We start from the raw sequence: 72,089 nt of genomic DNA, 5'->3' as shown, positions 1-72,089 counted from the left end.
CATCTGAGTTCCCTAACCTCTGGGCTAATGGGTATTTTAGGATGGACTCTTAATTTCTTCTGTTGAAGCTGTTCTACTTGGTATGAAGTACCAGTGCTTCAGTGTTAATGAGAGCAGGGGCAGGTACTCAGGTCCTCTCGCTCCCAGGTGGGAATTGAAGCCATGGGTTATATGGTATAAGGAAGGACCATCCCCATAACATCTTCTTTGACTGTCTTTTCTTGGGAGTTAGGCATGCTCTGAGCATACCTACTGAATCAGTTCCTGCACATGAGATAGGGATTTTAGGCATCTGATTAGGTGGCATTTAAGGAATGGTTTTATGAATTCCAGGGATTACAGGCCTGCCTAGTGGATTAAAGGAGTAATTAGATTCACAGGGGGGAATCTAGGTACCTATCTGCTTCATTTTAATGTCTGCTCTAAATGTTCTCCACTATTTCTGCCTCTCATCATTACCATGGCAGTCAAAATCTCAATGTAGTTACTGTAGCTATTTTGAGATTCTTTCAAGTAGAATCAAGGATTCAAATTACATCAATGGTATTTGTGATTTCTAACTAATTTTCCTATGGGGTTCTGAACCTTCAGGTTCACATACATGTTTTCTCCAGAAGCAGCCTTTGCTTTTTTGCTAAAAATCATTTGATTTCTTGTTGACTACTAAACATTTGCAGAGCTAGATCAGCTACCACATGTTTCACATGATGAGAGTCAAACAAACAAACAAACAAAATACTGGAACCTACCTTGCTTAAATATACCTACTGTCTAAAACTTGAGTCTCATCCTCCTCCCATCCTTGAATCCTCCTTGCAAAACTGCATGAGAACATGGCTTGATTTGGATGGTGAAGTTTGCAATGAGGGATTTGCTAATCAGTTCTTCCACAGTTTTGTCACTCTTGTCATTAGTCACTACAATTCTGCCAGGTCTAGGGGTGGTTTCTGAAGTTTTGTTCAGAATCACTGATGGCTGTATTCACATTCAGCTCCTTTTTTTTTTTTTTTACTTTCTGTGAAAGGAGAAGAATATTTTACTAAGATGAGTACTGCACCATAATTAATATGCAGGCAACATTTATAGAAAACTGCCTTGCGGTGACACCTAGGATTTGATATGGAATGCTTTTCCTCTCAAGTCACATCATAGTAATAACTATCAATTAAGAAACAGCAGTATCTTCCTTTAAAAGATTCTATCCTTGTTTCTGTCAGTTAAAAGAAGAGCTAGTAACCTAATCCTAATAGCTACTGTTCAACAAAATATCAAACAGATTTCAGTGTCAGGAAGGACTGCATTTAAAGTGAGAGGGAGAGTTAGCCTAATTTCCCAATGACCTATACTTGTGGGTGGTCACTTATTTCCATGGAGTGTGTGACTGTATGGCCAATTCCAATTTCGTAGCATTTTTTTACATCTAAGTTCCACAGGTTTGAATGTACTCACTGCGTAAGATAGCAGAGAATTAGGTCTTGTCAGGTGTCTGTGCAACAGTGCATTTGAAAAATGTGCCTAAGAGAGCTGATGAAAATGTTCTATCTCATGGAAAATTTTGATATTTTGAATTTAATTCTGATACCTGATAAGATGAAAGTAGGAAAGTGTAAAAAGGGATCCATCAGTGTTCTTAAGCACAATAATAGAGAAGTCAAACAACTCAAAAAACTCGAAATCAGTAAAGAAAGTACTGATACACAAATAAATATAATAACAGAACCAGAAATAAATGTAAGAAGCACACAAAATGGAAGAGTAAAAAGTTACTGTGTAATACTACATTGGAGGAATACTACATTGGAGGAACAATTCCAGTCTTGGAAGAGTGCAACTGACACTTAGATTAAACAATATGAATTAAGACATCAGAAAAGGAAAGTCATTGTGTTGCTATTGCAGTCACCCTTCAAAATACCAGTGTTATTTTAGTTATGATTTAGACTCATATAACAAAAATAAAAATAGGGTTAACTGAGTATCAGAACAGTAAATAATTGGCTAAGTAAGAAACTCCTTCCATTGGCCTAAATTAAGATCCAATAATTGTTAATGGCATCACATATTTGCTAAAAAGTAAACTCTTGAAATGTTCATGGCTAAACCTGCCATGTTTAAGCAGACCAGCATAGTTCTGAGCAGCCATGACGTTAGCCCTATAGCCTGGGAAGAATCTATAGTGAATTTAGGTGGGTAAGGCTTGCCAATCTTATCAGAGATTCTAAGTTCATCCTCCCTATCCCAGGTTACAAGCTGGTGGAATGGTATGGCTCCACCTCAGGAGGGTCTGAAGGTCCAGAACAACAGTCACGCTTACAATCAGAATATGTAATTATGATGGCAAACACAACAAAAAATATAGCACTGAGTATACAGATTCATTGAATCTCCCCTGTGAATAACATTAACAAAATTTATGTTATAAACTGGACTTATCTAAACATACAGATTCAACTACCTAATAGAATTTTATACTTACAGAATCTTCTTCCCCACAGGCCGAATGTGGAAGGACCAGCCTCCCTCTGCCTGAGGGGCTTTGGTGCAGGTGGAGTATGAAATACTTAGAAGCAAGACTTAGACAGAATAAATGAAGCAAGGCAGAGATATAAAGATTGAAAAGAGAATGAAGCTTGTTTCTGACCTTGAGAGAAAACAGTGGACACTCCAGAGTGCGCTTTAGCAGCAGCAGCCACAGCAGCCCTGACTTCCTTAATTTCTAGGTCTTGATCCCCTTTCTGTGTCAGGGTGTCCAACCTCCTAACCAAAGTTGGACATTGCACCCTGAGATTTCTGTGGGTACCTACAGCTGATTGGGAGACATATGGGGGGAGGGTCTTTGAATACGTATAGGAGAACTACTTGACGTCTCCCTGGAGCGACTCCCTGGAACAAAGAAAAGGCAGGAAATCATGTGGTTGGGTAACAGGAAATCTGGTCTCTTAAGTTTTGCTGGAATCTGCAGATTTGAACTTATCTCTGCTCACGCAATATTAAGTAATGGTCCATCTGTGTACAAAACCCAGCTGTAAGTTTTACCGCAAAAGTCTTTCATCATCCTTACACAATACATATACCAAAAAGAAAAAGAAAAATAAGGGAAATAATTTAACCCTATACTTTTTCACGATATTCTTGCTAAAACTAATTAATACAGGATAAATTAGGTCCTGTAGGCCTTGCATTACTGGCATGCTATTAAAATATATCAAGAAAGGGATAGAATAGGGAAGATATATCTTAGCAGGCTACAGCCCATTCTTAAGTATCTTAGTGATTGTTTAAAAATGTCATGTTGTTGTTTGGATGTAGTAAATTGTATATTATTTACACTTTTAAGATATATTTAGAACTCATGTATACAGTCTATTTGGCGTTGGAAAGAAAGAAAGGAATTATGGTGAAATCAGTGACCTGGTACTATCAAGGTTCCCTCTAAGCTGTGTAGCAGCACAGCCCCACAGATACTTAATTAGCCTCAACAGGGAGCTGCTGCTGTAGCTGCTGTAGCTGGTGAAGTGCCCCTTTCCCAGCCAGGCAGCTATGTGAACAGTAGCTCTGAGCCCCTGGGCGTAGCTCATTAAGCAGCTACGGTGCTATGCTGCCATGCAGCTTAGAGGGAACCTTGGATACTACCCTGCATACATAATAAATCCAACAGAGGAGTATGGGTGTGCATAGATCCTAGGATCTCACAAGAAGTTAACTGTTTCAAAGCAGGAGCCAAATTCTTCAGCAAATTATATCTATTGACTGGATTTTAGCATATCTTCTTTGGCACACAGATATTCAAGACCAGCACTTTCAACACATCATTTAGCAGATACGGTTTCCTAAGAATGGTTTTCCAAGTATGTTTGGCTCCAGAAGTATTTTAGAGTACAATAGACAGATGCTAGAAGGTCTAGCACAGGGCATTCCACACTCATATGAAGAATATGCAGCTGTGAAGGCACCTGAAAATATGGGCCACCACTGGGTCTTAATGTCCACCCACTCACCTCTTCCTATTTCTGTGGCTCTGCTTCCTCCAGAGAGGTTCAAATTAACAAAAAATTGAAAAAGTCTGTAGACCTATTAGTGGAATATTGAATCTGTGAAAGAGTTGTACAAGTGGTAATGAGCCATTTAACAGGAATTTGCAACCCCAGGCATATAATCTCCATTTCTATGAGTTAATCTATAGGACCTTTTTCTTGAAAAATATTTCATTAGTCTGTTGCTGAAGATTATAAAATTACAATCTCAAAAAATTGTCTTTCCCCTCCCCACACCCCGCAGCTGCCATTGGGCATAGGGTCACCATCTTAATAGTGTAGAGCCCCATAAATCCTAAGGACAGCCCTGGTCTAAGAAGTGGGAAAATATGCATTGATGACATAACAATTTGGGGCAGCACTGTCACTGAACATTGGGAATAACTGAGTAGAACACTGACAATTGTGAGAACTAATAACCTTAAACTGAATAAGGTCATATGTCAATTTCAAAGAAACAAAATAATATACTTGGAAGAGATATTGACCTTCAAGGGAATCCTGCCCAATGAATCAAAGAGACCAGAAAATAAAAAAGAAAATTCAAAAACTGCTAGACACAATGAATTATTGCAACAAGTTCATGCCTAACCTATATCTAACATATCTCGACAAGGGCACCAAATTGACATGGATGTCAAAGCTTGAATATGATTTAAATCACATTCTGCCATCAGCTCCAATGTCTCAATTTTGACCCACTGATAGATGCCAAGCTCTCCACGAGTCTCTCAAAAAGGGGAGCAGTAGGGGTTGAGAGTGGTACTATTACAGGTGATAGTCTCAGAGTGCATCAAGTCTGCAGTTTTTTTTTTTTGAAAAACAGACATTTATGTCCACACTGCTATTGCATTCTTTTGAAAGAACATCAAAAGAACACAGGGATTTTTCCAACATTGGTAAACCTCATTCTATGAGAAAGAGCTCTTTCGGAACAAGGCATGTGTGGATGCAGAAGAAGGAGTTTTTTCAACAGAAGAGGCCTCCAGGAAAAAGGATAAATGCGCTAGTGGACACTCCATCCATACTAATCACAGCTCTCTAGCACCTGCCTCCTGCCAGCTCTTAAAAGTGCAGGAACCCTGGAATAGTCTTTTGGAAGGAAGCCAGCTTTGCAGCAGCACCCTGACCACGTGGCTCTGACTGCTAAATGCCTCTGACACATGGCACAGCCACATGCCCCCCGAGACCCTTCTGTCCTGCACAGGAAGCAGCACCAGGGCTCTGAGGACCCATCCAGGTGCACCATACGCTGGTTGCCCTCCTGGTTCAGGGCAGAGATCCTGTGCCTCTTTGAGCTGTGGGGTGAGGAGAAAACAATGCAAGATCACCACTCCCAGAGGCATAATAAGGACATTTATGGTCATATGGCTGAAGCTCTGGACCAGAGGGGACACCATCTGGCACCTTGAATTAAGTATGGAGCAAGGTGAAGGAGCTCCATCAAGGTATGCCCTAGCCAGGGATCACAGCTCTCGCTCTGGTGCAGAATGCCACTCCTGCCCCTTCTACAAAGAGCTGCACCAGATCCTGGGGGGTGGGGAAGCCCTTTCCCCACCTGTAATGGTGGATTCAGGCATGGAGACACCTATGCTCACCCTCTCAGAGCTCCTAAAGAAGGAGGATGAGGAAGATGACAAACAACAGCTACAGGAGGAGAAGGATACTGGCAGCATCGTCACCCTCAGCTCAAAGACAGTAGGAAACAGGAACTATAGAGATGTCCACGGTGGTTGCCTGCAGAACCATGAAAAAATAGCCCTTCATGTTAATGTACTGGGTGGCTCAATGCTATGGTGCACAGATTGGAATGTGGGTCACATCAATTGCTCCTTCACAGTTCGGGAAGCCCAGGGCAGCAAATCCAGCCACTATTGGGTCTAGGTATCCGAGATGGATGACCCTGTGCAGCAGAATGGAGTTGATGGCCCTCACAGCCTGCAAAAGGAAATAAAGAAACACAGAAAACATAGAATGAGAGGGAGTGCTTGAGCCCTAGGGAGGTACTCATCCACCTCCTCCCCCCCTCAAACACCCCAGGAGTCACCCCCTATGACGCCACCCACCCATTAGCAGGGCAGTGTGAGGTTAGGATGGCACAACCACCCCAAAGATGGGGCTTCCCCCCACCCCTGCTCCATCCACCCTTTCCCTAGGGTCCCCTTTTCCCAGAACTCCCCTCCCCGCAGAGGGACTGCAGCCTGAGAGTGCCTTATCTCCATGAAGAGGATCCCGATGGTGAACTTCCCCATGCCAAACTGGTGGCTCACCAACTGGTAGCTGTTGGGGGTAATGAGCTTCCAGATGGTAATAGTGACCCACTTCTTCAGGGGGATGGTGGACCACAGATGGGTGTTGCGTCTCCAGAGATTGGGGGGGGGGGGGGGAAGCTGGGCACATAGCTCCAAGAATGTGGCCTTCCACATGAGGAAGTTGTTGAGACACTGCTGGTCATCCCACTGCTCCATCACCAGCTGGTCCCACCAGTCAGAACTGGTGTCCAGCCTCCAGAATCATCTCTTGACCATGGGGTGCAGGTGCAAAGGAATTGCTTCCACACCCAGGCAAAAGGACTCACAGATGAGCTCTGAGTTGAGCTGGAGCAGGATTGTCAAGATGGTCTGCTCAAACTGCGGCAGAACCTGCACCATTGCCTGCCCAGGGGCAGCTCCAGCTCCAGCTCCAGCTCCATGCTGTGGCATTCAACAAAGCTGGGCAACTAAAGCAGGCACTGCTAAAGCTTTGCTGTCCCTCACAGATGTAAGCAAGCATGCAGCTTAACCTGAGAAACGGCTGTCCCAGGGGGTCCCTTTAAACATACGTCTCAGTTAACTTTAGGCAACAACACCTGGAAGCAACTGCTGACCTAATGCCCTGGTTGAAGTGGTTCCAGGTGGTCTTTTATGTGAGAGAGTGTCCAATCAATCTGTATGCTTTCTTTCAAAAGAAGATTTTTTGGAAGATCTCTTGAAAGAAGCTTGTAGTGTAGATGTACCCTCATAGGCATCTAACTCTAAGGCCATGTTTACATAGCAATGTTATTTCAGTATAGCTGATGTTATTGCAAATTAACATAGTCTGCACCCACACCGAGCAATTAGCTCGACATAATGTCAAAATAATATCAAGCAGGAGGACTTCTAACTCCGACTGCTGTAACTCTCATTTTACTAAAAGTAAGGGAAGTAGGGGAAGAGTGCTCTACCTCAGACTTCCTGCTGTATAAACAGCGCCAAAAACTGAAATAATCTATTTCAGCTTAAGCTATGCAATTGATGTAGCTCAAGTTGTGTATCTTATTTTGGCTTTAGCCCTGCTGTATAGGTGTGCCCTAAGACAGAATCAGTGTAACAGAGACAATAGACACACCATTTCCAAACAGCTATGAAGTCTGAGGTATGGATGTACTAACTTTCCTGATTTTATGGTCATAACTTCAGAGAAAAAACTGATCTGCAATAAATAAATATGGGCCTAAAGAAGCCCCACCATGAATACAGTGACTATTACTGAAAATATAGAAGTACGGTGTGACTTTTGGATTTCTAACCTGGATTTCACTTAGGAATGTCAGGCACACTTTGAAGAGTATATACTCCATATGACAGTACGCAGCCTGATGATCTGGAACAAGCAGTAAGTATACATGTGAACATGATGCAAGTGTCACATGCTGTATTTCCAGGCATATAGGATGAATTGAAGATTGACAGGAGAAATGCTAAGTGATGTAAGTGAAAAGTACAGGAGAAGAAAAAATATTTCATTGAACTCAGGAGTGAAGAATGTAAAACAGACCCTCATTCCCACAGTAATGAGAAGGAATATATTGGAATGAATATAGAAAGCTGCTGCCTGAGCAAGTCTATATAGTGTCCTAGTTCAACAAGACAGAGCGAGTGTTTGTTTACTTACTAGAGATGGGGCTCTTACAGCCAATCTCCAAATGTAGATGTAACTGTATTCAGTGATCACAGATGAAGGTAAAATGTTAGAGGAATCATAAGCATCTGCTCAAAATGCCTGACAACTTTGCTGAGACACATGAGGTGAGAACATACAAATTGAAAAAATTCACAAATTGACCCTGGGATCATGAGACTGACCAGTTTTTGCCAGATAATTATTTGGCAAAAGAGGCATTTGCAATACAGCAAAAAGGGAAGATTGCTGAAATTCCCTGAAAGCCTGATTAAGACATGTTAGGATTGTGTGATTGAATTATTAAATCAGTTAGTGTATTTATAATGGTTTGATCATTTATTTTAATATTATTTTTGTTAAATCAGGAAACAGTATATAAAGAAAAAAGGAGTAATTCCTATAGAAATTGTAGACATCTGACATTTTCGGTGCATTCTAGATAAAGCATTTTGTTTCCTATGACACATTTCCTGGTGGAAACAGAAAGAAAGCAGGCCGGACCAGGGCAGTACATCCACACATTAGTAGTAGACGTTTTGTTGCCTCATAGCTCCACAGAGATCCTGTTTCTGATAAAGGAATAAAGGGATTTTCTTGAAACTGTTTTGCTTGTCATAAAATATTACAGTCTAGCTAGAGAGCATAACATAGCTACGAAGTACCCATAATACAGCTCCCATAAAGCACTGTGGCAGCTTTGGCAGCTCTTTGCATATTAATGTAGTGCTGACCTGAAACTAAACATGTTGGCTACGTCCACACTGGTACCCTTTTCCGTAAATGCTTACAACGGAACAGTTTTCCATTATAAGTATTTCCGGAAAAAGCACGTCTACATTGGCAGGATGCTTTTCCGGAAAAGCACTTTTTCCGGAAAAGCGTCCATCGCCAATCTAGACGCGCTTTTCCGCAAAAAAGCCCCGATCGTCATTTTCGCGATCGGGGCTTTTTTGCAGAAAACACTACTGTGCTGTTTACACTGGCCCTTTTCCAGAACAGTTTTCCGGAAAAAGGACTTTTGCCCGAACAGGAGCAACATAGTATTTCCGGAAAAGTGGCTGATTTCTTACAGTAGATCGTCAGTGCTTTTCCGGAAATTCAAGGGGCCAGTGTAGGCAGCTGACAAATTATTCCGGAAAAGCGGCTGATTTTCCGGAATAAGTGGCCAGTGTAGACATAGCCGTTCTGTTTTCTCAGTGGAAAACTGAGTGGGCTGGCTTTGCCATGAGGTTCCTGAAATGCTCAGATCCACTGAACAAAATCCAGAATATTTGGGAATCAGTGAACCTGGTCTGGTATTTTTGTATATGAATTTTAGTAACAGCCTTTTAGGGGTGTAGAACATGCCTTCTGCTGTTCCTGCTATAACAAAAAGTGAAGGCAAGTACATTGTCAAGCATACAACCTAATCTCTTAGCACAAAAGGAAGGTCAGTCTAAAGACAATAGGGATGTTTTATACACAAGGCCACAGTTATGCTTTTAAGCACCCTGTGGCAGGTACACAACAGAGATCTTAGGGGAGAACTGGATTCAGTTTGGTGGCAGGTCAGGTAAGGGGCAAACCAGGGTTTGAGCCTGTGGAGGTGAGATGGCCCAAACATGGCAGCTAAGCAAGGAAGGGCAGATCATTAGCCCATTTGGTGCCCATGTGTTTGGCACATATACACCCTCCCATTTGCTAGGAGAGTGCAATTTTCCCTTTCCACAGGAGCACACGGGTGGAAGGGGGAAGAGGGTTTGGATGTGGCATTCAGGCAGGGCAGGGGCACATCCAGTTCCCATGTGTTTAGCATGCCTCCCTCTGTTTGCCAGGAGAGTGCAACTTTCCCTTACCATAAGAGCATGTGAGTAGGAGGGGCGAGGGGATCTGAGTATGGCAGCAAGGCAAGGCAGGGACTCACATAGTATCCATGTGTTCGGCACCTCCCATTCACTGGGGCTATCTCTAGACTTCAAGCCTCTTTTGAAAGAGGCTTTTTCGAAAGATACTTTCGAAAAAGCCTCTTTCGAAAAAGAGCATCTAGACTGCAAGCGGAAATTTCGAAAAAGCAAGCCGCTTTTTCGAAAGAAAGCAGCGAGTGAGTCTGGATGCTCTCATTCTAAAAAGCCCTGTTGGCATTCAAGAATGCCTTTTTTCGAAAGAGCACTTTCGAAAAAAAGGCGTTCTTCCTCGTGAAATGAGGTTTACCGCCGTAGAAAGAAAAGCCGCGTTCTTTCGATTTAATTTCGAAAGAACGCAGCTGTTGTCTAGACGCAGGTGAAGTTTTTTCGAAAAAAGGCTACTTTTTTTGAAAAAACCCGTGAGTCTGGACACAGCCTGGTAGAGTGCAACTTTCACTTCCTGCAGGGGCATGTGGGTGAGAGGGACAGTGGGTCCGGGCATGGCAATGGGGCAAGGACTCAAGGATGCTTCATTGGTATGAGCAAATGGAGGTTTCCTGCAGAGGCAAAAATTAATATCTTCCCCTGCTTCATCCAGATTGCCAGGTGCAATATCACTCTTCTCCAAACCAGGCAGAATGCTAGGTAGCAGATACTGACTGAATGTGGCAAGAAATCTGGACCTTATGCTACAATGCTTTGTGCTGCAATGCCACCAGATCACCTACTGCTGTCTTGGCATGGAAAGGTGTCTTACTGTGGAGGACAGAATATAGAAGGCCTCCCCAGAAACCTTGTGAGAGCTTTATGGAGATGTGCAGGGAGGATTCGAGCTCCATCTCCAGAAATGCTGACAATGTGTTCTGGGAGGTCCTGATGTGTAGACTCAGTGGCCACCACAAATCACACCCAATTGTCTTCACCTACTTGTAGCATGATAAAATGTGAACTCACCAGCAGTGCCCTCCCTGGCATCAGGGCCCCGCTTCAAGATATCTTGAGAAGAGGGGATTGTCTCCAACATTATAAAAAGGTCCTGGCTGTCTGTGATATTGGTTCCCCACTCATCTGTTGACCATAATCCTCCTCTTCCTCTTTTTCATCTTTTCTATCCTCCGCACTGCTGCTTGAGGCTGCCAGAGGAGTGTCTTGGTCTGGCTAGGGAAGGTGACCGGGTGCCCCCTTGGATCACATGCAGGTGCTCATAAAAGTAGCATGTTTGTGGTGATGATCCAGACCATACGTTTGCCTCCTTTGTCTTTTGATATGACTACCTCAGCTCCTTTTTTTTTTCCCAAATGGCACTGTAGTGTTTCCTTTCTCCTCTGTGCCTTTTGTGATTTTGGTATACATATCTGCTTTTTCTTTTTCTGGTTAATAGTTCTGTGAGAACAGATTCCTCTCCCCACAAAGCAATGGGGTCCAGGATCTCCTGCATGCTCCATGCTAGTGCCAATCTGTAATCCTAAGAGTTCATAGTCAGGCGTGCTGCTGAGGTAGATGCCTTCTGTAATGCATGTTTGCCATGCTAGCTACACAGGAAATTAAATTCAATTTTCCCCAGGGCTTTTCTTGTTCGTCTGGAGAGCAATAGAGTTGAAAGTCCTTGTACTCAAACTAACTCCACTGAGGGTATGTCTACACTAGCCACCCTAATTCGAACTAAGGTGGCTAATGTAGTCATTCGAACTTGTAAATGAAGCCCGGGATTTAAATATCCCGGGCTTCATTTGCATGTTGTCATGCGCCGCCATTTTTAAATGCCCGGTAGTTCAAACAGACCATGGAGACGCGGGCGGCGGGTCCTCCGCGGCTTTGCTCCGCATGTCCCTGGTCTGCAGACCAGGGAGACATGGAGCAAAACCGTGGAGGACCCGAGCGGCGGGACTGCAGCGCGTCTGGGTGGTCCCGTCACCCTGGTCCTCCGCGGCTTTCCTCCGCGTCTCTCTGGTCTGCTGGGGGGGGCCAGCAGACCAGGGAGACGTGGAACAAAGCCGCGGAGGACCTGGGCGGCGGGACTGCGGCACGCCTGTGCGGTCCCGCCGCCCGCGTCCTCTGCGGCTTTGCTCCGCATCTCCCTGGTCTGCTGCTCCCCCCCCCCCCGCAGCAGACCAGGGAGACGCAGAGCAGCTTTTCTTGCCCCCGAGGACGCGGGCGGCGGGACCGTGGCGCGTCTGGGCGGTCCCGCCGCCCGCATCCTCTGGGGTGAGAAAAGCCCCATTCATAAGTACGGATCCCACATAAGTTGTATCCGCGTAACTTGGGGACTGCCTGTATATCTCTTTATGCAAAAATGACTAACTACCAGTTTATTTCAGTGGGAAAAGCTTATCATACAGTAATGAAACAGCAAAAAATGATGTAGTCTAGGTGAAATTAATCAAAGCCATATGTTCATTTCATAGTATTCCCAGAATAAATCCTTTATGAATCGTGATAATGCGTTTTTTTTAAATATATGTTTCACTGTGGCCAGGTCCTGGTGGCTCTGTATCCTAGTAGATAGGTCACTGAGTATGAGGGTGAAAAGCAGGGAGGAACGCTACCTCTCTGTCCCCCTTGTGTTCCTGGCCCAGGAACTCTGAACCACTTTCTATCTAAGTTCTTATGTTTGGAACATGACCCCAAGAATCCAGATTCCCCTTAGTTGTGGCTTCTCAATAATTTCCTCCAGAAGGGTGGGTTGGAGGCTCACTTGATCCTCGGGCTGCTGAGTGGATAGGCTCTTGCTTGTGCCCTGAGGCTGCTGAACCAGGCTCCTGCATCCTCACTAGTCAGCCTCCAAAAGTGAGCCAAGACCCTTCCTTTTCTCCTTCCTTCAGACCCAGTTTTGGTGGCAGGTAAAACAGGATGGGGCTAACTGGCCCAGGGGCTTTCTTTAACCCCTGTGACACTGGGCCCTACTTTTTATACTCCCTCATATTCACCCAGGAATGTAATCAAGATTAACTGAACTGAGCATACCAGAGTTTATGGTGTGCATTAATTAAATTTCAAAGGAACTTCCTCCACTGGATTCAAGATATATACAAAGGAAAGAAAAGGCCTGGATAACTAGCAATATCAGATGAACTGACATAAATGCATGTATATAATTTTCAGGCTGAAATTCACCAAATGTTGAACTCCTTTGTAAGTCCTTTGTACTCTTTATGCCTGGGCTATGGTTATAGTAACCCTGCATACAGGAGTTTTCTACAACTCCTGAAAAGGTCAAGCAAAGCATCTCAGTCAGATGAATAGACTGATAAGCCAGGCCATTTGGAAATAGGACAGATCATAGGGTTGCCACAAAAATCTTTGCTCAGTGTGGTCACTGTTGTCTTAGAAAATGGACTGGGTCATTGACTGTGCAGAGGAGTGGGACCAATGTAGATATTTATTGAAAGGAGATACATTTCTGGTTCCCTGACCATTTCCTCTCCCTCTCCCCACCAGGAACCTCATTTCAATCTCCACTTGTCTTCTCAATCATCCTCCTATAGGAATATCAAGTCTCTATCAGCCAGGGAATTTTCCCTCTCTCCTAGCCACACAGAACATGAGCCAATGCCACTCAGAGTTCCTGTGGACACAGCACAGAAAAAAAGAGAAAGGATACATGCATAGATTTAAGTGGCAGGCCATTGTTACTAAACTTTATAGCTGTAGTTGGGTGCCACTCACCCATCACACATACTTTCCTATACCAGACATTTAACTGATTCCAGTGCAGAGGTTACAAGGTCTTATTACTGTATAACCTGTAACTAGTGCCAAGGTTTCAGGGTTCCTTACCATATAATCCATAGTGCAGTATAGGGTTTCCTCAGACTACTTCCAAGGATTCTGTTCTCCCCCACTGTAAGGCGGGACTTGGCCCACAAAGACCAAAGTTTTCACCTTATTGCATGAGCCTAAGGTTCATCACTGAAATCTCAGGGGGTTTTTTTAACCTCTATGAGCTGTTCATTTTCTTTGCTTAACCACCCTGGCAAGTGGCCACAAGTACTGACAAATAAAAACTCCAGTACCTCAGTTAAGTAATAAGTACATTCCTACTTAACCTGCTATGGCTTGAAGGTTCTGGCAGAAAGGCAAAAAGTAACATGGTCCTGCAGCAATTGTCTGAAGGGAGAAAAATACCTTCCTGAGCCCTTGAACCAGCAATCAGGTAGACTGCAGCATCTGTCAGGACAGAGTTCCTAGTTCAGATGGGGAAGGGCAGCCACTGGAATACATTTGAAAAAGGATACACTTTGCTGCCATATTAGGTTAAAGCCTGGAAGTTGGAAATGCTGGCCAATCAGAACTTATCTCCCCCCAACTGGCCAATGGATGGGGGGGAGGGGAAGCTATGTCTCATACCTCAGTGAGTGTCTCCCTCCCTTGCCACTGGGACTGTCCCCCTTTCAATGCTGGCCTCATCAATTCCCCAATCTGTTAATGTGGATGAGTGGCATTTCAGTTCTCTGGGGATGCCCTTACACAATACCATATAGGTACAGACTCCCCATTTGCCAGGTCATAACAACAACTTACCCAGTCATGCCTCTGGTAGGAAGTGGTGGTCAGACCAAATGTGAGTGGTATTGTACCACATGCTCCAAGCTACAAGCAACTTTCTCAAATTTCTGATGTTAGTGGGGTTGAAATTGCACAACTGGAACAATGCTCCAGATTGCTCTGGTAGCAGCTGTCATGATTAACAGTGGTCAGGCCATGCCGTCCTCAACCCCACCCAGCTCTGTGCCTTCTGGAACTTCTAATAAGTGCAAAAGCCTTAGTGTTTGTTTGCAGGGGATTTAGGCACTCATGCTACAGCCCTGCCCACATGGCTCTACCATCACAGGCCTTGAGAAGTAGCCATGAGGCAATTCATGAACTGGCTGAAGTAGTAGAATCCTTGCCTCCACCACACTTACTGCAGCAAGCATAACTTGGTATTTGTGGAAGCAGAAATGATAGGGATTAGTTTCACCTGGAAACATTAGGGGCCAGGTTGTACTGCTACAGCCCAGAACACATAAGGGGACACACATTGTTATGTTGGTCCAGGAGCAGAGCAGGAACCCGAGTGTAAATCCCAGAGTTCCTGCTTCCCCTTTATTGCAGGGAGGAAGTAAATTAGTGAGCTCTTTTGCTGGCACAGATTACTTCCCTCTCTGGATCAGCTCTGATCATGAGCCAGCACATTGGATGGTGTAGCCAAAAGTCCACCCACTTTCTGCCTATCTGCACAAGATGTGGAGGGGATATCAGGCTAGTGACTGCTGCTTTCTCTCCCCATGCAGACTACAACAGTAGTGTGCAGAAAGGTGTGAGGGGTTGTTGTATCTTCCTTATTCTCTCCAACACCAGAGTTCATAAATGAGTCCAAAATGAATACAGAATCTGGACATCTGCAAACATGTGGGAATAGTTTTTTTTTGTTTCTACAATAGGTGTGATGCAAGCAACCCACTGCTTCCCTGGTTAATGTGTGCTGAACTCTGAGAGTATGTCTAGACTACTAGTTTACATGGCTCCGTCGACAGAGCCATGCAATCTAGACATACCCTGATTGTGTATTTAACTTGAAAATCAGTGTTTCTCTTCTCAGGAACACCAGCGAAAGTAAGAAGTCAACTCATTAAAACCACTGGTAGAAAGGAGATATCACCTTCCCACTTTACATGGCTCCACTCTCAAGTGAAAAATTAGAAGAACAGCCCAGACCCCAAATAGTGAGATTATTCACTGAACCCTCCAGAGCCTTAGAAGGATGGACTAACTGCAGAGTCTGTTATAAGTATTTATAGAAACAAGAGAAAGCAACAACATATCTGAAGAACTTGAAAGTGAAGTGATGTAAGGAGAGGAGGATACAGAAGATGTCATTTTGAAGCACAGAGTGATTTAATGTCAAAGGAAAATCCACCTTCACACTTCATAGAGTGAGAAGTTTTAATTAGGATATATGTTAACAATTCAGGCTTGTACAATGTAACACCAGCTTCTTTTTATCCTAACCTTTTTTATATTGTTTTTCTTTCCTTAGACTGTACCTTATGCCAGCTAGTGGGAATTACTTTTTTTTTCTCCCTCCATCTAATTTAGATTCTACAGGAGAAAAATGAAATCAGAGAGGATGGACTTTTAGAATGTATTCTCAGGGGAACAAGGTGAAGTCTCAAAGGGCCAGACTCAGTCCTCATGCAACTGCAGTGATTTTAATTGCTTTAAGCCAGAGCTGTATTTGGCCTTATAGAATCTCAAAATGGAAAAAGCAGGCCTATTAACTGAACTAATCCATCTCCCTGCCAGTGTGGGATGGTTCCCAAATAGTGTTTTGTCCAGTCTACTTTTAAATGTGCCAATTGATGGGTCTCTAATAGGCTAATAGATTTCACTGTCAATGAGTTTTCCTGAGACAAGGTGGATGAGCTAATATATTTTATTGGACTAACTTCTGTTGGTGAAAGAGGCAAGTTTTTGAGCTAAAACAGAGTTCTTCTTTGGGTCAATATCCTGCAACTAGCATGGCTAAGACAAAATGGCAAACAACAATTTTTTTTCTAATTTTTCAACCTCTGTTTATACATATTTGTAATTCCATAGCATGAATCCTAGTTATTACCTCCTTTTAAAATGCTAATATTTTCATTGGTGCTAACATTCTTCTATTTGATTTTATGGCTGTTACTTTACTTGCTTATCCAAAGCTTATGTAGTCAAGGTTTTAGGCTTATTGTTTTTTTAATTTCCTCTAACTTCACCCTTATCTCGAAATAATGTTTCTTTGCATTTTGTTAATTGCAGGAAAACTTTGGTACAAAAGTAGGTTGTGCAGCATGCTCTGAAGATATCTAATCTATGGCTTAGTTTTATCCCCTCTGGTAGTTTTCTCCTCAGGTAAGTACATTTGATTCAACATATTTTATATACTGCGCTTGTGAATTTCATCCTAGATCTTGTTCAGCTGCTCTGAAATGTCATGGATAAAGCTTTGGACTCTGAGGTTGGTGACATTTCTGGTAGTCTTGTAAAGACAGTAAGTTATGGAATGCCTTTTAGTTATGTGTGCACACATAATCTAGCATATTGGGACTGGAGTCCTCCAGGTCAGGAGTGGGGAACCTTTTTGGGGGCAGGGGACTTTGATCCACAGAAAAATCAGGGGGGGGTGCACACAACTGATCCACCGATTTTAGTTAGGTTTATAGATTAATTGGTTCAATACCTAGGTGAGCTGGAATTTAAACTTCTGTGCCTTTCAGTGTACAAACAGATGTATTTAATGAACATTCAGCAAAAATTCACCAGCAGCTGATCAAAGCAGTTCATGAACGAACCTCATTAAAGTTTCACTTTTTTTTCAGGAACTCTTAAGAATTTATGAATTATAGCTAAGTGTTTGATCTAGCACTTATCTGTGAGGAATCTGAGCACATGGATTATTCTTCAAATTGATTTGATCTTTGATTATGAAAATATATACATGTAACTACTTAACAGGTGTAATGATATTGTTTCTATTTCAAACAGTGCTTTAACTTATGTTACAAATTAGCCAAATTATGATCCCCAGCTTCTTTCAGAATTGCATCCCCAAATTCAAACCAACCCCTTTATTTTTGTTTTCACGTAAATTCATGAAGGGATCTGATTTACAATTTAATTTTAAATAAGATCAGTTATTCTGCAAGAATTGCTGATTTCTGCAGATAACCACTCTGTTATGCCAAAATTGTGGGTTTTTTAAACTGAATCTCAAACCTAGCGTAAATGCCCATAGGAACAAAGATTCAGTGTGCCAGAGTTATTTAGACACTTATATGCATGTCCATGGTATTCAAATACCTCTGAAAATTTCACCCAAAATCTTGAACCCTAAACTGAATCTAATGTGGCCCCAAAAGCCATTCTCTTTATTATTTTATTCCAAATTGTACTTAGTTTTTAGACTAAACATTTCATTAGAAATTTACTGCCGATAAATCATTCACAAAATAGACATACACAACAAACAAGCAAGCAAGTAAGCAAGCAAACGTAAGTTATAAAAATAAAGTTCTGGAAGTATCTCAAGTCCATCATCAGAAAATGTAGATGGTATCATGAGATTTCATTGGTACAACCCACTTCTTCATATGAATAGTATTAACATGTCCAGGTTATAAATAAATAGCAGAGAAAGAGTGAATGGGAAGCGAAAGAGAAGGTGAAAAAAAAATGGGGAAAGATATTGTCAATTAGAGTGTCCATGCTAAATGAGGCTAATAGAGTGGCCTCTAAGTATTCTAAATACCTAGTGCTTAGCTTTTTATGTCATTAAGGTATGGAATGTAGTGGCCCATCCAGTTAAGGTCTTTGTTTAAACCTCTATTCAAGGTATCAAACTTGTAAATGAAGCCAAGTTCTCTAGCTTCTCTTTCCAGCTGGCTTTTGAAATAAAGTCATTTTTAGAACCATTAGTGAGTGCCCAGGGAAGCTGAAATGTTTCCCAGAAGGTTTCTGTGTATTACCATTTTGAATATCTGATTTGTGCCTGTTGCGGGCCACTCCCACCAAGGCCCTCCGGCCTGAGTCCCAAAACACTGTTCAGGGTTGTAGCGGGGATGCACCGCAGGTAGGGGGACCCAGGGCCACCCTACTTCACCAAGTCCTGGCCCAGGGACCTATGAGTGACCGGATAGCGTGTCACTTCCTTGGCAGGACAATCCGGCCAAAACGTGTCGAGGATCTCAGGGCGGGAAAGGCGGTTCCCGCTCCTGCCCTGGGCCACTTCCTACCTGATTCACCGGGGTTCCTTCCCATGTACTCGTTCAGCTTGCTGTGCCCTCTGGGCCAGCATCTCCTTGGCAGGCAGACTGTGGGATGCACCAGCTTGCCTCCACGTCCACACCGGCCTCTTCTGGAGTCTCTGGTGACAGCTGTGCAGGAGCTCCCTTCACAGGTCCTTCTCCTCCAGATGCCACACCTGACTGAGTCCTTCCCCAGGATTTTATAGTGGAGCTATAGCCCGGGCATGCTCGTTAGGGCTGCGGGGAAGAGGCCTCTGCAGCCAGGTAACCCTGACTGGGCCCTATAGGCTCAGTGCGGGCCTGTCTCACCCTGTCACAATACCTCATTTAGCCTGGTCATTCTAATTGGCAATATTTCCTCCTATTTTCCCCCTTCTCTTTCCTTCCCCATCCCCTCTCTTTATCTACTATTTATTTGTACCCTGGACCCCTTAACTGCATTCATCTGAAGAAGTGGGTTGTGCCCATGAAAGCTCATGAAGCCATCTATATTTTTGTTTGTTTCTAGGGTGTTGCGGGACTATTTGCTGTTTTTTAAGTTCCCATCATCAGAGTTATTTGTGTATCAAAACCTTGATTCCAAGCAACTCTCAAATTATCAATCTTTTTGTCAATTTGATAAAGCTCATGATACTATCTACAGGTTTTGTTAGTCTTTAAGGTGATGCAAGACTATTTGGTTTTTTTTTCAGTTTTTCCAGTTACAGACTAACTCAGCTACCCCTCTAAATCTTTGACAGAGTATTATTGACCAGAGAAACATAAAAGGATACTGCTGCTGAAAAAATCCAGTAAGTAACTTCTAAAACTATAAAATGTGTGGTGGTATTGGAGCTCTCAATGATCTCAATAAAATACATTCATAAGAAAATGCTTTAACTGCAGATATATTTATGCTCTGGAGCAAGTCAAATTGTTTCTGAAGATCTACAAATGGTTTAAATTGATCTTGAATTATCTCTAACATAGTCATAAATTCTCTCTACATCCAATCCCTCTGCATCAAGGTTTTGCCACAGATTTAAAGAATGGGATTGTTTCATAGATCTTCCTCTATGTGGAAGAGTAGATGGAAACAAAACTTTAAAAAGTGAATAAAGAAAACAAAAAATATAAGATATCTGAGACAGAAATACATATATAACTACAATAAAAAAAAAGAATCTGTTTAAACAATATAAAACCACACATTTTACACGCAAAGTGGCTGCATCAGGTGAAAGTTGGAGAACTTCACAGACCCCAACCAAATCTTACAATTTCAAGTTGAACCTCTCTAGTCTGGCACCCTCGGGACTTGACTAGTTCCAAATGAGAAAGTTTTCTGAAACACAGGTCAGTATTCTCTAGCAGCGTTACCAACACTTGCACTGCTTAACAGGCTATTCGAGGACATTTAGGGGTAAATTCAAGCTAAAAACCAGCACAGAACACTGAGAGCTATGACTGGTGGCTGTGAACAAATTTTATGGGACCATGGAAAACTTGGCCACACCCATGAAAAGTGGACATACAGGTAATTAAAATCATTCTAGATGATGGATGTTTCCAGACCAGAGAGTTCTGGAATAGAGAGGTTCAACCTGTACAGTAATACTTTTGCCAGAAAGAAGTCTAAGGAGAGGCCAAAGCACAGTATAACCTACTGAGGTCACAGTTCGTGGGTCACTGCAAACTGATGACCCAAGCTACATGGGGATGAACTGCAGAATTGTATTCTTAGAGGAGTACACATGTAAAAGGGGTGTCCACAAAGAAATTGAGTGAGGGGTCAGAAGTGGATTCATAACAATATCCTTTTCAGATTTAAATATTCTGCAATTCAGTTACATTGATAGTCCCCTGCTTTCTTGTACTCTGAGAATTGCTAGACAGGAACACATAATTTGCTATCTTTTCTAGTATTCATTATTGTATATATTTCTATCAGATCCTCTTATTTATAGCCTCTCAGAACTAAATACTGACAGCCACAACCAATGATCCGTATTGTGTTTCTGCAACTAAACTTCCGTTTCTCAAGATAAGTTGTTGGCCTAATGATCAAGCCTCAGTCCAGAAGACCAATGGCTTACTTTTCATTGGATCCCTAACTTTTTAGCCATCTGGCTTGGATAGCCCTTCCAAGAATTAAAACACTTACATATCTAGCTCTCAGAGTCATTGGAAGACATAATCCTTCCTACCACATCAAAGTGCATTCCATAGGGAAGGGGTAAATAGAGTAAGAAAACAAGCAATTCCCAACTCAAGGACTGTATTAGAAAGCAAAGGAATACAGGAAATGAGTCAGTTTATATACCTTTGGAGGTAATGGTTCAAAGGGAAAGCAAGGCTGCATTCAACAATTTAAGTACAATTTTTGTCATTGAATATTTAATTCATCTCAAATGTTTCTTATTGTTTGTTTTCATTTCAATATATATACACGAAAACTGGAAAGCAAGCAAAGGTACAGGGAAATGTTTAAATGTGTTTAAAATCAAATGTCTTAAAATACTAGACTGAATCAATTTGTAAAAATTCTATGGTTTGTCAAGGAATTAAAAACAAACAAAACACTTATCTCCAAAGTTACCTAGAAAAGAAGATGGAAGTATCTGGGACATATTTTGAAAATGAAGCTAGAGTTTCTGCCACTGAGCCTCTGGAGGAAATCATACAACGGGCCAATCCAAAGTGTACCTTTATACCTTATCTATCCATACTCATCTATGGGACCAGGATAGACAGGAATAGAAGAGCCTTACCTATGTACACAAAATGTGTGATAGTGTGGGAAGAATTCAGATTCAGAACCAATATTAATTAACATTATTTTTAGGGGTCAATTTTGGATTGTAACTCCACCATCCCCACTACAATTGTTACCTATGGTAATGTAATTACCATACCATAGTATTGTTTTCTTTTCCACTTTACAATGTGGTACAAGATAAAATAAAATTACTATTTAATCAGGCATGAGTCCTCGAATAGTTATCAGAAGGTGATTGGTTTTTGTCACACATTACTAACCATGACACCGGATCTAAACAGCTCCTCTGAAATGTAGAGGAGATTGTATGTGGATCCAAATGCATATTCAAATGCTATATTCTCTGACTTAACCATAGTGATTACAAACCTAAAATGTATGCAAATCAGAAATCAACATGTGAATGACCCATATACTACTACTTCACTTGATTTATTTGATAACACAAATTGAACTGATGTCCCTAATGATGCTATTTTATATCCTATAGAACCTTTTAAAAATGTGTTACCTGTATAGTGAAGCTTCTCATCAGCTCTTTTTTCTTTGTTTTTTGCCATGTTTGTCTTCAAACACTTTTGTGGACAGCTTTTTTTCAGCAGGAAAAGAGGGAAACTGTGAACACTGTGACCTTTCTAAATTAAAGTACTGTGTCATGGAGCCCCTGCAGCAGAGGACAGCAAGATAGTCTAGGAGAATGACTTTCATCCGAGAAGGTAAAAAACTCTTTGTTTTTTTGTTTTTTATCTGTGTTAACTTGCAGACTTTTACTGCCTCAGGTGGTAAGAAAATGGTAAATTAAAAGACTTCATTTGTTCACGTAACCTTGCTGATTCTTTCCTTCCACGTAAATATCTATTAATGTGATGCAGCTGAAAGCACTTCTTGAGAGGTGGTTGCAAGTTCATTGAATTATTCATGATTAAATGAATGTTAGGACATAATGAAAAGGTTTCATATGTATTTATCATATTATGATTGTTAATTTATTCTTGACAGCCTAATACATTAAAGATTATGAACATTCATAGAGTGTTTTAATAAAGATTCATAAACATTCATGTATGCAAAGTGTCATTTTGAACTGTGGTCTAATTTGGAATAATTAATAAACTTCATCTCTACCTTTTTCATACCTTAACATACATTGAATAATGTGTCATGTTCCCAGTCAGTAGTTGCTCTGTCAGACAAGGCACTGATACTCAGCAATGAGGTATGCAACTGCGATGCCTGCAGACCAGATGCCTGCTCTTAGAAGGCTGCAAGCATTAGCTAAGAAATGATAGCCTCATAGCTGGAAACCAAACCAGGTCACCTGTATGTTAGTTTTACTCAGAATAGGTATGAGACTATAAGCACTAAATATAGTCTCAGAAGTTTGTGAAATGTTTATAAATTACTGCTGAATTAATCCCACTTGTAATATCAATACTCCTTGCTATAAGAACATATGTATGTTTTGCTTTATAGCTTTGGAAATGTTTCCTCTGAACTTGTGAAAATAGTCACAGAAATCTTTCTTCTCATCCGAGACCATCCAGAAGTTATGACAATCACAATACAAAAGATTGGTCCATGGCCTATCACATCTGAGAAATGCAGCATGCAAGGAAACTTGTCGGATGGGCTTGGAAGCTGAATGAAGGGAATAAAACTATGCCACAGGAAAAACTCCTTTTTCTGGCTGCTTGAACTCTAGATGACCTCAGAATCTACACTGAAGCCAGAGATCCTCAGAGGCTGTCTCCTGAGTCTGCACAGAAATGCATTGACTTGACAGATCACTGACTTAGGATGTAGACGGTTACTCATTTATATGTCGATGTTGGCTTCTTTCAACCTGTAAACACCTGTCATTTCTTTTTCCTAGTTTATAAACTTCTGGGCTATGTCTACACTGCCCTCTCTTGCACAAAAAAGTATGCAAATGAGGTGAAGCATGGAATATTGCCTAAAAAAAGCGGAAGATCGGCTCTTGCGCAAGAGGGGTTTTTTTGTGCAAAAAGGAGTTGAGTAGACGGCTCCTTTTTATGCTAAAGCCTCTTACACAAAAACAGAGCCTCATTAATTATGCAAATGATGAGTGGCAATATTCCACGCTTCACCTCATTTGCATATTTTTGTGTGTAAAAGAGGACAGTGTAGACGTAGCCCTGGAGATTATGGGCTTTATCTTTGCTGTAAGAGCTAACCATAGGCACTGACTTTCCCAAAGCCCATCCTGCACCACCTTTTTCCGTCCCCTGCTTCACCCCTGCTCATCATCTTCCTGCCCCTGTTCCACCTTTGCCTCATCTATTCCTGCTCAGTTCCATCTCCTGCCCCCCTGCACATTGTGTCCTTGCTCCTTCCCCTCTCACCTAGAACCTCCCAAATGCCACAAACAGCTGATTGTAGTGGGCAGGAGATGCAGGAAGAGAGGAAAGGCACTGATCTATGGGATCTGCTGCCAGGTAGGAGGTACTAGGAAGAAGAGAAGAGCTGGCAGAAGGTCTGCTGGTGGGTGCTTGGGATCCATCAGTTTTTCCTGATGGGTGCTGCTGTCCCAGAGCACCCACAGAGTTGGCACGTATGGAACCAACTGATCTGTGATGAGTAGGCGTGGCAGTAGAAAAAAACTGAATGCGACATAATTTTTGGCAAAAGCAACCATTTTTCACTAAGTCCAGTTTGCAAGAAAAATTAGAGAGGCTAAGGAGACTGTGACTGTGTGGTAAAACTGGCATAATGATTCTGGAGTTCACATTGTTATGGCTTCATGAAGTTCTAATTGTAGATTATACCACCAGTTTGGGGTGTCTTTCCTGCGTATATGGCAGTCTGCCCTGAGCTAGACACTCACAGTAATCAACAATTCCATGGTGTGACATTAACTATGAGCTATATTGATCATATCAGCATGCAATGTTTCCTCACCATATTGATTAAACACCCAAAGTCTTGTCCAAGCATTGCACCAGCTTGTCCAGTATAATACTTAGGAAGAATTCTTTGGGTCGGCTTTCTCTTTGGTTGTTCCAAAGACCTAGTGAGAACTCTGATTAACATACTTCAGGGGGATTACAGAGGGCATTGCCATAAAAATGATCAGCCCTTTAGGCCTGAAGAACTACTGCTTAATGAGTAAATTTGCATCTTAATTAGCTATAGTTTTGATCTGAAAGACACACACTCACAAAACATACAAAACATCACCTAGGCATACATAATCGAATCATCGATATAGAGGACTAAAAGGGACCTCAATAAGACATTTGGTTCAGTCTCTCACATTGAGGCAGGACTAAGTATCATCTAGACCATTCCTCACAGATGATGTCTAACCCACTCTTAAAAACTTTCAGTGATGGAGATTCTGAAGCCTCCCTCGGCAGTTTGTTCAAGTACTTAACTACTATTACATACAGGACGTTTTTCTGATGTCTAACCTAAAGTACCCTTGCTTCAATTTAAGACCATTGCTTCTTGTTAGTTCTTCACTGAGTAAGGAGAACAATTCATCACCTTCTTCTACATAACAGCTTTTTTATGTCTTTGAAGGTTATTATTATGTTCCCTCTCAGTCTTCTCCTCTCCAGATTAAATAAAACAAATTTTTAAGACTTCCCTTATAGGTTATGTTTTCTAGACCATTAATCACTTTTGTTACTTTCCCCTGGTCTTTCTCCAGTTCGTCCACATTTTACTTAAAGTAAGGCACCCAGAACTGGACATAATACTGCAGATGAGGCCTTAACAGTACTGAGTAGAATTAAATAATTGTTTTCATATTTTGTAATATATTGCATAATGTCTTTGTTTGTCTGTTTGTTTGTTGGCATTTTTGTGCAATAGTATACATTGTAAACTTGTGTGATATAACTATAACTCCCAGACCCTTCACTACAGTACTCCTTCTTATGCAGTCATGTCCCATTTTGTGTTTGTGTAGCTGATTAGTCCTTCCTAAGTGTTGTACTTTGCATCTGTTCATATTGGATTTCATCCCACTTGTTTAAGGTCATTTTGAATCCTAATCCTATTCTCTAAAGCACTTGCAACCACTTCTTGGTTGGTATCATCCAGAAACTTTGTAAGTGTACTCTCTCTACCATTTAAGAACATATTGAATAGACCAGGATCCAGGACAGATCCCTGCAGACTCCACTACATATGCTCTTTTAGCTCAAGTTTGAACCATTGATAACTACTCCGAAAGTATGGCTTTCCAATGAGTTGTGCACTCACCTTTATAGTAGGTATGACTAAACTATATTTCTTTAGTTTGCTTACGAGGAGGTAATGTGAGACTGTATCAAAAGCCTTTCTGAAGTTAAGATATATCATATCTACTTCTCCCCCCTTTCACAAGACTTATTACGCTGTCAAAGAAGGATTAGATTGCTTTGATGTGGTTTGTTCTTGACAAAGCCATATTGTTTCTTATCACATTATTTTCCTGTAGGTGCTTAAATTGATTGTCTAATTATTTGCTTCAGTATCTTTCTGGGTACAAAAGCTAAGATCAGTGGTCTATAATTCCCTAGGCTGGCTCTTACTCCACTTTTTATAGATAGGTACTTAATTGCCCTTGTCCTACTGTCAGGTATCTGTCCTATCTTCACCAGTTTTCAAAGATAATCTCTAATGATTCAGAGAACTATTCTGTCAGTTCCTTAAGTAGCCAGGTTGCATTGTAGCAGGCCCTACTATCTTATAGCTCCCTAAGTGGTCTATGTATTGGAGAGGTAGCCGTGTTAATCTGAAACTGCAAAAGTGAGAAGGAGTCCTGTGGCACCATATAGACTAACAGATTTGTTGGAGCATAAGCTTTCGTGGGCAAAGACCCACTTCATCAAATAAATCTGATGAAGTGGGTCTTTGCCAATAAAAGCTTATGTTCCAATAAATCTCTTAGGGTATGTCTACACGGCAAAGTTATTTCGAAATAACAGCTGTTATTTTGAAATAACTTTACCAGCGTCTACATTGCCAAACCGCTATTTTTAAATTAAATCAAAATAGTGGAGGCCTTATTTTGAAATTGGTAAACCTCATTCCGTGAGGAATAGTGCCAATTTTGAAATTGCTATTTCAAAATAAGCGCTGTGTAGACACTGATTTCGAAATGGGGGGGTCTCCAGCCCTTCCCAGGGTGCCCTAGTGGCCACTCTGGGCACAACCAAGAAAACTCCTCTCCTTTCCTCTCTCCCTCCCTGCAGTCCTTAAAGGGGTAGACTCTGGCCACAGTACCTGTGCCAGAGCCAAGCCTGCCAGCCTGGAGCCAGCAGTCGCTGCATCTGAACCAGTGGCCCCAGCATGAGCCAGGTAGCCAGTGCCAGCAGTCTGCCAGCTCCCAGGAGCCTGCCAGAGGCCAGAAAAGATGGGTGCCTGCCTGGTCCAGTGTGGAGATCAGGGACCTAATTCAGGTTTGGGGGGATGCCTCCAACATCCATGATATCCGCACTAGATGAAGGAATGCAACCGTCTACATGCGGATTGCTGCCAGCCTGGCCACCAAAGGCCACATGAAAACCCAGGAGTAGGTTTGCATGAAAATAAAGGAGCAGTGACAGGCATATGCCATGGACACAGGGGATATGTCCCAACCATGCGAAGAGCCAGGCCTCCACCCCTATTTTGATCCCGTGGACCTCATCTTGGGAGCAGGATGGTCCATGCCCCCCAGGTGGTCATCGACCCTGGAGCAGAGCTTGCTGCCTCCTGCTGCCTCCCCAGCTGCCACTCCTCCTCCCACTCCTTCTCCCCCTCCTGCTTCTTCTTCCCCACCCTCCCCACGCCCTCAGGGACACCAAGGCCCCTGCACCCGTGGTGCTGGGAGACAGTTGGGCTGGTGAGACCCCCAATCCTGAGCCCTGAGCTTCTCCTCCCCCTTCTTCCCCTTACCTCCCCCTGCTAGTTCCCTTCTCCCTGGTTTTCCCCTCCCCTCTCCCACCATCCCTGCTCCCCTCTCCCACCTTCTTTCCCCAGTCTCACCTCAGTTTCATTCCCCCTCCACCCCAGTTTTGTTCAATAAAGAGGCTTTGTTGTAATGAATACATGTGTCTTTTATTGTACAGCAGGAAGTGGGGTTAGGGAGGGGTAAGTGAAAGGACATGAGGGAGGAATGAGGCACAAGCCCCCAATGGGGCACACCAGGCAGACTGTTACTGCCTGCAGAATGTGCTGCCAGGCTCACAATAACACATCCAGGAGAAGTACCAGAGTTCCCAGGGGTGGTTCCGGCTCCATGCTGCAGAGTGCTATGGTGTCCTGAGTGAAGGCAATCAGAGCACGCAGAGAAAAAAATGCTTTGCTGTCCCTCAGCAAGGGAGGCAGGCAAGCAGGGAAACCTTAAAACTGGCTGTCTGGGGTGGGAGTGGGGGAGTCCCTTTAAGCACAGGTCTCAGATACCTTGTGTGGCTGCTGCCTGAGACTAACTCCTGACCTGATGCCCTGCCAGAACCAGTTCCTGCCAGCTTTAAACACGATTCAGCGTCCTATCAGTGTGGATGCGCAATTTTGAAATAGCAAAATGCTTGTCCGTGAAGACAGAGGAAAAGAAAGCATTAAGTACTTCAGATTTCCCCACATCATCTGTCACTAGGTTACTGCCCTCATCCAGTAGAGGCCCCACTCCCTCTCTGATCACCTTCTTCTTGCTAACATGCCTGTAGAAACCTTTCTTGTTATCCTTCACATCCCTTGCGAGTTGCAATTCCAATTGCGCTTTCGCCTTCTGATAACTCCCCTGCATTCTCGAGCTATACTTTATACCCCTCCCTAGTCATCTGTTCAAGTTTCCACTTTTTGTAAGCTTCCTTTTTGTGCTTAAGTTCACCAAGGATTTCCCTGGTAAGTCAATCTGCTAAGCCAATTTGAAAGTAATATGTTAAGAATTGCTTTTGAAGAATCTGTTATTGTAACCTTTTATAACCTTTTTTATATATTGTAACTGAAACCACATTTTAATCTTTGTATTGCCTTAACTTTGTTTAAAATGAGGTGTGTACCTATGTAATCACATTTAAAAATGCGTATGTGGCTGTGTATATAAAGGGATCAATCCCCAAAGCCAGCTCATCTGGGTGAACAGCTGCCTGCCCCACCTTGATGGAAAAACATCAATGCAGATGAGTCCTGCAAAAGAACCCATCCAAGAAAGAGAGAGACAAAAGCTCCATCAAGAAAAGATTAAAGTCACATCTGCAGTTAACTGATGACTCATGGTCATACAGTGCCATGGGGCAGTGAGACAGCACAAATCTATGGCCTAAAAAATATAAAAATATGGGTGCAGACTATAGAATAGGGTCTTTCAGTTCTACAAACATCATCCTGCTCTGGTCCCGGTCAAGCTGCTGGGGGCTTCTGAGGGCTTGGACTCCAGTTCTAGCCCCATTACAGCCCAGAGACTCTGGCCCCACTTCCACAGGCTATCTAGGACTCTGGTTCCAGCCCTGCACTACCAGGGCTGTTGCTGGCCCAATCTTGCACTTCTGGGGACTGTTGGGGGCTGCTGAAGGCTTGGGCTCCTGCTCTGCGAAAGCTTGTGGGCTCTGGCTCCAGTCCTATGCTGCCATGGGCTGTTGTCGTCCCTTTCCTGTGCTGCCAGGAAATACTACTGGCTCCAGCCCCTCTGCTGGAGCTTCCACCAGCCCCAGCTCCAGACCCTGACACTGCCCAGTGCTTCAGCCCAGCCCCTCTTGGATTGTCCTGATGCTGCTAGACTATGGGGGTTCTCTGATCCAGGAACATCCATGGTTCTGTTGGATGTTGCCAGACCAGAGAATTCTGGTTTGGGGAGATGCAACCTGTAGTAGTATCCATGGGGTCATCTCTAGTCAACTCTGCTTCACCATCACAGAAACGTAGAGCACAGGATATCTGACTAGTGGGGCAGAGATCTGGGCATGAGGCAAGCCGTAGGAGGCAGGGGCATGGTGGTGTGCAAAACAGCGGCTCACATGGGAGTGTTACCAACATTCATTGTCTCCTAGCCTAAAATGGCAAACACAACAGCTAGGCGGTTAAACCAAAACTCCTGAATAATTCAGCCTACTACTCCGAATTCATTTTCAGAATGTGCTGTCAATCATTGTCTATACATTATTTTAGCTCTTTCTTTTTTCTCCCATATAAAAAGAAAAGTTTCAGAGCAGAAGCAATAATATATAACCTAGGGCTACGTCTAGACTGGCATGATTTTCCGCAAATGCTTTTAACGGAAAAGTTTTCTTTTAAAAGTATTTTTGGAACAGAGCACTTTTTGTGGAAAAGCATCCATGCCAATCTAGATGAACTTTTTCGCAAAAAAGCCCCAATCGCCATTTTCGCAATCGGGGCTTTTTTGCGCAAAACAAATCTGAGCTGTCTACACTGGCCCTTTTGCGCAAAAGCTTTGCGCAAAAGGGACTTTTGCCTGAATGGGAGCAGAATAGTATTTCTGCAAGAAGCACTGATTTCTTACAGTAGGAAGTCAGTGCTTTTGCGGAAATTCAAGCGGCCAATGTAGACAGCTGGCAAGTTTTTCCGGAAAAGCGGCTGATTTTCTGGAAAAACTGGCCAGTCTTAACACAGCCTAGGTGTTTAATCATATTGAATAAATGATAAAGAGCTGATATCAAAGCAAATAGTTTGCAAACAAGTCAGGGCTGGAATTATTTCTGCACAGTATTTGTCATATATATGTACTAACTATTAATAATTAGATTGTAACATAAACAAGATTGATTCGCATGAGATTTGCTAGCTAGTAAAGGAGATACATTTTTAAGAAGTGCTTTTCATATGAATAACTTAACCAGCTATTATATCCAAATCATATAATCGTAGAAATGTAGAGCTGGAAGAGAGCATGAGAAGTCATGAAATCCAGCCCCAGTCCAGTCAGGATCAGGACCAAGTAAAGCTAGGTCTCCCTTTACAGGTTTTTGTCCAGCCTGTGCTTAAAAACTTCCAGTGATGGGAATTCTACAACCTCCTTTGAAGTTATTCCAGAGCTCAACTACTTGTATACTTAGAATGCTTTTTCTCCCTAAAAGCTAATCTAAATCTCCCTTGTTAGAGAATAATTACTTGTTCTAACTTCAGCAGACATGAAGAACAATTGATCACTGACCTCTTTATGACAGTCCTTAACATATTTGAGGATACAACTCTTCTCTCATTCTTCTTTTCTGAAGACTAAATATGCCCCATATTTTAACCTTTTCTCATAGGTCAAGTTTTCTAAATATTTGATAATTTATACTGTTCTCTTCTGGATTCTTTCCGATTTGTCCACATCTTTCCTAATGTGTGGCACCCAAAAATTGATACAATATCTAGTTAAGCCCTATGACTGAGGCCCCATCAGTGATGACTAGAGTAGGACAGTTACATCCCGTGTGTCACATAAGACACTCATTTTAATACATCCCACATTAGTTTTGCCTTTTTTGCAGCTACAGGTTGGACCTCTGTGGTCCGGCATCCTCGGGACCTGACCAGTCCCAGATAAGAGATTGTGCCAGACATGGCGAGGTCATATCTGGTCCCATGCTACTGGCCCCCCCAGCCCTGAATTGGCTGCCAGCCTCCTGGCCATCTCCCTCCCTATCCCCTTCCCTGCTATGCCAGGCAGCCCCACTCCCTTGGTGCTGGGCTTCTGGACCAGCCAGGAAGTCCTGTTGCAGTGTGCTGAGCTCCTGGCACCGCTGGGCAGTCCTACTGAGTTGCACTTAGCAGCCCAACTGTGGGGAGCCAGGCAGCCCAGCTGCAGGGATCCCCACTGCTAGCCCTCCACCAGGACTCTCTAGTTCTAGAACATCCTTGGTCTGATTCCAAGGTTCAGTTAACCGAGGTTCAACCTGTACATAATATTGTTGACTTTTATTCAGTTTGTATTCCTCTGTCACCCTGAGATCCATTTCAGCAATACTACTATATTACCCATAATATAGTTATATATTTGATTTTTGGTTTCTAAGTGAAGTACATCACACATGTCTTTATTTCATTTTCTTGACTTCAGAACAGTTTTCCAATTCGTGAAGGTCATTTTGAATTCTAAACGTGTCCTCCAAAGTGTTTTCAACACTCCACCCCATCCATCTCTCTCAGCGTGGGGCCCTCTAAAAAGTTTATAAACAGTCTGTATTCTATTTATTATCATAGTCACTAATTAATGCTGTCACAAAATACATATATTTATCCAGATTATACATATCTACCAGATGTATTGGTAGAGTGTTATAAGTCTGTAGACTTTTTATTTACCGTCTTTACAAATAGTAGTATCACATAGTAATGATTCATTATGTAACTGACATTGCTGAATATAAACTGCTTTAAACCTCTTCATGAAAACCTTCATTCAGAACTAAAGTAGCCTTAATCTGGTTAAGTTTAATTAATTTACAAAGTGAATTAAACAAAACAAATTAAGACCACTTTAAATTCGATAAAAAATCAAACACATGGGGATTTAATGTGGTTGAATTTATTCACTTTAAATTCACACCATTAGATAATTCAGACTAACTTTCCTGAATGTCTTCATACATATAATCCCTTAAAGTTGGAGTATATACATTAAAAAACAAAATCAACCTTGTCATACATAGTATTTATAATTGCATATATTTATTACCCAAATAACAAAGTAATAGAATAACAAAACATATTGTGTCAGAAAATACAAACTTGAAGTGAATTTTAATATTAAAATTTAGTGTTAGTAACAGGAAGTTTTAACATTGGAACTTCAACTTGATGAGCCTCATGAGGTTTAGAGTGAGAAAAAGAGAATATGGGATTATCACTTGAGATTCTGTAGGGATGTAGCATCTGTTCTTTCTCATCAGGTGAAAATAAAGTGGATATCCCTTATGTGATGTGTTTTTTCTCTCACTGAGAATTAACTTTGCTTACACTGTTTTCCTTTGATTTCCTTGCAATGCAACATGTTACTAATTATTAATAACAATTAATGTAAAGTAATACATAACATGCCTCTGTCTCCAAATTTATGGAAACGAAAGAAAATGGTCTTTCACAGAAAAGAAGCCAAATTAAGATGATTTGGGTTCAGATCTTTCCCACATATTTTATGTTTGTTTAAACAGGCAAAATGCAAAAGGAATTCAGAATAATATCTCAGACCCATGTCTTTTTATTTTAACTTATACATTCTGTTGCAGGAAATGGGAAAAAAGCAAATGTTACATTTTAAATGTCATCGACTGATGAGTTCACTCATATGATAGCAACAGAGTTTAAAATTTTTAAACAGGCCAAATATTTCTCTCACTAGTTTCTAACATTGCTGAGAATGAAGCTATTTCTTCCAAGGAAATCCTACTGATTTGTTCCCTTTTTTAAGTATCTATTATTTTGTGTTTTTAAATGTGGTTACCTTTTCTTCTTGCTTTTCTTTGGTACCTGACCAGCTTTCTGGAAAGCATTCACCTCTGACACATATTGCATACACTGTTTGATGTCTAGAAGCTAATGCACCACAGGAAAAATGGTCAGATAAAGACACTAAGTGTGCATCTACACAGCAGAGCTTAACTCAAAATATGCTATGTAAATTGATCTGTGTCAGTTGCGTAGTTTATTTTGAAATAGCTTATTTGAAAATTGGGAGGGTCTACACAGTACTTATTTCCAAATAGAGCATTCTTCCTCTGACTTTTGCCTCGTCTCAAAAAAGATATCTTGGCAAGGTAAAAGCATCAGAAAAGAATGAAAATTGTGAGGAATATGGATGGTTGTCATATGAGCAGTGATTAATAAAAGAGGGACTTTTCAGCTTGGAAAAGAAACAATTAAGGGAGGATTTGATAGAGGTCTATAAAATCATGACAGATGTAGAAAAAGTGAATAAAGAAGATTTATTTACTCTTTCTCATAACACAAGAACTAGAGGGCCACAAAATGAAATTAATAGGTAGCAGGTTTAATCGACCAAATGGAATTCCTTGCTAGATGATGTTGTGAAGGCCAAGACTATAATAGGGTTAAAAAAAGAGCTAGATAAATTCATGGTGGATAGATCCATCAATGGGTATTAGTCAGGATATGGAGGAATGGGGCCACTGGCCTCTTTCAGAAGCTGGGAATGAATGGTAGGGGATGGATCACTTGTTGATTACTTGTTCTGTTGATTCCTCATGGGGCACTTTGCATTAGTCACAGTCCAAATACAGAATACTGGCCTACATGGACCTTTGGTCTGAGCCAGTATGTTCATTCTTTATGTTCTTAAGCTTCTCAACTAAAGTGGGTGATCTTTACATGACTCATAATATGATCAAGAGGACTACTGTCTTGTATGGAAGATTATGGTAGGATTTTCCCAAACCACCTATGAGATTCGGGTTCCCAATCCCCATTAATGACATTCCTTTGAAAAGGCTCAGCCTTAGTGCAGGTTTCCCTATCCAACATAATGACAGTTTATATGCATGTAAATATATTTTCTTTTCTTTAACAAAATGTAGAAAATGAACTAAAATAGGATAACTGATCAGAACAAAATGAAATCACTGAATGACAAACCTCAGAGGGAAGTACAAAGGATTCAAAGATTTGGACTTTTGTAAAAGAGGTCATTATTTAAGAATTAATCTTTTTTCAACTGTTCTTAAACTAATAATAGTAATAAAATGATTTTATACTAGATAAGTTATTTTTTGTGCCAATCAGTGTCAGCAATGAATCTGAACCGCTAATATTATAACTACAGAAAACTGATAGTTGGAATTTATCTTCTAGCCAAAATTATATAGCATAGTATTAAAGAGGAACACATTTTGTTACAATTTCTAGAATGATTAATCTCAACAGCATCAATCAACATATATTTTAAACATGCAAATTCAAATTCAAAAGAGACAAATTATATGAAAAATGTAAAAAAAATCTTGAAGTACTTTCAATAGCTTCTAAATTGTTCATCAGCATTTAAATAGTGTTTTGTTTCAATATGTAACAGAGCATTCTCTAGGAAGAAGTGGCGACTTCACTCATCATTTAATGTTCAGCCAACATTTTGCCTTGTGTAACCTTTCCAACACATGAATATGTTGATTAATTCACAAGGCATAGATCTTGAACTAGCCATTAAAACATCAAGCGCTTTTATTGCAGGCCAACTCATAACAGCATATTCCAGTGAGACAAGCTTTGACTTTTAGATTTTCATGTGGTCTTTTAGTTTTCATTCAAGATTATGCTGTAGTTAGCTTAGCCCATCTGCTTCCAATTACCTTAAAGGGGGGGGGGAGGTTGCTATGAGGGGGGGCAGTTCTCTATTTTGTTAGATTTCGGCTTTTCAGATAAAGGGGAGTTAATTCTCCTGAAGTGATACATTTCCTGAGAAGTATTGTAGAGTGAGAAGTAAATAAATAATGACTTCCAGCGTGTTTCAGTGTACTACATTTCAGGTATGTGTAGCTATGTAGTAAACAAAACTCCTGATATTGTAAAAGATAACTTGACGGTTTAGTGTCTGTGAAACTTTTAATTAGACTTTCATCATCTTTTCCAGTCCCTAATTCTAAGAGCAAACTAATGTGCATTTCTCAGTTATCTTAGTAGAAAGTAAGATTTAAGTAATTTAAAAGCATATTCTGTTTGAGTTATTTGAATATTATTGTGTATATCAGTAATGCTATTCTTCTATTTCAGTGATCATGAGAAAAGCAATGAGTTCACTGTACTTTGTCAAAAGCTGGACTTCTCTTCAACAAGGGTTAGTGATATCAGGAAAAAAGCCTAAGTAGGATACAAATGTAGAATGTTGTCTCTTTAATAATATAATTTGTTTCAGCCCAGGTCCTATAATGTCTGTTTACTCAGGCAGGTGGATTTGCTAAAGAAAAGAAATGCTGATGATGCAATGCGATGACCCACATATTGACTCCCGAAAGACTGCACCATCTGTCTTAGTGTGTGTTAAAATAAGATCATGTATTTTTTTCCCCTTTCTATTGAAAACCTCTTAGGAAATATAGACCCATATAAATATTTCCATGTTATAGTCTAGGGGAAGTTATCTAGGAAAAAGTGGTGCAAGCACTTCTCTAGTTTTTAAATCAAATTCTACTTCATTTCTCATATTAATTAAAAAAAACATTTATAACCACTGAGTTTAACATGGTTAATTATTACATTTATCAACCCTATTCAAATATTTTAAAGATACAGATATGAAGAATTTGGCTTAAACATTAAAAAACAATAATTGTGTCACTATTTAAAACTTTCCCTTTTGCACCTAAAACACTGTAAGGATGAATGATTGATGCATATGATGATTTACAGCTGTCGACCAGACATATTATTTCTTATCATACTTGTAATAATAGAACAATAAACCATACTTAAAAAATAGTAGACATTTTAAACGCCAATGTATATGAATTGCTCTATCTCTAGGGTTGTGATTCTAGTATTAATTTAATCAATAGTACTGTTTTATCAGTTCCTATCAAAGTAAATGTTGGAGATAACTGTTTAATACACAAATATTGAAATGAGTGACTTTAGCCAATCTGTCACTAGATGTATAGAAGACAAGCATGTGAATAAGGAATTAGATAATAGCTTACAAATAGAGTCCATTTAATTGCTCTGGGCTTTTCTGGAATGATTGAGACCATTTATCAGAAATAGCTTCTGTTGAAATCCTCACCGTTGTTGTCCAGGCTTAAAGTAAGAATTTTCTGGAAAAAGATTGGGATCTGTGGAACATCTCTACCTGGTAAAAAAAAAAACAACAACTGTGGATGCTATGAAATGTTGAAAACTTTTTACATCTTAGTTCTTCTTGTCAGAAATGGCAGATGGTACCTGTGATTAGGAAATATTTAGTTTCTTAAATTTATGGTTTGCAAATAAATTATTGGGTGTATGAGACTTTTCAATATTTACGGAAACAAAGTTCCATTAACCCAGCTTGTCATGACATGTTAAAATGTAATTATGGATTCTTGTCTTCCATCATTACAGCTATATGTGTTTAATTGACCTCTGGGACGATGACAATAGCAAGGAGATATTACATAGTTAGGCTTGCAATGAGAGTAAGGTAAATAGAAAAGTGCTTGCACAGTTTAAAAACTGACAGAACTGACTCATTGCAACAGTGATTTAAAATTCAACCAAAATCTGTTGCTTTGTGTGTGTCTGTGGAAAGACAACTCTCAAACTACTGTCAACAGAGAGGTTTTTACATAGTCTAGCCTTCACAAACATGATGTGCTTAATGAACAGTAAAGCATTTTGGTAGAAATGAAAAACAACATTTTCTCTGACATAAGAAAATGAAACATCTGGAATAGATTTCTAACAATAGCTTAAGGTAGCTATTTTGTTCAGAGAAGATGACAGTTTGTAAGAGAAGCCAGATCTCACAAATAGTCTATTTCTGAAACTAATGTGGAATTTTCTGTAATGGTTTTAAACTGACTAGTTCAATGAGCCCTGTACAAAAGTTACTCTTTATCTATTTTGTATGTCATGTATTTATTACTAGCTTTGTGATAAGTCCTGGTCAAACATTATGACTGCATCTAGACTGGCATGATTTTGCAGAAATACTTTTAACGGAAAAGTTTTTTTGTTAAAAGTATTTCCGCAAAAAAGCATCTATATTGGCAAGTGCCTTTGTGCAAAAAGCATCTGTGCCCAGTATAGACCTGGTATTGCTCAAGAAAGCTCCGGTGGCCATTTTTGCCATCGGAGCTTTCTTATGCAAAAAATTCCTGTCCCTGTCTACACTGGCCCTCTTGCACAAGAACACTTGCGCAAGAGGGCTTTTTCCCAAGCAGAAGCATCAGAGTTCTTGTGCAAGAACACTGACAATCTTACATTAGATCGTCAGTGTTCTTGTGCAAATTCTCACGGATAGTTTAAACAGTTGGCAAGATTTTGCGCAAAAGCAAGTGCTTTTGCGCAAAATCTTGCCAGTCTAGATGCACCCTATGGCTGTGTCTAGACTGGCAAGTTTTTCCACAAAAGCAGCTGATTTTGCGGAAAAACTTGCCAGCTGTCTACACTGGCCGCTTGAACACTGACGATCTTTTGCATGTTCATCACACATTTTGAAATCTAGCATACTACATTTGAGTAGGGATGTTAGGGATGTTAGATAGCGTGCAATTGAATATTTATGTAACCACATGAAATTTTAATGGTTACACAACTATTTGATAGTCGCTAAGAATGGGCTGTCAGCTAATGTATTCTGGTCCTAACTCCTGGGGAGACCCCTGCCATCCCACACTGCTGACTCTCTATCAGAGGCAACAATGCAAGGTGGAGCCGGTCCACAAAGGGAGCCAGTTTAAAAACCGGCTTCCTGCACAGACTGTTTCCCAACCCTATATGTGGGGGGTCTGTGATCCCCACAAACAGAGACTGCTTTGCAACAGCAGCCCCTATCAACATGGGGTCTGAGCTCCCCGTGGAAAGAGACTTCTCCAGCAAGAAGTGGCCTCTGTCTGTGTGGAGCTCAGACCCCCACCCCCTCCATGAACAGGAGCTGCTGCCATGGAGCAGCTTCTCTCTGTGGCAAACCCAGTCTGCTGCAGACAGAGACTGCTCTGCGGCAGCCTCCTCGCCTCTTAATTCCTGCAATGCTGCCTGCTGGTGCTGGGTGGAAACAGCTTTTAAGCTGGCTCTCCCCTCATCACCGGCTCCTGCCTCCCCCTCACACTGCCTCTGGAGGAGGCAGCCGGGGGAAGAGGCAGGCAGGTCCACAGAGCCAGCAAACATGGAGATCCTGCTTGAAAGCCAGCTCCCCGCATGTATTGGCTCCCACTTGCCCCCCTCATCCTGTGCACTGCTGCCTCTCTATCAGAGGCAGTAGCATAGTGGCATCAGGTGGATCTGGTGCTTGTGGGGAACCAGCTTTTAAGCCAGCTCCTCTCGGGCACAGGCTCCCACTCCCCACCTCCCGCTTGCTGCTTCTGATAGAGAGGCAGCAGGGGTGTGAGAGGGGAGTAGTTGACAGAATGATAAGCCCATGTTTATTGGTTAATCAAGTAGTCATCTAAATGTTGACCTTCCCACATTTAAGGAACAGAGAATTGAGAACTGTCCTAGGGCAGAATATGGAATCTCATCTCAAGACCAAATCCATTGTGTGCAGAGGGTATGCACAAAGGAGCTAAGTGCCAATTAAACTATTTAGGACCTGAACAGAAGAGTGGCTGAGTGGCTCCCATTAAGTAGGTGTGGTGCTTAGTACTTCTTTTTAGAATCAAGCCCATATCTGATAAGCCCTATACAATTAAATGGATTTCGCCTAAGGAGAATTAAATCACTATACCAGATATTGGTAGGAGCAAATCTAAACCCCAGTTAACTGATTTAAACAATGCACAATAGAAGGACAATCTTAGTAATTCCAGTAACAGAATCAAATATGCATTTTGATGAGAATGATCATGTTGCCTATTTAATGAGTATTCTGTATGTTTCAATGCTACTTTAAGTAAGTTTCAGATTTAGTGTTATTTAAAAAATCAGTATGCAGAAAGGATTGTAGTACAAGAAGGAACACTGAAAAATTACCATATCGCTGAAAAGGCCGTGAAAGAGAAAAACCAGACTTTGAAGGTAATATGTATTAGTATGTCACTTCTTGACTCATTAAACATTGAGGGAAGAAAATTACTTCCATACAAACAATGAAGAAAAGCATTAGACAAGTTCAGAGATTTAAGTGTGAAGTAGAAGTATATGCATATAGAAGGGGTTTCAGCTTTTTGGTTATTAGGTTCTTTAATAAACTAAAGTACTTGAATTTTAGAAATGTACTTAGAAACGTTAATTTAGCATTTCGTTTCAAAATGTGACTGGACATGTCTAAAAGGATTTTCTAAGTGAGCTCTTTGGGATTTCAAAAAATGCTTCTTATAATGTCATTTATGATAGATAAGTTTAATGTGGGAGTCTTTGATATGACAGCTGTTAGTGAGGAACTGCAATTGCTCAGTGAAGACTTTTGCTAGGAACTCAAATGCAGGGAACATCCTGGTAGAAAATTTAAAGTATAAAACAGGTAGACAAGGTGGGGGAGGTAATATATTTTATTGGACAGTTTTTTGTGGGTGAGACAAGCTTTCAAATCACACAGAGCTCGTCTTCTGAAGCTCCAACTAAATTTTTCATGTAAGCAGCAGCAGGAGCAGAAGGAAAACATCATGGACTTGATCTATGTCTGCAATGCAGTTTGGTAGAAGAATGACAAGGAACAACTGTTTTCAAATGTGTGAAGCAGCACATAGTAGCAGCTAGGTACAGTGAGGAAGTTCTTAGTGTAAGGCTATGTCTAGACTGAAAGCTTCTTTTGAAAGAAGTTTTTTCGCAAGAGATCTTCCAAAAAAACTTATTTTGAAAGAGAGCGTCCAGATTGCCAAAGCTCATCAAAAAAGTGATCTGCTTTCCGAAAGAGAGCATCCAGACTGATAGGATGCTTTTTTGCATAAAAAGCCACCTGGAACCACTTCATACAGGGCTTTAGATCACCAGTTGCTTCTGAATGCTGGAGCTAGAGCTTTGCAGAGTTACGTGCTTAAAGGGATCCCCCTGGACAGCCGTTTCTCTGTTTCTGCTGTATGCTTGATTGCCTATTTGAGAGACAGCAAAGCTCTCACAGTGCATGCTTTGGCTGCCCAGCTTTTTTGGACACCACAACTTTTTTCTTTGTGCAATGGTCCCACTCGACTATACTGCAGTTTCTGCAGCACTTTGTGCCAACTGCCTTCATGGTTCTGCCTGAGCTGGACCCCGAGCTCATTCTGGGGACCCTCTACCTGGGTATGGGAGCTACACTCTTCCAACTGCACCCCACAGTGGAGAGGCATTTTTGGAGACTCGACAGCAGTTCCGACTGGTGGGACTGGTTGCTCATGGAGCTGTGGAATGACCAGCAGTCGCTCTAAAACTTCCACATATGGAAAGCCATCTTTTTGGAGCTATGTGCCTGGATCGCCCCACCCTCTGACACCGCAACGCCCACCTGCGGCTCGCCATTCCCCTGGAGAAGCAGGTCGCAATAGCCATCTGGAAGCTCCCCACCCTGGACAGCTACCGGCCGGTGGACACATTTCCTCCACCGTGAATTTGCCATTGTGGATGTGCAGGTTCCACTGTGCATCATGGGGGACATGGCCTACCCCTGATGCCATGGTTAATGAAGACATTCATCGGCTACCTGGACCCCAACAGGGACCAATTTAATGCCTGCCTGAACCTGGCCAGGATTTAGGTTGAGTGTGCCTTTGACCACCTCAAGATGCATTTCAGATGCCTCCTGACCTGCCTCAATGTGTGGGGGAGCATAACATACCTAAGGTGGTGCCAGCATGTTGTGTTCTCCAGGAAAGAAAGGGAGTGGCCTTCCTCCCAGGGTGGGGGGCAGACGCTGGCCATGAGGGGATACCCTTCGAGCAGCCATGGACAGCTGCTATCTGCCAGGCTCATCAGTCTGGGAAGCGCATCTGGGAGGCCCTGAGGGAGGGATTCTCTGAAGGACCCCAGTAACTCTCCCCAGAATCTCTCCTCTAGGGCCTTCTGGCTTGGTGCCCTATCTCTTCCCCACCACAACCCCTCCCTTCACCCCTTCCCTGACCTCTCAATGAAGATACCTGTATGGTTTTGAACAAAATGAACTCTGTATTGATTTTTATAAAGATTTGTGGTTAAAAAAGCAAGCTGAAATATTTCTGATAGGTCATACCTTAATTATGAGTTCACGTTTTCTGATATTTAAACAATATATTACATACACAACCTGGAAGGGTATTCTAGACTGCAAGGCTATTTCAGGATACCAGAGATATCCCAAAATAGCTACCCCGCGTCCAAGGAATGCATCTTCTATTTTGAAATTTTCAAAATAAGGACATGCAACCCTGTAAGCCTTGTCCCACAAGGAATAAGGAATGTCTAGAAATAGTGTATTATATTGAAATTTGGTACCATGTAGATGCACCAAATGTTGAAATAGCCTATTTTGAAATAAAAATTAGCTGATTTTGAAATAAAATCGAAATAAGATATGCAATTTGCATAGCACAAATTCAGTCTAGACGTACCTGAACAGATTTAATTTACTCAATAGAAAGGGGAAAAAAGTTAGTGTTCTCAAGAAAATATGACAGTAATTCTATCTTGGCTAGCAAATAAAATGGTAAGTTAAAAAGGATTGGTCCTTTTTTTGTATAAAGTACTTCATATTGACATAAATGTATGGTATCTCTAAAGCATTATTTTCAAGCTCTTTAGATGAGAAGGGTCAGATTCTTGATTTCTCTTAATGTTTTATAACATATCCATTTCTATTTATCTGAAGGTTACGCTATTATTAATGGATAAAAATAATGTTCTGAAAGGCACTTGCTGACTCATTTTCCTTTATTTACACTAGTTCAAAAAGTGTGTCAATGCTATCAAATCAGGATGGTAGTGTTTATATCCTTTTTGTATGGGTGTACATTTACTGATGTATAATTGTCTGTAGAAGTTACAAGGCAGTGATTCTTCCCTGATATTTGTACAATGCTATCCACAGAAATGGACTGTTGTAATTCTCAAAATAGCAAAACAGCAACTTAAAAAGACTGAGGACATACACCTAAATATACTTGGTGGTTGGAACCATAGCAAGGGTTATTTTTATGTGTACCTTTCCAAAAGTTTTTTTGCATTTTTGTCTAATAAACAGAATATTTTCTGTGCACCAAAATGGACTGTGGAGAAGGAGCAAAAAAGCCACAAGATGGCCAGAGACTCTGAAAGAGTTTTCAGTGAAGTTATTCATTTTCTTGACTTTGCAGAAGTTTCTATAAATCCTGAGGAGCAGAAAATTGCAGGTGCCACATAGTTTTTGTTTTAATTTAAAATCTTGTTGAAAAATATCAGATATATTAAAGTATATAAAATATACTTAAATATATATAACATATAGTTAAAGTTTCTGACTTTCCTCTTTCAGTATTACCATTATTTACCACCTTTTTCCTGTTGTACTCCATATTTAGCAAAAAATGGGTTATTGTTTGCCTTTAAACCAAAAGAAAAGTGTGAATTTGCCTCTGTATGTGTGTGTGTCTGAGTATGTGTGTGTGAACATTTTAGCAAAGTGTTAGTAATGAAGGGTTTGATGTTCTATTGTTTGCATGACAGAGAAATAACTAAATTTTGGAACTAGTTTTGCTTTTTATACCACTTCAATCACAAAGGTCCTGAATTCTTTTTGATAGTCAACTTTTTAGTTATATCTATGCAGCCCCATCATTCAACCCTTTTTAATGCAATGTAGTCATATGAACAAAATATAATCTATAATGTATGGAAAATTTGATACCTATTAAGTACCGTATATGTTTAAAATCGTTTTACTGTGTGGCCAACCTTTCAAAAAAGCTCAAAGACAAATTTAGACCGAGATTTTTTTGAGTACATGCTCTCAGATAGGTTGCTAATGACATGGCCTGATTTTTAAAAGTGGTGAGCACCCATCAGCTTCCATTAGCTTTCATTTTCCATTGAAAATAAGGATAGATTTTGAGGTTTCTGTAAATAGATTTACAAGACTAGCTTAAAGCACCCATAGAGAAGACTATTTACAATACTGCAGGAGAGGGGACATTGAAATATTTGGGGGAACACAAATTCACATGAAGTATTTTCAATAGAATTAAGTTACTTATGACCAAAAAATACTCAATATTTCAAATTTGAACTCATATCCTAAGAAGTTTGCATTGTCTCTCTTTTTAACAGGAATACTATTTTTCTTTGTAATGTTCAAGGTCACGTTTCTTTAAGGAGCCTTTTGTGAATGTTAGTACTAGGAAATGATTCATGATTTATTTATTACCTATAAGAATGATGAAAACAGACACACAACAAGCTCCACAAATGTCAAAGGTATGGAGTGGAATTAATGGGATCTAATGATTTACAGAGTTAAACTTGTGTGGATAATAGCTTTGTTTTAAAATAAATCCATTGTGGCTATTTAATTGCAAACATTTGGTTAATTTCCTTAATTCAAAACTATATAATTGATTACATAAAATTATCTGTAATTTAATTTTTTTTTTTCAATAAACTCTTCATAAAATATTCTTATTAGAAATTTAGTTTGGGTAAATAAAATTTGTAAGAGACATTGAGGCTGTGTCTAGACTGGCAAATTTTTCTGCAAAAGCTTATCAGCTGTCTACACTGGCCTCTTGAATTTCCGCAAGAACACTGATGATCTCATGTAAGAAGTCAGTGCTTCTTGTGGAAATACTATGCTGCTCCCGTTCGGGCAAAAGTCCTTTTGCGCATAAGCTTTTGCGCAAAAGGGCCAGTGTAGACAGCTCAGATTTGTTTTGCACAAAAAAGCCCCAATTGTGAAAATGGCGATCGGGGCTTTCTTGCACAAAAGCGCATCTAGATTAGCACGGATGCTTTTCCGCAAATGCTTTTAACAGAAAACTTTTCCTTTAAAAGCATTTGTGGAAAATCATGGCAGTCTAGTTGTAGCCTGACACTACATGATAAGGCTGAATCTATTATGGTCGATATCTGGTCACCTGATTTTGCAAAGTCAGAGATCTGTGTCCTCACTGTGCGGAAGATTTCAATGTATCTGAATATTGTTATTGCTTGTTCTCAACTTTGAGAGCAATGTACTGTGGGTAGCTATCCCACAGTGCCTACATCACTTTGTATTTTAGGTTATGCTCCCAGTGCAGGCTGGATAAAAACCTGTGAATTAGGTGGTTATGGGTTCATGTCATGAGCATCCCATAATATACTCATCTAGTCCCTCCCCCCTTGCTTAATATCAATGGGAAACAGTCTTTTTGTGTCTTTTTGTCTCAGGTTGCCTGTGCAGATGCTATAGTAGCATGAGCACAGATCTTGTTTTGCATCACACCATTGTGATGTTGAAGTCTGCACATTGGTGCACCTAATGGCACAGTATTTTGAGAGTGTACATATGTCACACTTCCAGGAAAAGGAAGAGGATGAATCTCAGGATCGCATGGGCTTGCTGTTCATGCAAACTCTGGCACAGATGCAAACATAGCCACCAGTCAATTCTGTGAACACAGTGGAATGCTGCTTCTGGTGCTGAGAGACAAGCACAGACTGGTGATGCAGGTATGGGATAATAAGCAGTGGCTGCAAAATTTCGGAGTGAGCATGGCCACTTTCTTGTAACTTTGTGAATGGCTTTCCCCTGCCCTGAAGTGCAAAAATACCTGAATGAAACCCACTGTGACCGTGGAGAAGCATGTAGCAATAGCCCTGAGGAAGCTTGTAATACCAGATGGCTATCAGTTAGTTGGGAATCAGTTTGGAATGGGAAAATCTACAGTGAAGCTTGTGGACAGGTAGCCAAGGTGATTAATACCATTCTGCTACAGAGGGTTGTCACTCTGGGAAATGTGGCTGCAACAGTTGAGGTCTTTGCAGCAATGGAGTGCCCTAATTGTGATGAAGTGATAGATGGAATGCACATTCCCATCTTGGCCCCCAACCACCTTGCAAAGGAGAACATAAAGTGCAAAGGGTGCTGCATGGTGCTGCACGTGCTGGTGGATCACAAGGGCCATTTCACCAACATCAACATGGGATAGTCGATAAAGGTGCATGATGTACACACCTTTAGGATTTCCTGTCTCTTCTGAAAGATGCACACTGGACCTTTTTCCAGACTGGTAAAATTATAATCGTAGATGAGGAAATGCCAATAGGGCTCCTTGGTGACCCAGCTTAGCCCTTGCTTCTGTGGTTCACGATCTTGCTCCCTGGGCCCTAGTAAGAAGCATTTCAACTATAGGGTGAGCAAGTACAGAATGGTGGTTGAATGTGCTTTCGGGTGTTTAAATGGAGGGTTCAAGGCTCTCCTGACTAGGTTGGACCTCAGCAAATGCAACATTCCCTTTGTGGTATCAGCCTATTGTGCACTCCACGATCTTTGTGAGAACTAGGGGGAACATTATCTGGAAGGGTGGGGGGATGAGCAGAGCTCCTAGCCAAAGATTTTGAGCTACCAGATGCCAGAACAATAAGGAGAACACAGTGTGGTGCAGTGCAAATCAAAGAGGCTTTGAAAGAAACTTTTATGAATGGCTGGTTTTGAGACTCATTCATGTTTTTAGACCCATGTTCTCAATGGGGGGCACATACATTCACTATGTTTGCCTGTAATCCCCGAGCCCACCCCTGCAGTACAAGCAATAAACATACTAATGTTCAGAAATCATGCTTATTTATTTAGGGAAGACAGCAGGTAAATAAAAGAAGTCCATGGTAGGAACTTGTGTGAGGAGCCAGAGGGGAAGCTCAGACATGCAAGGACAGCCTTTTGCCTCCTTAGATCCTGGAGGTTACGGCTACCCTTGGATTCCCTTCCCCCATGTCCTGGGGACCCAAGGGACCCTGGGAACTCTAGAGGTGGAGGCTATGGAACTGGGGGAAGGAGGGAAAGTTATTTTGCCTGAGATGGATGGGATTCTGGATGAGAGAGGTTGTTCTCCAAGCACGAGCCAGGTGCTTCATCACTGTTATCAGGGAGGCAAAGATACTGTCCTGTAGACTGGCCTGCAACTGCTTGCATGCTCTCCTCTCCTGCTGTTCCACAATCCTGTCCTGGCCCTCAGCCTGCATCTCCTTCAGGAGCATATTCATCTAGTCCATTTGCTCCTTGAACAGATCTTCCCTTGACCATTTTTGCCAGCAGAAATATGCCAAGTAGACAAATGGTAGAGCCAGAGGAGTATGAAGAGAGCTGGCTGCTGTTCCCACTGTAACAAAAAGTTACAAGGGAATATATTACAGGCGATATACAGTGAAGATCTCTGTAAAGACAATGGAGATATGTTCTGTGCAAGGCCAAAGTTTTGCTTTAAAGCAGCCACTGTACAGAAGGTACACAGCAGAGTTCTCAATGGAACCTCTGGACTCATGTGAAACCAGGAATAGTAAGCAATCTGCCAGGGCATGATCCTGTCGGCAGAAGAGAGTGAACAGGGTCTGGTATTGAAAGTAGGGCAGGACACTGTCTGGCACACACAGTTTCCCAGAACAGTGATACTTTCCTAGCCCACAGAAGCCTGTGAGAGGGAGAGGGGAGGAGAACGAGGTAGGGTGGCTTCTCTGTGTCCAGTACATGCAGCTTCCCAGGAAGAGTGCTAATAGCTTCTCCTCCTCCTCCATCCAGGGTGCTTTGTGAGAGATCAGTCTTCTCTGAATCACACAGAGTGATGGGGAGAGAATGCTGACTAAATCTGGGGTGTATGCTTCACTGTTTTGTGGTTCAGTGATGCCAAAATGCTTACTATTGGCTGTGTGTGGGAAGGTGTCCTACTGTAGAGGACGAAATAAGGCTGGACTCATCAAAAACCTTGTGAGAAGGATCAAAGAGTTCCTATCTGAGAGTTTCATGGAGCTGGGCAGGGACAACTCCTGCTCCATTTGCAGACATGTTAACGAGCTTTACTGGGCCCTCCACACTGTGTAGATAGAGAATGTCTCATCCAATTGTCTTAACCACTTATAGTAAGAAAAAAATTGTGACCTCGTCACAAATTCCCTCCCCAGGGTCAGTGCTCAACTGAGAAACATCTTGGGAGAAGGGAACTGGCTCTAGTGTAATAAAAAGTTCTTGGCTCTCACACGTTGCTGGCTGGTCATTCTCCTTCACCTCCACCACCCCACTGTCCTCCATGCTGATGCCAGGAGTGTCTTGGCTGAACTCCATGGTCAGGTTTGGGAAGCTAGTCAACCCCCTCCCCAATAGCATCCATCTGCTTGTAGAACTAACATGTTTGTGGTGATGCACCAGGCCATCTATTCACTTCCTTTGTCTTGTGGTATGACTACCTCGGCTCCTTTATTTTCACTCTGCATTGTTGGGTATCCCTGGAGTATCCATTGACCACCAGACAATTTGCGATCTTCACATAAATGTCTGTGTTTCTTTCACTTGTTCAGAGCTTGGACAGAATGGGTTCCTTTCTCCACACCTCAATGAGTTCCAAGATCTCCTGGACACTCCACACTGGTGCTCTTCTTTGTCCCTAGGGAATGAAGCTCATGGAACTTGAAGTATTTTAAGTCGTGGAAGTGTTGGAAGTCATGGCCATGTGTGCTGCTCAGGTGTGGTGCCCACTCTGAAGTGCGCTCACAATGCTGGCCACAAGGGAAATGAAATTCAAACTTTCCCAGGGCTTTTCCTATTCACCTGGAGAGCAGTAATGGCTCATGTTCTGGCCAGAGCGGGGTACTGTGGGAAGTTTTCTTTAGGTCAACCACATTGACTTTTGCCAGCGCTGTGTCTATGCTATTGTAAACCTGACCAGGCAAGGGCAGCAATAGTATTACTCCTCATGAAGTCAGGGGTAGCCAACATCAACTTCAGTGGAACTTAAGGATGATAAGACAGGCTTGGTTGTGTGGACACATCATTTAGAAAAATCAACCTTGTGCAGCTAAATTCAGTATAAACTCTTTGAGGCCATTATACCACACTTGGTAAAGAAGCAAAATGCAGGACAATGTAGTCCTGCATTTTGCTTCAGCTACCCCAGACTAACACGGCTACATCTCTACCACTATTGGTAAAGAAGTGACACAGATTACTTTCCTTCTGGAGCAATGGAAAGGCCAATAAAAAAAAACCGTGACCCTGTACAAAATCTTAATTAAGAAATTATGTCTACTAGTTACAGTATTTTGTTTCAGTCCAAACAGAACTACAAATAAGATTGTGATACAGTGTATTTTACTGGATTTTGACCATGTTCCTACCAAACAAATATTTTAATGTATATAATTCCAAATGAAATTAGATATTTTGTGGTAGATAATTATCTGTTATTAGTGGAATGAAGTAATGTCTGGGTTTAATTCTTCACTTGCACTTTGGCCCCTGTGTGTCTGGTAAAAGGGCTAGAACAGAGCAATATAAAAAGGGTCTAAATAGCCCATATCTGTATCTGGGAGGTTTCCCATGATACAGGTATTGTGGAAGACACCCATAAGGCTCCTGTCTGAGGCTCCCTGTCACATAAGGCATGCTGGTAGTAGAGTTGGAGATAGCAGGTGTACGTCAGGAGTGGAGTCACAGTATGAGAGTAATCAAAATTCCTAGGCGCGCCAATAATTACCACCCTTGTTTTGAAGTTCCCACTTCCAACATATTACTGGATAATAGCCACTGAAGTATGTTAGACATGAATGGTGAAGATGTACCTTATGGAAGATAATTAATTGAAGATGACACACCAACATTTAACTAAAAAGAGGGTGTTGATTAGAGTGCCTTTGTGAATATAATCTTATCCCTGATTATTTTATTTTTAATTCTAATAATAGGTTGTGTGAAAAATTGGGAGCAATGCAAGATTATCATAATAAATTACACATGGCATGACATTCTCAATTGAATTATGCACTTCTGAAAATGAATCTGTTCTTTTGATTGTATAATATTGTGTGTTAATCTTTAATGGTGCACTTAAAATGCACTATTTATAGGTTTAGCAGTTTTGATAAAAAAACACTCAAACAATAAATGTAAACCATGTACTACACAAAATTAAAACAAAAGTACTTTGTTGAGTCAACACTGAAAATACTCAGATTTAGAAAACCATAGATTTCAGAGTTTAAGGCTGAGAGAGTTGGTGAGACCATTTAGTCGAACCTTCTCAATCAGCTGTATCTGTGTTTGGCTCACAAACATGAATTAGATTAAAACATTAAATTTTTTCAAGAGAATAATTTCTGAGGCACAAGCAGAGAACAGGAGAGATCAAGATGCACCTATAGACAAAAAGTATGACTTGGCCAGATGATCCAAGCACATGTTACCAAGCTGGGAGGGATTGCAAGTGCTTTGGAGGATAGGGTCATCATTCAAAATGATCTGGAGAAACTGGAGAAATGGTCTGAGGTAAATGAGATGAAGTTTAATAAGGACAAATGAAAAGTACTCCACTTAAGAAGGAACAATCCGTTTCACACATACAGATTGGGAAGCGAATGTCTAGGAAGGAGTATTGCTGAAAGGGATTTAGGTCCACAAGCTAAATAAGAATCAACTGTGGGAGACTGTTGCTGAAAAAGCAAACATGATTCTAGGATGCATTATCAAGAGTGTTGTGAGCAAGAATGAGAAGTCATTCTTCTACTCTACCCTTCACTGTTTAGGCCTCAATAGGAATATTATGTTCAGTTCTGGGCATCATATTTCAAGAAAGATGCAAAGAAATTGGAGAAGGTCCAGAGAAGAGCAACAAAAATGATTCAAAGTCTAGAGAACATGAGCTATGGGGGAAGACTGAAAGAACTGCATTTGTTTAGTTCAGAAAGGAAAAGACTGAGATGGGACATGATTGCAGTTTTCAAGTATCTGAAAGGGTGTCACAAGGAAGAGGGAGAAAAATTGTTCTCCTTGGCCTTTGAGGATAGGACAAGAAGCAATGAATTTAAATTGCAGCAAGAGAGGTTTAGGTTGGACATTAGAAAAAAGTTACTAACTGTCAGGGTGGTTAAACACTGGAATAAATTGCATAGGGAGGTTGTGGAATCTGCATCACTGAAGATATTTGAAATCATGTTAGACATACATATATCAGGGATGATCTATATGGTGCTTGGTCCTGCAGTGAAGGCAGGGTTCTCAACTGAATGATTTCTCGAGGTCCCTTCCAATTCTAATATTCTATGATTCTATGATTGTAAGAACAGATTGGACAAACACTTGCTAGGGATGGTCTAGGTTTACATAGTTCTGCATGAGCTCAGGGTTCTGGACTTGATGACTTTGAGGTATCTTTGTGCCCTACATTTCTATGAATAATGCTAAAGATTAAACAAGTTAAGTGCTTATGACTGAAGATATTTAAAAGCAAGTAAACAGAACCCTGTTAGGGATGATCTAGCCAGAGTTTGACAGTGTTTGGTTCTGCTGTACTTGGTCCTGTCGTGAGGGCACAGGACTGGACTCAATGACCTCTTGAGGTCTGTTTCACTTCTGTGATTCTATAATAGGAGGGACCTTGTATTCTGGTCAAGATTCTTCAGCAGTGACAGAAGATTTGGAGTGCCTTTCCTGTGATGTCTTAAATTGCTCTGATTCTAAGAAAGCACTGTCAGACTGTCATCTGAAAGTCAATTCCCTTTACAATGTGTTAAGTTGGCCATCCAAAATCGCTAGTCAGTGTTTAAAATATTTTCCTCTGTATGCTTGTACAGATTTGTAACACTAAAGGAAACTTGTTTAAAACTACAGAGAGAGCAATGAATTTGTATTAAATTCTGAAAAGGAAAAAAATTCTCAATAACTGATTTTTCCTGCATTCATTAACTGAGCTATAGACTACGTGGTGGCCAAAGTCATGTACCAAAACTCATCTCTAAAGGGAAAAATAATTCAAACACAAAGCTTCAGCAATTTTCAACTAATTTATTACCCATTATCCATGGAAAAAATGTTACAAATTACAATAATGATCAAACCAAGAAAAATAAGCTCACCACTAATTGCATGGCATTTTGTAGGAATGCCATTACCTCATCATATTGAAATAGTGACCCAAACTATTTCTTGGCAATCTTCCAGGAGATACTGTACAAATCATTTCAGCATAAGCCAATCAGCTAACAAACTGGACATGGGAGATTTTTAGCTTACTGTGGATATGCAGAAGCAGATGCTGAATCTTTTTCCTACTCTGTTGGAAGCAGTATTGTTTTTATTGTAGGTTTTTTAAATACCCGGTAAAACTTAAAAATGCCTGTGATAGAAATCAAACAAACAAAACATGGTTTTGTTAAAGCCTCAGAGAACAAATCCAATTATATTTTCTATATTTGCTATCACTTTGTAATGCCTATTCACAATTAATTTCCACAACATAAACTTTAGTTTCACAAACAAACAAACAAACAAACAAACAAACAAACAAAAACAAACAAAGCCCTCAGAGCTTAACTCCAGAAGATTTCTTGTGAATGCACAAATGACTCACCTACCACAGCCCAGCTGGCTGAAGATTAATGAGTTGTTTCTTTTGGGTTCAAACTTTCCACATACACTGGGTACACACTGGCAATATAATTAATTTTACAACACTAGGGTTTTGTCATCCAGCACTCTGGTGGCATAGTGCTATGATAAGTATTCTTTAATTAAACCTTTAAAATGTCACTGTTGTTGCATACTATAGCTGAAGTACAAAAATACCTTTGAGGGCTATATTGGCTTTAGTATGCAGATGGAGAAGTGTACAAGCACAGAGATAAACTTTTGGCTAAAGCTTTCTAAATTTGTTTGACTTGAAAGTACTGAAAATATTTAATAGAGAGCCACATTCGACTTGACTATAAAAGCCTAGTCATACAGGAAATTACCATAATGGAACAAAGTAATGGTCCATCCAGTCCAGAATATATCTGTGAGAGTGGTCATTTATTTCAAAGCTCAGCAGAAAAGTGTAAATGCAGGATTACAAATGTTCACATTAGAGTGTTGCATGAGAAAAGACACTCATAACTCAGTTGATTATGCCCTGAAATATAAGTTTCATATATAATTTTTTATCTTGTGGTAATTGCACATACTAGTTATACTTACTTACACACACACACACACACACACACACACACACACACACATTTAAAAAAAGTTACTAAGTTATGGTCTGGAGAGAGAGAGGGGTGCAAATGTGAAGAGGTAATATCTTTATTGGACCCTTTACTATTGGTAGGAGACACAAGTTTCAAACTTATGTATAAAGCCCTAAAAATCTGTAGATATCTGCTGTATATCCATGGGTATCTTCATCTGCAGATATCAATGTGTATATTCACGGCTCATTTTTGTGGGTATGGATGTAAATGCTGATACAAATTTTGTATCTAGAACCTGCAAATTTGTGGATATTTGCATCCTGTTTTTGTGGATAAAGATGAAGATATAGAGTTCTTAATGTTAGGGTGCTTGTATACACATAAAACTGTGCCATGGTAACACTTCAGTGAAGGAACTTTCTACTCCAACAACCAGCAACCTAGTGTCTAGGTATCTAGGTTGATAGGAGAATTCTCTTGTTAACCCAGCACTGTGTGCACCAGGGATGTACTGCTCAGGGATATTTTTCATACTGATTTAATTTCCTAGTCTTGACCATGCACGGAAAATATACTCAGAGTGTCACAACCAAAGTCAAGATGGAACATTATTTAGCATAAATAGCAAAAAGGGACCATTCAAGGTGAAGAGGCCCACAGTCATGGGAGGAAAGGAAAGGGGGAAAAGCTAGGGATTCAGGGTATTGCAGGGTTATAGATTGTTGTAATAATCAAGAAATCCTTCTACTCAGTCTAGTATTTTGAGTGTCTAGTTATTAATGTAAGCTCCCAAGTTTATCGTTGAAGGTGTTGTGCAAGGTAACAATTTTAGCTCCCAGGATCACATTTTGAAGGTTTTGTGTAGGTGAAGTTTTAATGGGTTACTTCTCCACGTCATCTCCCCCCACTTGTCTCTCCAGCATCCTGACACCAATACATCTACAATAACATTGCACAAACCTTGGTTTTTCAATCTGTGAATTACAATTCAGGAAAAGAGATCCCTATCTATATGTCAAATTTCAAACATTTTTTTCTTTTATTGAAATGGGTAATTGTACAGAAAATAGTGAGAAATAACTCAATAAACTATTTATCTGAGCAATATAATGTACAAATAAATTCCACAGGTTACCCATACGCCACACAAAATAAAAAAATATATATATTTTCTTTTCCACATTTAAATATGATTTACTTGTATAAGTTGACTTTTGATTTTTCCCATTACGAGAAATGATATATAGAAGCACCTGCACAGCTTCCTCTATACCATTAATTTTTGCAAACCCTCGATCATATCTGCTTCTCTCTTTCCTAGTTAAGGAGAGTGAAATAGTCAAATATTAAGGTAATGGGGCCATAAAATGGTCTTAAATAAACAGATACACTAGTACCCTTATAGCTGTTATTCTGGAGGATTTATACATTGAATCTGGAAATAGTGATGAAAACAAGTCTAACAGAATAATATTCCTTGTGCATTTGTATTAGTGTTTCACACTGAGGCTAAGTCTAGACTACAAACTTCTTTCAAAAGAGAGCATCTACACAGCAAAAGCACATTGAAGAAGCGATCTGCTTTTTCAAAAGATAATGTCTACATTGACTGTATCTAAGGCCACCTAGAACCAGTTCAGGCAGGGCATTAGGTCATCAGTTGCTTCCAAGTGCTGTTGCCTAAGCCTAGCTGAGACAGGCGATTAAAGGGACCCCCCTGGACATCCGTTTCTCCCCTTCTTCTGCATGCTTACCTATCTCTCTGGGGGACATCAAAGCTTTAGCAGTGTATGCTCTGGTTTCCCAGCTTTTGGACACCACAGCATTCTTCTTCACATGAAGCTTGAGCTGGGACTGGGCATTTGATGGTCCCACATGGCCCTGAAGCAGTTTCTGCAGCACTTTGTGCCAGCTGCCTTTATGGCCCTGTAGGAGCTCGACAACAAGCTCATCCTGGGGACCCTCTCCCAGGGTGTGGGAGCAAGACCATTGCAACCACACACCACTGTGGAGGGATGCTTTTGGAGGCTGGACAGCAGGTCTGACTAGTGGGACCGGCTGGTTATGGAACACAGGGATGACCAGCAGTGGCTCCAAAACTACCGCATGCGGAAGGCCACTTTTTTGGAGCTATGTGCCTGGCTCGCCTATGTCCTCCGATGACAGGACACCCTCCTGTGGCTTGCTCTCCCCCTGGAGAAGTGGGCCACCACCGCTGTTTGGAAGCTCACCACCCCAAACAGTTACCGGTTGGTGGGTAACCAGTTCGGCTTGAGGAATTCCACTTTTGGGGGGAGGGCTGGGTTGGGGAGGAAGTCCCATCCCTGGGGTGTTGTGCCATCCCAACCTCACACAGCCCTGCTGCTGGGGGGTGGCCTCAGATGGAGTGGCTCCTACAGTGTTTGAGGGGTGGATGGAGAGGATGGTAAGCACCTCCCAAGGGCTCAGGCACTCCTCTCTCATTCTTTGTTTTGTGTGTTTCTTTGTCTCCTTCTGCAGGTTGTGAGGACCATCATGCCATCCTGCTGCACAGGGTCATCCACCTGGGAGACCTGGACCCTATCATCACAGGATTTGCCACACTGGGGTTTCCTAACTGTGGGGGAGCAATCAATGGAACCCACTTCCCAATCCACACACCAACTGATTGAGCAGCCCAATACATAAAAAGGAAGGGTTACTTCTCCATAGTGCTGCAGGCCCTGGTCTTTGGACAGTTCACAGACATTTTTTGTCTGGTGGTTGGGCAGGGCACATGATGCCCATGTATTTAGAAACTCCAGCCTCTACCAGAAGCTGGAGGCTAGCACATTTTTCCCCTGGCATGACTTTGGGGTTGGGGATGTGCAGATGCCGCTGTGCATCATGGGGGATGCAGCCTACCCCTTGATGCCATGGTTAATGAATCCATACACTGGCCAACTGGACCCCAGCAGGGACCTATTTAATGCCCACCTGAACTGGGCCAGGATTCAGGTCAAGTATTCTTTTGGCTACCTCAAGGCACATTTCAAGTGCTTTCTGACCCGCCTGGACGTGGAGGAGCACAGCATCACTGAGGTAGTGTCGGCATGTTGTGTCCTCCACAAGATTGTGGAGAGGAAGGGGGAAGCCTTACTACTGGGGTGGGAGGAGGCTGGACTCAAAGAGAGACCCTTAAAGCAACCATGGAGACCTGCGATCCGCCAGGCCCTTCAGTTGGGGGTGTGCATCCAGGAGGCCCTGAGGAAAAGTTTCTCTGAAGGACCCCAGTAACTCTCCCCAGGACGTCCCCCCAGGGTCCTGTGCCTTGCTCCACTATCCCTTTCCCACCACAACCCATTCTTTCCCTGTACAGTCAATAAACACACCTGTCTTGATTTAAAGAAAATGAACTTAGTATTTTTCTTTCAATAAAATAAACTGGGGAGGAGGAGGCTGAGAACCTGGAGGGAGGAGGGAAACCGAGAACCTGGAGAAGGGAAGGAGGAGGGGGGCTCAGGGCTGGAAGTGGTATGGGGAACAGTTAGAAGTGCTACCTCAGGTCTGGGGATCTCAGTGAACTTGGGGTTGGGTGGGGCCTGGGACAACAGGGGGGTAGGCCAGAGGGATAGATAGAGTGGGGTCAGGGATGGCAGGTGGCAGGGGGCATAGGCATAGCAAGGGGAGGCAGCAGAGGCATGACCATGTGTGGCCTGCACAGCAGGCCCTGACTCACAGGAGCCTTGAGGTGCCCAGGGCACCATGCTGCCCACTTCCTCCCCCCCCCCTCCTCACAGACAAGCAGGCAAGGGAAGTGTCCAGACACAGTGGGGTAATATGGGTGGGAGAATAGCCTGGAGAAGCCTGGCTCGCCATGGGGCCCGCACATACACGTGTGCCTGGCAGTGCTGTGCATGGGAACGGGAAGTGCCTCGTGCAGGCAGGCATGCCCATGTGTTGTGTGTGGCACTCATTGGTGTGTATGGAATCATGCCTGCCCCTTGTGCCCAGCCTGTGTCCAATGATGGCTGGTTGTGGGAGGACATCCCCCCCAAGGGCCAGATGTGCATGTGGCCTCCCCTGAGCCTGTGAGCAGTATTCTGGCAGTGCTCCAGGGCTGCCTCCTGAAGCTGCATGGTGCATACTGGCACTGCACATGCTTCCATGTGCATCGACTGCAGCACGATGATGTCCAGGCTGAGAAGGCCCAGCGAAGATCGCACTCCATCCCCTCTGCGCCAGCCTCCCCTGCCACGTGTGTGTGAAAAACTGAGAGCATTCACCTGATGATCCTTCCCCACTGTCAGAGGATGCCTGAGACACATCCAGGCCTGAGACACATACAGGCTTCAGAGTCAGCATCATGGTGCTGGCCGTGTCCTCCTCATCCTGCCCCTGTTGTCCCTTGTCATCCTCCTCCTCCTCTGTGAGCTCCAGGTGGGTGACAACAGGTATCTTTAGCTCCGAATCCACCACCATGGGTGGGAAAAGGGCTTCCTCACCCCCTAGGATATGGTGGAGCTCCTGGTAATTGGAGCAAGAGTGGGGTCAAGCCCCGGAGTGAGAGCAGTACTCCCTGATCCTGGCATAGCCCTGGTGGAGTTCTTTGACTTTACTGTGAACCTGTTCTACTGCAGGTCTCCTCCTCCTCGCACAGCTTGAGGAGGGACAGGATCTCTTCTCCAGACCAGGAGGGCACACACTGCTTGTAGTACTGGAAGGGTTCTGGGAGCCCTGCTGTTGCTCCCTGTGAGGGCCAAGGGGGCCTCAGGAGGCTTGTGGGTGGGCCATGGGTGGCAGTCAGATGCTACTCTCAGGGCTGGCTTCCTGCCACAAGACTTGTCCGGGGTGTCTGAAGCTTTAAGAGTTAGCAGGAGACGGTAACTATAGAGTTGTGATTAGTTTGGATGGAGTGTCTACCAGGGCATCTGTCTTTTTTCCTGGAGGCAAAAAACTTGCTTCCTGTCTACACTGGCCACGAGTTCTTGTGCAAGAACACTAACGTTCTAACGTAAGAACTCAGTGCTTCTTGCGCAAGAACTCTGATGCTCCCGCTCAGGAAGAAGCCCTCTTGCGCAACTGTTCTTGTGCAAGACGCCAGTGTAGACAGGCAGCCAAGAGATTTTGCGCAAGAGCCATCCAAACAGAAAAAAGCCCTAGTGGCTGCTTGGATGCTCTGTATGCACAGGCAGCTTTGGACTTCCTGGTAACCTGAGCCCTCTTAAAGGCAGACACAGCCTGCAGAGGCCACAAGCCAGAAGCACCTTTGCCACCTCTGCCACCCAGCTCTGCCATGCGGCTCTGCTCCCTCCAACGGCCACCAGGCCACCAAGGATGGCCACTCCAGGAGGGAACAACCCGCACCCCCAGCGCAGGAGGCCCCAAGGGTCACAAAGTGGCACGCCCCTTCCTGGTCCCCAGGGGAGATTGAGGCCCTCCTGGACCTCTGGGCCAACAAAGAGGCCCTCCACAATGTCTGTGCCCGTGAGCGGAACATGGACATATTCCTCTGTATGGCCCAGGAGCTCTCTGACAAGGGTCATCCGGCCTGGACCCGTGAGCAGGTCCAGACTAAGGTCAAGGAGCTGCTCCTGGGCTATGTCCAGGCCAGTGAGGGCTAGGGGGCAGGAGCTGATAGCTGCCCCCATTACCAGCAGCTCCACACCATTCTTGGAGAGCCAGCACCACAGGGACCATCGGTGCCAATGGACAGCAGCAGGCACCACCCTGTCACCAGGCCCAGTGAGGCGGGGGTTGAGGAAGAGCTGGCCAGTGGGTCGGAGGAGGAGGTTCTCCAGCTGGAGGTCCTCTCAGGACATCTCCCAGGCATCATCAGAGGCCGGGGAAGGATCTACTGGTGAGTATTGCCCTTTTCACTCATAAGGGGGAGCCAGGTGCCCGAGGGAAAGGGGAGGGAGCGTCACTCATGCAGCATGAGCTGCACGCTGTGTAGCATTACCAGTATGCAGCACGTGCAACCACGTGCAGCCTGGTGACCGAGTGGTATGTGGCCGCGGCAGGCAGCTCCAGGGCACGCCTGGAGACAGTGCTCCTCACACATATCCAGACCTGGGGGGAGGAGGTGGATGCAGGCTGGAACCTGCCAGGGCCCCAGGGGCTCAAGCCAGAGCCCACACCTCCGGAAGGGTGCAGCACACAGATCAGCACACTGTTCCATGCCTGGGCTGTGTGGCACAGCCAGATGCTCCTGGGAAAGCCGCAGCGACACAGCCCTGTGAGCATGGCCCCCACTGAGCCCCTCGCCTGCTCCCGGTGCCTTGGCTGGCCCCCCGAGGGAAGTCCCCACTGTGGCCACACATGTCCCTGAGCTACATGTGTGAGGGCTAGCAGGAGGGGGAGTGGGAAATGCTTAGGCTGGCCCTACGGCCACCTGAGTTTCACTGCAAGGAAGGTACACTTCCCAGTCACTCCTGGTTCCATCCAGGAGACATCCATGTGATGGGAATCAGAAAGCCCAGACCACGTCTGCCATATGTGCCCCCAGGCACTGTGTGGGGATTCATCTTGCTCCCTGTCAAACACCATTGATTAGCCCAAAGGCTCACAGCCTCCCCCGGCAGGGAGTTCCCAAAGTTAACACAACACACGTCCTCCCCCACCCCTCCAAGGGGCCGGGAGACAGACCAGTGGTTACAATACATGGAGGAGGACCCTTCTCCGGGGGCGGTCCTGTGTGCAAATATACAACACGGGAGGAGGGAGGAGATCGAGTGGGCCCAAGCCATGGTACTGTGGTGTCACCTGGCCTCAGGGGCGGAGGGCATGAGGTGTGGGGACAGTGGACGGGCTGCCTGACTGACCCATCCTTTCCTCTGTTCCCTGCAGCAGGACCAAGCAGGAGCGGGGGACCCTCCAGCCTTGTGGCAGTGGCAGCACCCCCAGCCACCTAGGCACCAAGCCAGCGGGTCTGGCAGCGATACCAGCTCCTTCGGTGGCACGTCCAGACCATTGAACAGATTGAGGGAACCATCACATGCTGGATGGAGGCAGACCTGGAGTGGTGCCAGCAGGCCTGGGGCCGCTTCCAGGCCCAGTGTGAGCGCATCAGTTCTGCTATCACTGCCCTCACTGCACACACTGGGCACGCCCATGCCCCCTCCTCCTGCTCACACTCACACACACCAGGGCCCCCTGCCCCCCCCCCACCAGCAAGACTGTTTAAGGGAGGGATGGCCCAAACCCCTGGGTGACAGGGCATTCCCCATCACCCCAGTCTGGAGTCTTGCCTGCCCCAGGGTATGGAGTGCATCACCTTTCTCCTGCCCCTCAGGACTTACCTGCATGATGACGGCACTGAAAGTGATTCTGCCCACCCCAAACTGGTGTGCCACCGATCGGTACCTGTCTGGGGTGGCCAGCTTCCAGAGTGCGATGGTGACCCTCTTGTCCACGGGGATGGGTGCCCACAGCCGGGTGGAGCTTCTCTAGAGCGTAGAGGCGAGCCAGGCATATAGCTCCAGGAACATCCGCTTTTGCATCTGAAAGTTCCAGAGACATTGCTGGTTGTCCCATTGCCCCAGGACCTGGTGTCCAGTCTCCACAAGGGCCTCTGCATGGTGGGGTAGGGATGCCACAGGGACACCATGGCCTCCCTGGTGAGGGAGTCCAGAGCGACCTGCACCTCAAGGTCCTGGACAATGAGTGCAGCAGCATGAAGCAGCACTCCAAAATGGCCAGAAGTGGCCAGGGCAGGCACAAGGCCACCCCTGGCTCCATGGCACAAAAAGAGAGCTGAGGTCAAAAAATCAGCTAATGGCACTAAGGCACAAGACTGTGGTGTCCAACAAGGCAGAGGGCAACCACAAGTAGAACTGCTACGGTTGTCAGTCCCTGCAAGAGGTCCTAAAGCTCACAGCAGGAGAGAAACGGCTGTCCGGGGAGATCCCTTTAAGCACGTATCTCAAAGGAGCTCCAGCCCCCACCCCCGGAAAGGGCTGGTGCCCTTTTGCTCTCTCTAAAATGGTTCCAGGCTCCTGCTTTTGCGCAAGAGCGTCCTGCCAATGTAGATGCTGTCTTGCGGAAAAGCGCATCATTCTTACGAAGAGTCCTGGCCAATATAGACGCTCTCTTGCGCAACTACTTTAATGTAAGAACTCTTGCGCTAAAGAGCATTTGTGCAAGGTCATGCCAATGTAGACGTAGCCTTCTTGTTTTTATTCTCTCCTGACATTTAGACAAAATAGTTCTAAGCAGCAAACTCACTAAACTCTATAGTCCATGGACCTACCTGAACAAGAAGTTGTGTGAAGTCTAGATGATAAATCATTTGATAGAAGTCTTCCTTTCTCATGACTGAGATTCATTGCTAATCCTTCTATGGGTATGTCTACACTACCCCCCCTAGTTCGAACTAGGGGGGGATAATGTAGTCATACGGAGTTGCAAATGAAGCCTGGGATTTGAATTTCCCGGGCTTCATTTGCATAAAGCCGGCTGGCACCATTTTTAAATGCCGGCTAGGTCGGACCCCGTGCCGCGCGGCTACACGCGGCACGGACTAGCTAGTTCGGATTAGGCTTCCTATACGAACTAGCTGTATGCCTCGTGGAGCCTAATCCAAACTAGCTAGTTTGGAAATTCAAATCCCGGGCTTCATTTGCAACTCCGTATGACTACATTACCCCCCCTAGTTTAAACTAGGGGGGTAGTGTAGACATACCCTATGATGTTGGCTGAAGGAGGCACATAGCTTGTCTCATCCTGTTCAATGACCCTCTCATAAAGCCCCAAGATGGTGAAATATAAAAACAAACAAAAAACCCAGAACAACAAAATCTTCTTCCTTGAAACAAACTTTGCCTTCAAGATCATCCTTTACTCACTGATTTAAACTCTTTGGCTGCTTATAAGTCTATTTCTTTCATCTAAGCATACTTTTAGATTTGAAATTCTCTACCTTCAATAACATATAAAATCAAATCAAACCTTTGTAACTTTCATTTGTCTGCTCTTTATTACTGATATAAAAGAAACAAAGAACGAGGGGAAAAGTTTCTCTAGCATAAAAAAAGTAATTATACAACAGTCACGAACTTTTCCAGTAACAGAGAGTAATTAGAATACCCTACAGAAATACTTGTGAAGTTCTCAGGCCAATTAAATCACCCATGAATGTCCTTTTGAATTCTTTATTTCTAGCTTCTGTTGCATGCATATTTAATCAGGTGACTCCTCACTTTTGTAAATGCAAAGGCACAAGGCCTTTTAAATAAAATATATTTAATAAAAAAGAAAAGATCCAATGGCTCAGTTTCCAGGGCTGGTGATTAAAAATTCAGGAAACACCCTATCTAGGATGGAGTTGCTCTTAATAATGGCCTGTCAAAATATTCTGTTTTTTAAAAAAATCAACAGGTGCAAAGTAATTCATAACATCCATGATTTAGATATTAAAATATGCATGTGTTCCATGAAATCAGACATACTCAATCTTTAGAGAAACCAACTGTCTTCTCAGTTCACTCCTTGATTGTTTCTGGCTGCTGATATACTTTTCAAAAGAAAAAAAAAGAATGTTATAAAAAAGATATTTTGAACTTTTCCTGCAAGTACAAGGAACAATTTAAGAGCTTTCCAGACCACTTATGAGGGTGAAACTTTGGTTAAGTAAACGGGCAGAACACAATCCCAGCAACCACAGTAGGACTGCATTGGGACTGGTCATTGGCTCACACTTCTACCTTGTGTTTGATCTATGTGGATAGTGAAAGATTGGGTAAACTTTTTCTTGCTCTACAGAAATCTGATTAGGCTTTTTAGGTAATGTGAGAGTTTTTGATCTTTTTCACTTCCTTCCTTATGGTGTAAAATGAGAGATTTCCCAGATCCTAGAGACATCCTCACTAGCACTTATTCTCTCCCTGCAACTCCATGTATTTTTGGTGTGATGTGGGCTAATTTCCTGAAGTTATATGGTATTATATGACCACCTATTCAGAATCTGGAGGTAATTTTCCTGTTATGTAGACTGGACTTTCTCTCTGGATTTTTCTGATTGCTTGAGTGCTTGAGAAATTTAGTCCAGTGAGGAAGTGGAGGCGGAACCTTGTTGAATACTGCTCTGCTCCTATAGTCACAACTATTGTGGCAACTATCCTGTTCAGGAATGCTTAGATTGGATAGCCTAACACTGATCACCACACCCTAAAACAGGGATGGGCCTGAGTGATGCTTAGTACCATTATAGTGAAAGAAGGGGAAGATGTATTTCCACTGTGTAGATAGAATCCAGAACTGCCCATTGGCCTCTGGCTGTTGGAAATGGACAGCACCATCCAAAGATTCTGGCAATTGCCAAATCCTGTATGTATTGTGGGAGGGATGTGGCTAGAGTAATTTACCCTTCAGTATTCATGTTTCAGTGCCAAGATCTTTATCCCACATTGGAGCAATCTGATGTCAAGTGAGTTGGTTCTATAGCTTAATACACTTAGCACTAAATTTTGAACTGCTTCAACTATGTCAGCTAGCAGTTGGGAGTATATTCTGTAAAGTGCCTGTATCACATTTGCCTAGCATGTTTACATGAATCAGTTTTTCTAGAAGCTGAAATCTTATAGAATCATATTGTTTGTGACACAGGAAGTGCAGCTCAAGATCTGAAAGTGTAACCCACTGACTAGTGTGTGCTACACATTCCCCAAATTGCCTGAGTCAGAGAGACTATGAATATGTTATAACTGTGAGCATGACACCTCTTTGCACCTAGCTTTAAAGACTTAGGCTTTTATCTGTGGATGTCCATAATTCAATCTCCAGTGTTAAACGAGATAAATATTGTCACATACATAGGAATTAATCTGGCACTTACATGTTCATAGGCCTCAGAAGCTTGGGATGAGTTTCCTCTGTCTAGATTAAGCTAGGTAGCCCACTGTCCAGCATGTATTCTGCATCTCCCTCTGCCTGACCCCCAGAGCATCAGATTCTTTGACAGTTGTCTGCTTGAGACTCTGGCTTGTTAGCTCAAGCTGTAGTTACAATTAGTTTTGGAGATCCCCAGTCTTAGCCAAGATGGTAAAATGAGAGGGACAAATGACTTTCAAAATTTAAGGTGGAAGTGCCTGGCCCTGTTGGTCACCTTAAAATGTCTGTGATCCTCTTTCCTTCCTGACAGCCTATGCAAATATTATTGAAGCGTGTACAGTCATTATGGGAACGACATTATAACATGGTTGGTGGCAAATAACATAAATAAATAATAAATTGCCTTATGGGAGTTGAGTAGTAAAAGGCAGTAAGTTATTTTCTCCTTGATAGCTCACCAGAAGAGAAACCTTTGCCGCAGTAAATCCTTTATTCAGCTTGGATTACAATGCTGTTTCTGAGCTGGCAGGTGTGAGTGTATTCTGTGAAGTTCCTTTCACAATTCACTGATTTTCTAGCTGCATGTAACTTGGACAGTACCTGCTTGCTTTCCTCTCTGCTACAAGAATGTTAGAAGAGGCACCAGACCACTTGATACTACCCCTAAGAATTCTTCTGTGAAATATGGCAATCAGGAGGTGGTATCACAAGCTACTGCTGAGATAATTATAGTGGCTAATATGTACTTCCTGGTTGCTGCCTCAGAGACTTCCCCATACCATCACTAAAATCAGGATAAAGATCTGCACAACTGGGTTGTATAGCTGAGAATGGTTCTATGCTGCAGCACACGATAAGCCCACTATTCCATTCAACATAAATCACTATTTTTTTTAGAGCTGCATCATCATTTCTCATATGTTTGTTATTTTCTTAATTATACCCTATCCAACATTTCAATGAAATAGACTAGACACATGTCATAATCAGGAGTGCTGACCAGCATTTTGTGACTAAGGGGTTAACTAATGCCTCCTGTATCTAGCCAGGTATCATGTGCTCAGCCAATAGCAATGCAGGCAGGAATGTCAAACTGGAAGAGAGGGGTTTATCTCTCTTCTAGTTAATGTCTTCTGTGTTTGAGAGGCAGATCAGTTTCTTCCAAGACTGTGGGAGATGGGAGACACTTCTCTCTCCAAGGACAGACTTCTTAAAATGTGTAAGTAGGGAAAAATTTAGCTAGTCTGTCGTGATTTGTTGTTTTCTTGTTTTGAAATTTGGAAGTAATATCTGAGCTGTTAATTGTGTTTTTTCCTTTGTAACTAAGTTTTAGCCCGGGGGTTTCCCTGAGTATATCAATTGGTGGCTCTTTCCATCTAGCCATTTCACTACACTTGCAACTGTAGTTTTGTTATGATAATAAATTGTTTCTTTTTTTCTAATTAACCGGTATTAGTTACATATTTCTCAATTTCAGCTCAAACGTTGGTATGATATGCCCTTTCTTCTGCATATGAAACTGTAGTCCCTGCAAACTCTGAATCCATTAATTTAATTTTATGCATGCAGTGTTGTAACCAATCAACCATTCTCTATGCAGCACCACAGAGCCATATGGGGATGCTCGCTCACTCTTTTTGTTTTTGTTTTTTGGAGACTTTTGATTAAGGTGCCCCAGGGGCCTGTAGGGGAGCCCAATAAAGAGGAAAGGATTAACAGTAATAATGACAGGATTGGACCAGACTAGCAGATTCAGCAGTCACCAGGGTTATCATTATGCAAGCTGCCAAAACTAAACGAATACAGCAATTTGCATAATACATTGCATGTTACACTGGTTTATATTATATTTTTGTCTCTGTTTAAGCTAAAATAGATTTGGCCTTTTGAAAATCCAACATGGGGGAATACAATATATATTTCTGATCAATGAATAAACTTGTTCCATATGGGACTATTCAGACTGTGCAGTTATTCACATGTGGCCTGATCCATCTCCCACTGAAAATAATACTTACGTTTCTGCAGGCCCAATGGGAAAAGAGAAATAAATACAGGACAAGATTTAGTTCCTTTCAGTACATTTCTTTATGCTAAAGTCCCACTTTTTTATGTACTTAACTCCATTCCCAGCTGCCACAGTTTTGTATTTTATTTTATATGGCCTCAGCCCTTCAAATACTGCTTTAATTTAACAATGTGAATAGTCATACTGACTTCAATTGGAGTGCATGTCTATAATTAATCCTAGACAACTTTCCCTTACAGGATATGCTGACTCTTTAGTTTTCCCAATGTGTTAAATTTGCATGTAAGCTTTTTCTGGCTTTATTCATCTTTATTAATATTTTAGCCACTGTCTTATACTAATTTTGCATTTACATCTACTCCTAGACTTTTCTATACATATTCTGTCTATGCTTGCTAAATATTAATCATATTTAACCTGTAACTGATTAAATTTGTTTTTATTTATCTTTTTCATCTTTTACAATGTTTTTAATTTATTTTCACCTCAAAAAAATATCTTTGAGCTGCAGCATAGACTCCTTTCTCTCCTCCCCCAATTCAAGTGAGATTTCCCCTTCCTTGCTCCCCACATAGTAGCCATCTGCACGTATTCCCCATTTAATTTCAATGTATTTGCATCCCAATTTTCTATGTCATTCACAACTCTATGTTCAAAGCAATAGCAATTCTAGATGACAGATCCATATGGAATAGTTGCTCTGGTATTCTATAAATGTTTGAAACACTGTTGAAAAGTAATAGGGATATTGATTTCATTCACCCCTGCATGACATTTCTTCTCAATGAAGAATATTTGGTAGTCAGATATGAGCATAATTACACCAATTAGTAACTTTTAGAGGACCAGCACTTAACTGAACATTAAGTCAAGTTCACAGATTTATTTAGAAAGTGAATTCAGTTTGTTCATTTTTGTCCTGTGAATTACAAATGCTGATTACAAAGAAATTCCTATATTCATATGAACTCTTTTTATATTCTTTACACCGTGCTTTTCTATGGCTAAATCATAACATAAATGTCTGAACTGGGTTCAATTTCATGTTGCCGCTAAATATTAGAAGCAATGAAGTTTTATATGTAGCATAAAATTTTTATGAACAAGAAAATCATCAGTTTCTTCTTTATGTATTTTATTCATTGATACTGACGTATACTCGATTCCTTTAAAACAGTGTAATGGTATGTTGGAGCAAAGTCATTTGTGAATGATGATCTTTACAGGGATACATATGAGAAAATATAACTGATGCAATATTCCTATTTTATAAATAAAATGAAGTGGTATGAACCACAGTAAGAAGAAGTTAGGGCTCTGTGGCGTGATAGAAAAATAAACATAAAATGTACAGAAATACATAAAACTATTCCTTCTGATTTACATAGCAAAAATGATACCAGTTCTGAAGATCTTAAAACTTTTCCATGCTTTTTGGGTTGTATTTTTCCATGCTGGGTGTCTTCCTCAGGTTGAACATTTCTAGAAAATTTCAGCCAGGTAAGTACGGTTGATTTCAAGAACAATATTAGAAGCAGTGGCCTGGCCCATGGTGTTTCCCATGGCTCCCCTGATTTGCAAACAGCAAACTGGAGCCAATGGGAGCTGCGAGGCTCTGTGGCTGCAGAAATAAATAAATAAACTGGAAAATAAATAAATAAACTGGAGCAGCCAGTTAGCAAGTTTCTCAGAGGGGATCCGCAGACCACTTTGAGAAACACTGATTTAGAGGATAATAATGTAACAAGTAATATTCAACATGAATTTGTCAAGAACAAGTCATAACAAACACACCTAAATTCATTCTTTGACAGGGTAAGTGGACAAGTGGATAGAAGGGGGGAGCAGTAAACATGATATATCTTGGTGCTAGTAAGGATTTTGACACAGTCTCACATGGCATTCTCAAAGGCAAACATGGGAAATGTAACTTTACTATAAGATGGGTGAAGAGCTGACTGAAAAATTTTACTCACAGATATCAATGGTTCATTTGTTCAACTGAGAAAATATATGTAGTGGGTTGCCGAAAGGGTCTGTCTTGTGTCCAGTACAAGTAAATATTTTATTAATTACTTGGGTAATGGCATAATATGCTTATACAATTTGTGAATAATGCCAAACTGACAAGATGCTTCAGTTGCAAAAAAGACTATTTTCTTTCTTGGGTACACAAAGAGCAGTGTTGTGCCTAAGACTTGGTTGTGGTGTAGGGAAATTGTCCCTTTCTATTTGGTACTGGTGAGGCCTTAGATAGAGTTTTATGTCCAGTTTTGGGGACCACACTTTAAGAAAGAGGTAGTCATATTGATTATGGAGGATAGGTGATCAGGGAAGGAGTGGGACCCTTCATGAATGTAGCGAGGTAGCCTAATGATAGGTGATGTGGAAAAAGCTGAAGTACACTTCTTTTTGTTATGCTTCCAGAAGGCTGCACTGGGCAGCACAATATAGGGAGGAGGTAGGCAGCATTCAATGGAGGATGAACAGATTAAGGACTCTTTAGAAAAGCTAGGAATACATAATTCAGTGGTAACAGATCTAATGCATCCGAGGGTGTTGAGGGAATTGGCTGATGTTATCGCAAAGCCATTGGCCATTATCTTTGAAAACTCATGGGGATCAGGGAAGGTCTCATTGGGAAAAGGCCAATGTAGTGTCCATCCTTAAAAAAAGAGAAGACCGAGAATCTTGGGAACAACAAACTGGTCACTCTCACCTCAGTCCCGGGAAAAATCATGGCAGGGGAAGGGGGGAGAATCCACAAAGAATCCATTTTGAAGCACTTGGAAGAGAGGAAAGAGATCAGGAATAGTCAACATGATTCATGAAGGATGAGGCATGCCTGACTAACCTGATTGCCTTCTATGGCCAAGGTAAGTGGCTCTGTGGATATGTAGAAGATGATATACATGATATACTTTGACTTTAACAAAGCTTTTGATACAATCTCCCATAGTATTCTTGCCACCAAGTTAAAGAAGTATAGATTGGATGAATGGACTGTAAAGTGGATAGAAAGATGTCTAGATCACCAAACTGAGCAGGTAGTGATTAATGCCCAATTTCTGTTTGATGGTTGGTATCAAGTAGAGTGTCCCAACGGTCAATTCTGGGGCCAGTTTTGTTCAACATCTTTATTAATGAACTGGATGAGGTGATGGGTTGCATTCTTAGCAAGTTTGTGAATGACACTTAGCTTAGAAGAGGTAGATATGCTGGAGGATAGGGATAGGACCCAGAATGACCTGGGCAAATTGGAAGATTGGGCCAAAAGAAATCTGTTAATCTTCAACAAGGACAAATGCTGAGTTCTGCACTTGGGAAGGAAGAATCCAAAGCACTGATACAGGCTTGTGACCTACTGATTAAGCCACAGTTCTGGAGAAAAAGGACCTGAGCATTACAGAGGTTGAGAAGCTGAATATGCCCTTGTAGCCACGAAAGCTAATGGCATATTGGGGTGCACTGCTAGCAGATCTAGGGAAGTAATTACTCCCCTTTATTCAGCACTGATGAAGATCTATCTGAAGTATTATGTCCATTTCTGGGGCCCCATTATGGAAAGAATGTGGACGCATAGGAGAGAGTCCAACAGAGGGCAACAAAAATTATTAGAGGGCTGGAACATATGACTTATGAGAAGATGCTGAGAGATTTTGGCCATATTTAGTCTACAGGGGTATGTCTACACTACCCCCGTAGTTCGAACTAGGGGGGTAATGTATGCATACCGAACTTGCTAATGAAGCCCGGGATTTGAATTTCCCGGGCTTCATTAGCATAAATCCGGCGCCGCCATTTTTAAAAGCTGGCTAGTGCGAACCCCGTGCTGCGCGGCTACACGCGGCACGGACTAGATAGTTCGGATTAGGCTTCCTAATCCAAACTATCTGTACACCTCGTTCCACGAACTATCTAGTCTGTGCCACGTGTAGCCATGCGGCACGGGGTTCGCACTAGCCGGCTTTTAAAAATGGCGGCGCCAGATTTATGCTAATGAAGCCCCGGAAATTCAAATCCCGGGCTTCATTAGTAAGTTCGGTATGCATACATTACCCCCCTAGTTCGAACTAGGGGGGTAGTGTAGACATACCCCAGAAGAGCAGAGTGAGGAGAGGTTTGATAACAGCTTTTAACTACAGGTTGAAATTCTCTTAATTGGGATTCTCAAGACTGGCAACATCCATGGTCTGGCATGAATGTTGCAGTACCTGAGAGTCCCGGTGGAGGGCCAGTGGCACAGATCCCTGTGGGGCTGGCAGCGCAGTGGGCTGCTCACAGAGAACTGATGAAAGTGCTGCCTAGTGTGTGGCAGCAGGACAGCCCAGTGGGAGGGATCCAGAAATGACCACCCCCGGTCTGGCAAAATCCCTCATCCAGGACCTGTTAGGTCCCGAGGGTGCTGCACGTGGGAGGTCCATCCAGTACCTCACAGATGGTTCCAAAGAGGATGGAAAGAGGTTGTTCTCAGTGATGACAGGTGACAGAACAAACAATTATGGTCTCAAGTTGCAGTTGAGGAAGGGGGGGTTGGATATTAGGAAAATCTATTTCACTAGGAGGGTGGTGAATTAATGGAATGGGTTACCTAGGTAGGTGGTAGAATCTCCACACCTAGAGGTTCTTAAGTCGTGGCTTGACAAAGCCCTGGCTGGGAAGATTTAGTTTGGGCTGGTCCTGCTTTTAGCAGGAGGTTGGATTCAATGACCTCCTGAGGTCTCTTCTAACTCTATGATTCTATGTTTAGTAATAATATTGATAATGATTTTACAAAACTTGACCTATGATTAAGATTTTAAAAAATGAGTCTACTTAGTCTTAAAATAAGGAAACGAATGGGAACCAAATATCATCATTCAAAGAAATTAAGGGCTATTAAAAAAAGAATGATGATGAATTATCATCTATGTCCACTAAAGGTAGGACAAGTATTGGGTTTAATCTGAAGCCTGGGAGATTGAGATTAGTTATTAAGAAAATCTTTATAACTATCGGGATATTTTTGCATTGAAATAGGTTGTCAAGGGGAGTTGTAGAATCCCAGTCTATGGAGTATTTTTATGAACAGGGTGCACAAACACCTGTTAGGAATTAGCTATGTTTACTTAGTCTTACTTGACCCAGCTCTACTTTTTCTATGATTCTGTGTTCAGTAGAAACTGTATAGGGATTCACATCTTTATTCCCCAAACATTCTATCTGCACTGACCATTCTCCCAAAATTGTTTGTGATTATGTAAATAAAAATGTAATAATTATGCACAAGAGGACCAAAATAAGAACGTCTAGGCCAACTGAATTCTGGCATTTCATAACTTTTGAGCACTTGACTGCAACTTTAATAACATAATTTTAATGTTATGTAATATATATTATGTAATTATGTCAACCAGCAGCTTTTCATTCTTGAGCATGTGAATCCTATTTTGAGGTTGAATAAGGTAGAATAAAATGCGGAAGGACTTGCTGATATGACACTTGCCTGAAGAAAAAAATGACATTAAAAAAAAAGATTCAAAAGCAGAGAAATTCACAAACACACAGATGGATGCTTAAATGTGCATAAGTAATCAACTTAAATATTATTAGCTAAAACTTGTGCTTTGATTATTTTTAGCTTAATTTGTACCCTTCATGAAGTTGTTTTTGAGGAATTGATTGCTATTTATTACTACTTCTATTTCATAGCCACCAAAAGCATGCTACATGTTTCGCTGAAGAGAAACACACAGCACTGCTGTGAAAAGCTTAGAACCAATCTTGCATGTTCTTATGCCCATTAATAGTCCAACTGGCTTAAATGGCACTACTTATGTGAATGAGTTACTTAGATTTATAAAAAATTATTGGCAAGACTGGACCTTGGATTTAAATGCAACACAGCAAATGATGATTTTAAGATGGAAGAAGGAAAGATTTAGTTATAGAAATACATACCAGAAGTGCTGACCTGAGTGTATCCAGACTGGAACCTGCAGAAGAAGGTGAGCCCAGATTCCTCTAACAACTACTGAGGATGTGGCATAGAATGGGGGCAGTGAATAGAACAATTGACTGGGACTGCTGATGGACTATATACTGGAAGAGGGAATGCTGAGTGACCTAGATAACTGGCTAAGTCATGAAGGAGATTCACATTCTGGAGCAAAAGCAGAGCTGCAGACCAGTTGGAGAGACAGAGCAAAAGTGGAAGGGAGAGTCTATCTCAGGAGCTAATCCCTAGAATGACCAGAAGCTGGCAGCAGACCAATAGTGAGTGGTGTGTCCCATAACTTACTGGCGCACTACTGAAAATTAAACACGTCACCCCTACAGTCTACAAGTCCCTGTTTTAAATCTACACTGTAATGATAGACACATACAGGTGGCTTAATACATTTTACATTCCAGAATAATGATTAGCTTTAATTACATTAAAATGTTTGAGTCTAAAAATCATAATATATTTGGTCAAACTAATCCTATGATATATTCTGACTGACACAAGCTTTGTAAACTAGCCAGTCTACCAGTTAAGACACTAATTTTTCTGTTAAAGAGACCAAGTACAAAGCATAGATAAAGTAAAAAATCATAATAAGTTCTTGGCTCAACTAGTGTAAGAACAGAGCAATTCTATTTAATTACAATTACATTTGTGAGGGTTTTACCAAAACTGTATTAGGCACAGACTTAATTTCTTCTTGGCTAAGACTTTGTAATCTTAATTTCAGGCAAGAGTTTGTCTATGGATATATATAACTACCGATAAAAAAATTCTACTCAAATAACAAAAGTTTGTAATTGCAGTCTGGCCACGCTTCTCCATTCATAGGGAGATAAATATGGCAATTACTTTCAGTGACCCTTAGCAGTTCAGGAAAATGTAAAGTAGTGTGAGAAATATGTTACTTCAGCTCAGAGGATATACTTGAATCTCTCTGTGATATTCAGCAATGTAAACCAATAAAGAGCAGAATTCAACAATCACCTTCCACAATTCCCAGTAGCCCAAGTAAGCCAATGCAAACTGAAATGGAGCAGATACTTCCTGTAGCTCTCTGAAGTACAATTTTATTCACAGTAATAGTCTAGACTGATGGAAATCAGCATCTGCCACACAAAAAAAAAGTCTAAGAGGTAGGACAGAAAGTCAATGTACTAGGTATGAACAAGAATTTAATTCTAAAAAATTATGCTGGAAATATAAACACATGAAATGATTTAATATGTGTGAGTGTGTAATATATTACATTTATCCTCCTCATTTGTAAATTAGCAGTAAAATAACTTTAAATA

Source organism: Pelodiscus sinensis, chromosome 4 (genome assembly GCF_052426305.1).
Source record: "Pelodiscus sinensis isolate ZL-2025 chromosome 4, ASM5242630v1, whole genome shotgun sequence".
Lineage (NCBI taxonomy): Eukaryota > Metazoa > Chordata > Testudines > Trionychidae > Pelodiscus > Pelodiscus sinensis.
The sequence above is the reverse complement of the archived record's forward strand: the minus strand, read 5'-3'. Positions refer to the sequence as shown.